This window comes from Lytechinus variegatus, chromosome 3, assembly GCF_018143015.1.
Source record: "Lytechinus variegatus isolate NC3 chromosome 3, Lvar_3.0, whole genome shotgun sequence".
NCBI lineage: Eukaryota > Metazoa > Echinodermata > Echinoidea > Temnopleuroida > Toxopneustidae > Lytechinus > Lytechinus variegatus.
This window is the reverse complement of record NC_054742.1, coordinates 65,728,478-65,784,464: the sequence shown is the minus strand read 5'-3', so window position 1 is coordinate 65,784,464 and position 55,987 is coordinate 65,728,478. Positions and strand designations below refer to the sequence as shown.

Sequence of the window (55,987 nt, the reverse complement as noted above, 5' to 3'; positions counted from 1 at the left end):
CCTCACTAATTGATTTGGTGAGCTCCCTGTATACAAAACGAATAGGTTCTGAATCCACCGAATCCGGACATATTCAGACCGAATCAGACTGAATTCATTTGGGAGAATTCGATTTTGGTGTAGCCCTGGCTTTTGGCAACATTTATGTTGCTTTATTTTGAGCTTAGTGTTTTTTTTTTAATATCAATATATTATTATTTATCTTGTCATATTATATGATGCAATGCTGTGGGGAATTTGTTTCCTCACATAAAAGAAGGGTAAGCTTTCTTCTGCCTTTAAAAGGAATAATTTAATTCATTAGTTGAATAATTCAGTAAATCATATAAAATGAAATTCCTTCTGCTCACTTAATTATATAAAAAAAAATCCTTCTAATCGTGAAATGAGTTGATTATTCCGATTCACATAAAGTCCATATTGATGTTACTTTCCATGCAGAATCTAATTGCATTGAATGTCTGTCTTAATCTTTTGTTTTTCACAATACTTTTCGGCCAATTTCACCTAGAATTGATATAAAGTTAATGTTGATGATAACATGGTGTGAGCGATGCTTGGCATGAATTTGTTTTTGGGCATTGTATATTTTATTTTATTTTAAAGATAATAATTCTATGATGTTCTTGTGATGGTGATTCTGATTAAAAAGCTTCCTCCTCTACAATTCAAGATCTAACAATGTGTGTGTATAGAAGCATAGGTTGTGTATGCTTTTTTAATCTTCCCTAAGCTATTAGGTCTTAACACTATGTGCATTTAATTAATCTTTAAAACAAAAATAGGTATGATTAGGATGAAGTTTTTTTCAAAACAGTTTCAAAAGCTAGCAACACAACTTACATGTTTTTAAATGACTCTTTGGGTTAAATAGGTATGTACTGCCACTGCCTCTTCATTTTATTTATTTATTTTATTTTTATTTTTTTATTTATTTAATTATTTATTTTATTTTATTTTTTTTTGGGGGGGGGGTCATGTTCAAAAGATAAGTTGCTTTTTATACACCTTTAGTTCTCATTACTTGAAATCTCAGTGCACATTTGGATGATAACAGCATCTACATTCATTCAGGTCTTGATATGATTTGGTAATCAAATTCCACTCTATTTTTCTAACAAAGTTGGCCAATCATGGTTTACTTAAAATCTAGACTGACTGGTTGTTGATCATCAGATCATCATTATTTATGAAGAGTGCAGATGAATGTTGCTATAAAAATGTTATTGACATTGTACAAACCATAATTTTCAATATATACATGCAATGTACTTCTTTTTAGTGATTCAATTGCTTGTACTGTACATATATGATGTTATAAATTGTAGGTAAATAAACTAAAGACTAGACTTTGAACTCTTAGTCATACTGGTCTTTTATGTATGTGTATTGATGACTCTGTCAAGAGGTGTGGAATGGATGTGATGGTCTTTTTCAAGGCATTGGTTATCAATGGCTATGATTATTATATCTACACCAAACAAAGTGTGAAGGGGGTACAGTCTATATACAGGAATCGGCCTGCGGTGGATCCCATTTGTCAAAAATTGTGATGCCATGGTAACAATCTACAGGGGAAAATAGGTTAAAAAATCTCGTGGTTCAAACCACTTTCTCATTTTTTACCACTTCTCATGAAATTTGGCACACATTGGTCTTGAGGTGAAGATGTTGCAAGACACATTTCTCCCCATTTGTCGAAAGTTGTGTTGCCATGATGAAAAAAAATCTTGTGTTTTGAACTACGTTTATTTTTAAAAAAACAATTCTCATGAAATTTGGCACACATTGATCTTGAGGTGAAGATGTTTTATCTTTTTGCCGAAAATTATGTTGCCATGATATCACCAGAAAAAATAAGGTAAAAATCTTGTGGTTACAACTACTTCGTTATTTTTACCAATTCTCATGAAATTTGGCACCCATTGGTCTTGAGTTGAAGATTATGCAAGGCACGTTTTCCCATTTTTCGAAAATTTTGTTACCACCGTAAATCTTACTGGAAAAATCTTGGTAGTACGAACCACTTCATCATTTTTGTCTCGCTTGCATAGCAGAGCGATGCTATAGGCGCCGCTTTTCCGACGTCGGCGGCGAAGGTTACGTTTTTGATAACTGAAAAAGTATATGGACCTAGTTCATGAAACTTGGACTTAATCAAGTATTACTGAACATCTTGCCCGAGTTTCAGGTCACATGACCGAGGTCAAAGGTCATTTAGGGTCAATGGACTTAGACCATGTTGGGGGGAATCAACATCAAATCTTAACCTTGGGTTGCGTTTTTGTAATGTCATAACTTAAAAAGTATATGAACCTCGTTCATGAAACTTCTACATAAGGGCAGTGAGGTATTACTGAATATCCTGCCTGAGTTTCAGGTCGCGTGACTTAGGTCAAATGTCATTTAGGGTCAATAAACTTAGGCCAAGTTGGGGGCGGTATTTGTTGAATTACTATCATAACTTTAAAAGTTTATGGATCTACCCTGTAGTTCATGAAACTTGGACAGAAGAGTAATCAAGTGTCACTGAACATCCTGTGTGAGTTTCAGGCCACATGACCAAAAGTCATTTCGGGTCAATGAACTTTGACCATTTTGGGGGTATTTGTAGAATTACCATAACTGAAATTTTATGGATATAGTTTATGAAATATGGACAGAGGGGTAATCGAGTATCACAGGTCTTAGGTCACATGATCAAGGTAAAATATCATTTAGGGTCAATTAACTGGTATTACATCTTTATGTGAATTTTTTTGGTGTAAATACTTATAGTAGTTTTCAAAGTCAGCACTGCTGCTATATTGGATTGCGTAATGCAGGCGGGACTGCCAGAGGCGCTCCACTTGTTTACCAATTCCCACGAAATTTGGCACACATTGGTCCCTATAGGTGAAAAAGCGTTAGAAACCTTTCGGATAGTGTGTTGCGTGGTAGTTGTAGTAATTGATAACAGAAAGCTATATGTGACCTACCACCCCCAAACCACCAATAATTCGTCATATAAGGATCTCTGTAAATAATCAAAATAGTAATTTAGTCTCCAAAAAGCAAAAATTATTTTAAAAAATGTGAAAGAGCAATTCTTCATACTGTAAAAATTTGAAGTCATGAAGTTGAATACTACTACTACTACTACTACTACTACTACTACTACTACTACTACTACTACTACTACTACTACTACTACTACTACTATTCTACTTCTACTACTACTACTACTACTACTACTACTACTACTACTTTTACTACTACTCCTTCTACTATACTTCTACTACTACTCCTTCTACTATACTTCTACTACTTCTACTACTACTACTACTACTACTACTACTACTACTACTACTACTACTACTACTACTACTACTATACTACTTCTGATACTACTGCTACTACTACTACTACTACTACTACTACTACTACTACTACTACTACTACTTCTACTACTACTACTACTTCTACTACTACTACTACTACTACTTCTTCTACTTCTACTACTACTACTACTACTACTACTACTACTACTTCTACTACTACTACTTCTACTACTATACTTCTACTGCTTCTACTGCTACTACTACTACTACTTCTACTACTACTACTACTACTACTTCTTCTACTTCTACTACTACTACTTCTTCTACTACTACTTTCACTGCTACTACTACTACTACTACTACTACTACTACTACTACTACTACTACTACTACTACTACTACTACAACTACTACTATACTTCTTCTATTACTACCACTGCATGACTACCAATACCCTCAGTACAAAAACACTATGAAAAACATCATAAAGATTAAATTTGACGTGCTGATAACTACTGAAATTAAGAAAACGGTAAATATTAATGTTAAAATTACAGGGCCGAGCAATATTATTGTAGGGCCTGCATACAATTGAGATATTAATAGCAAAGTATGAAAAATACACTTCACGCATTAATATAGATAGGCAACTTTTTTTACAAAAAGAAATAAAGAAAAGAAATGATATAGTCCTTTTACTAAATACAAGAAAGATACTGTATGGGATAGGGCGAAGTAGGTGCATGTTCGAGGTTTGACGCGGTCTGATTCTGATCATTTATGCTTTTGTGATCGCATTGTCATGAATTATTGAATGAACACCCACAATGTTAAAAAAAACTTGGCAACTCGATCTATACATCTGTACATTGTACATGCATGTCTACATTGCATATGCTGATATGATTTATATGGCTATGGTATAGACTTTTTTCCGGGTAGCTGAATGCGATTCGTTTCAGGGATCTCGAGTTCTGTTCTTGCAGTAGGAATTTCCTTCACGTACAGCTTTGTACAGCTTGGGGGGAAAGCACCGTCCTCGGACATTTACTCAACGCCGGAAACTTGCTTGGTGGTGAATATATTACCTTTTTTGGGACATTTTTTTCATCTTATGGATGACCTTCGTTTATCATTCTGCCGCAGCATATGCTTGCGAGATATAAAACTACCTTAATTTACCGCTCGATCAACAGATCAAAATGGTATTATTTATAAGAAGCTTCTGCGGACTGTCACATTCTTGATAACGGTTTATCAGCGAATGCTCGATCGGACGGTGAATTTTGCTTCAAGTTTCTTTAACTAACGTTGGTGATTTGAATGCTGCTTCCATTTGTTTTGTTTTTTCTCTCATCACTCATTGTCGAATTAAATAACAGTAATATATCGCATTTATACAGTGTATTACTGTACATAGTCAGAACGACGTCTCTAAGAATTTTTACTGAGTATTGTAAGCTCAGTTATATTAGATTCCAGCTGTCAAGACTGCAAAAGGTGTATGTGCATTCTCCACTTCCTGGGGAGCATTCTAACAAGCAAGCGAAAGAGAAGGAGTGAATTCCTGCGAGCCTTATTTGCTATGATACGGAGGTGATTCTTGAGACAATGAAGAAAAACACGTCGGGAACCATGGTTACGTTGCATGCTGAGAGAAGGATCCCGGTGGATCCCAAGAAACCGGCCCTCCACAAGAAACCACCCAAACACATCATTCAGGCTCCACCGCCTAAACCCTGTAGCAAACCTCGTCGAAACGATTCGGACGATGAGTCCGACGACGAGGACCAGTACGGTTACATTCAACCCGAAGCCCAAGCTGGTGATATAGCTAATCTCATCCGTCAAGCAGGCCGCCTCCCGATCTGCGTCAAAATTCAGAGCAACCCGCCGATCAAAGATTGCGATTGTAGAGGTAAATATGCATATTATTTTACTCATCTACTATTTGAATAAAACTATGACTTAGTTATAATTTTCTTTTAGAGAGAGAGAGAGAGAGAAAGAAAGAAAGATTGAAAGAAAGAAAAAGAAAGAAAGAAAAAAAAAAAAGAAAGAAAAAAAAAAAGAAAGAGAAAAGAAAAAGAAGAAAGATAAGAAAGAAAAAAAAGAAACCGAGAGAGAGAAGAGGGACGGTGGCTCGATCATGGGCATGTGAACGAAATCGACTTCATCTACCTGGATTTTTGTTAGCTATAGATTTTGAAAAGGCCGTTAACTAGCTAACACATCATTTTATTCAAAAGGCTCTGACGGCTTTTGGTTGTGGTTACATCCTTGCAGAGATGGGTCAAAGTCTTGTATACTGACCCTCTAAGTTGCGTTTGAAATGAAGGAAATTCCACCGGTTATTTTGATTTAAAAAAGGGGGTGAGGCAAGGGGATCCTCTTAGTCTTTACCTTTTTATTTTGTGTATTGAAGTAATGGCTCATAAATTACGAAAAGATAATCTGATTGAAGGAATTAAATTTGGAGATAAAGTAATTAAATTAACACTTTATGCAGATGATATGACAGTTTTTGCTCGTAATGTAAAATCAGTTGATAGATTAAAACTTTTATTTGCAGATTTTGAAAAAAAATTCTGGACTAAAAATCAATAATTACAAAACTAAAGTATTAAAATTAGGTTCATGTCAGCATTTGGATTATGACTACTCCTTCGGCGAGATCGTTGATTTTCTTAAGGGACAAGTCTACCCAACAAAAAGTTGATTTGAATAAAAAGAGGAAAATCTATCGACCATAACACTGAAAATGTCATCAAAATCGGATGTAAAATAATAATAAGATATGACAATTTAAAGTTTTGCTTAATTTCATATAATAGTTATATGCACATCCTGGTCGGTATGCAAATGAGGGAACTGATGACATCACTCACTCACTTTTTCTTTTGTATTTTATTACTTGCAATGGAAAATGAAATATTCTATTTTTCTCCTCATTGTCCTGTGAACCAAAGCTTTATTTCTCACTGAACATGCGGAGTTACCATTGCTTAACATTATATGGTTCAGTCAAGTTGTTCCTTATTGTCAAATCTTTAAAAAATTGAAATATTGTGTAATTCAAACAATAAAAACAAGAAATAGCGAGTGAGGGACATTTCATCGATTCTCTCATATGCAAGTGAGTAAAGTGTGCATATAACTATTTTGTGAAAAATAAGCGAAATTTCAAAATGTCATAACTTTCTTATTTTACATCCGATTTTGATGAAACTTTCAGCATTATGCTTGTCTGATTTTTCTCTGTTGATTCAAAACATTTTTTTTCTGAGGTGGACTTGACCTTTAAAGTTTTAGGAGTATTTTCACCCTAGTTGAACATAAGAAAGAAGATCTAAATTACAAAGAAATCTTAAGCAAAATATTTTCATGTGACTATATAGAGCAGGTTTATTGAAAGTAACAGCTTCCAAATTTTATATGGACTTATTATAAGTCATATTAGAAGTACAGAGTTTGGGAAAGCGGTGATTTTTGATAATAAGCTTATTCGATATAAAGGGAGTTGTATGTTTGATAAGATTCTATACGATAAAGAGGTTTATAACGTACATCATATTTTGGATATTAATGGTAAACTAAAATGTGATAGACATTTTCTTAATTTGAATTTAGATGCAAATGATGTTGAAAAGATATTTACGCCTGTTTACCCGTTAGTTGGAAGAACAATATCGAAATTAATGCAAAGCATAATTCTGGAATCGATTTCAATTTGGGTAAGAAAACAACAATTTGATGGTTTTAAAATCAAAAGAAATATACGAACAGCTGTTGACAAAAACGAAATTAAACCTTATATTTTCGACAGAATTAGAACGAATTATGATCTTACCAATAAGAAATAGAAAGTATATTTTTAAGACTAAGATATTGCACACTGAATAGTCGATTAATGGAGTTTCAGTATAAACTCTTGCATAATATTATATACACTAACCACAACCTTTTCCGTTTTGTTATTGTTTCGACCAATTTATGCTCATTTTGTGAAAAGGAAGAAGAAACGTATGAAAATCTATTTTATACTTGTGGATTTTCAAAATCACTTTGGGATCTGTGTGCAAGAAGTTTAAATTTTGAAATAAATAAATTTAGTTGGCAGGATATTCTTTTCGGGAAGCAGGAGAGAAGTAAAGGTAAATATCATGTCTTGATTTTAGTTAAATATCTTATTCACAAAAACCGATAATGAAGAAAAACCCCTCCTTCATTGAATGAAATAAAAAATAGTATTTGGGGGATCAAAGAGAAGAGAAGAAACTAGCAACAAAAAAAGGGGGGGGGGACTCTTACAATCCATTTCTCTAAATGGAAAAACTTAAATATTATCTATTGGAGCCCAGAGCCAGTTCTCCACCGGATAGGTGATGGGGGTGTTTTAGGGAGGGTCGGGGGGGGGGGGGGCGTAGTGTCCAGGGCTGAGTTTGTTGTTGAGATTGAATTTATTTGTGTGAAGAGGCCGAGGCGACGGGTTTAAAAATATGCCGATGGCTTCAATTCGTTTAGGTTTTATTAATGATTTATTTTTGTGTATTTGAAAAATCTCTTTTTTATGTTTATATTTGACACTGGAAAAAAAATGTTGAAACAAATGTATCAATAATAAACCAACATCCATAATTTATGTAAAAATATTTTGCATTTTGTGCGCCATTTGATGCACAGCAGAGGCGTCGATTGGGGGGGCGATCGCCCCACCAACGAAAATATGGGGGGGGGGGCAAGCACAGCGTTTCCCCCAATAATTCTGTAAGTACAAAAAAGAAAATAAAACTATAAAGTTATACAGAAATTGGCATATTAACCAAATACAGTATAAAATGTGTTTTTACATCTATAGTACAATATAATTATGATTTCCTTTGCGCTCTGCGCGGGAAATGATTTCATCCGTCATTGGAACTTTTGTTAAGGTACATTTACGCAGGAATTTCAATATATAGACTTTTTTTGCCAGTGAATAAAAAAGAAAACGGCAAACGTTTTTTTCATGGGCGGATCCAGTGAGTTATATATACCTCTAAGTTGATTTGAAAAAATTACTTAAAATTCCCCTTTTAATGACAGTTTTATCACAAATTGTATATGTTTCCATGCATCCTATTCATGATAAAAAAGTGCTTAAATTTTTTCAGTTTTCGCGCTCTCATCATGCTCATAGGCTAGATATATAAATAAGATAATAACATATCCATGAATTCCGAATAATCACATTGTCCATTTTCAGAATGGAATCTCGACGAGTTCATCTCGAATTTAGGAAAAGAAATAGAAAGGTAGTCAATATTTGTTATATTATGACAAAATGTCCTTAAAATGTCCGGATCCTAGGTAAAAAATACTAATTAAGAAAATTCAGCTCGCGCTTCGCGCTCGCACCGTTTATTAATTGCTAACCGTAACCACTTCACAATTTACATACACAGTACTTGAAATATTGCTTAAATTGACCCTTCTTCAGATCGGAATATCACCTTTTTATGCACAGGCATTCTTTTTTAAATCTCAATCAAATTTAGAGGCCTTAGAAAGCGGCAGAGCAACATATATCATTTATCATGTTTGTGGTTTATCGTAATTTTTTTCCATTGTTCTGAGAAATAAGTGAGATTTATTGTTTTGTTTCCCCTATTCAAATATAAATTAAAGAATTCAGTATCACGGACGTAACTCATAAAAGTTCGGTGTATGAAAATCCTTAATATTGCAATTTCTATCCAAACAAAATGACCTGATTGAAATTTTCTTGACAAAAAAGGTTTCCTAATAAGGCCTAGAAGATGAATTCTCAATCAAACTCTTGACTTATAAAAAAGGGTTATGTTGATGACGATAGTTGTTCATATGTATGTCAGATTTGGCAATTTATTACATTTTGTTCTGTCATGAGAAAATGTCACAAACTTACCAAATGTAACAACAAGTAACGCGTAAGAATATGAAAAGGGTTACTTTCTTAACCTGATATCAGCTCTTAGAAGTAAAATAAAGTCACTTTTTAGAAAGGAAAGGGGCACTAACAAGAGAGGTATTTATCCAATCGAATGTGACATATGGAAATTATGACATTTGGAAGCGTGGATTTATTTCACAAAAACATTTTATGAACATCCTTATTAATTCTATTATTGTCTCCATGGGCGTTATAATAATAATAACCAATTTTTACATAGCGCTTTTCCTAAAACGGCTCAAAGCGCTTTACAGCATAATGTTATTACCCCGGCCAAAAAGGCACAATGTCCACTCCCTGGGGGAGCATTCTTTGCATTCTCCGCAGCCTCCTTATGGCGCTGGCAGATTCAAACATACAATATCTTTCGCATCCTACTGGTTCGAGAGTGGCAAAGTGTGGATTAACGCCTGGTCAAAGGACGCTTGACCGCGGTGGGATTCACGACCCTCTGTTTACAAGGCCAGAGTCAGAACCACTACACCAATGGTGTACAGGTGGGGGGCTGGGGGGGGGGGGCTCTTGCCCCCCAAATATTTCACGACCAAGAAAAAAAAAGAAAGGAAAGGGATAAAGTGAAATATGATATTATTTTCCGAATATTATACGTCAAAATCTATCACATATTTGGATATGTTTTAAAGTAATAAAAATACGATTTTTTTTCCTCGCTGGCAACGTCTTATTAATTCTACTATTAATTCTAATTTTGTTCGGCCTCCCTCGTTGCATCACTTGTTTTCTCCTCATTATAATAAGAAGAATAGTTTGATTTCTTTCTGAATATTTGGAATTGCCATTACTGATGTACGAGCTTTTTGTGATTTCATGAGGAGGCCACTTATCGTCTAATCTGATGGATATCATTGACTCCCTCATTTGAATATCACTGTGTTATCTATATCAGATGTATTTCGTGAAAAATATTCGAAATGTAATAGTACGCTTTGTGCTTATTGGATTTTTTTTATTCATAGTTTTATTCAAATACAAGGATGGACCCTCCCCAATAGCGTACCTACGGGGAGGGCAGACTGCCCCCCCCCTGACGAGCTGATGCAAGGGACGTATCCCTGTCCCCCCCCCTTGACGAGGAACTTGAAGACCTTATTTTTGCTTGTCAATTTTTTTTCTGGTACGAGATCCTTTATTTGTGATTCAAGACCTTCCTTTTTTTTCTTGTCACATTTTTTGGCGGACGGATTTGCCCCCCCACCTGTGGAAAATCCTAGGTACGCCACTGCTTCCCCCTTTAATGCATTGGGGGGTATAATGAATGTTTCTGTAACTTTTTTTTAAACAGTCAATCAGCTTCTAACGTAGTTCTTTTAACCGATTTACAGGGGGTGATATTTTGATGCTGCACTGCACCGATAAGGAACATTTAGTGAAGGCCGTTGAACCAAATGGAAATACACTTTACTTACCAGTTCATTCAAATCAGCTATATGAAATTCTGCCATTAGGTAAGTATTTAGTGAATAATAGTGGGAGGAGAAGTACAGGAGAAGCAACAAATGTGAATGTGTCAGTAGTACTAGTAGTAGCAGTAGTAGTAGAAGTATAGTAGTAGTAGTTGTAGTAGTAGTAGTAGTATAGTAAAAGTAGTAGAAGTAATAGTAGAAGTAGTAGTAGTATAGTAGCAGTAGTAATAGTAGAATGTTGGTACTTGTAGAGGCAGTATAGTGTGAGGAGAGAGAATGAAGGATAAATGGATATAAATGAATTTTCTGATCATTACTTCTTGTCTCACCAATCATCGCAATGTACACTCTATTTGATGAAAGTTATATTATTATTAATCTTTTTAATATATTAATAAAAAATGACTTCAAATCCCTTATACATCGATGGGTCTCCAGGCCCCAGGTCAATTCACTCACCGTATGGAAGGATCAGGAGCGGATCCAGGGGGGGGGGAGGCACGTGCCCCATTTGAGAAGAAAATTAAAAATTTGTAATGTAAAAATGACATTTTTTTCAACCACAAATAAACGAAATATCCTTAATTTGTGTGGTTGAAAACTTTTTAGGGGGGGGGGGGCTTGTCAGAATTTTCCTCTGAAAATTTGCTCCCCCCCCCTTTTTGGAAAATCCTGGATCCGTCCCTGGGAAGGATTTCAAATGATCATTCCGTCCTGTTCTTTTAATTTCCATTTTAGTAAACCTATAACTGCTTTTTTTCCTCAACACATTGCACAGCCGGCTTCGGAAAAGTTTGTGTAAACGCCAATCTAATTCTTATTGATATTAAAAACACGTTTGGTGTCTAGATATCAGGTATAAAAATATGTTTCATGGATTAAATTTAACTTTTATACACAATTCAGCGTTCCATCCGTGTTCGCTCTCAACCAAACATGTCATGAACTCTTTTTAGAATCTATATTTTTTTAAATTTTCGAAGCTCTTACAATTACAATCACCTGACGGATGTCCAATTATGTTTGCTTTAGAGGAATTCGAAAGTCTAACGAATTCCCACATTTTTTCTCTCACCTTTTTTCCGGGGATGAAGATATGATATACTTTCCCCGCAGCCGCGTTTACTCAGTAATCGTATGAGGAAGTATATCGTTTTCGACAGAATCATGTTTAGATTAAGATTTATATGCAAACCAGAAAATGCAAGCGAACCTTACAGAATTTTTCATCATACATAAAAGTTCAATAATAATAAACATAATACTCAGTATTGCAGTGACCAAATTTTAAAGGTAGCAATTTAAGTAGAAACAATCTGACTTATAAGCTAAGAAAAAAATAACAAGGCATTGCTATTAAAAGAGGCTGGCTCCGTGACTAAGTTTCAAATTATACGCATGGAAAATAATCTTTTGTACAATGATAAACGGAGAAACAAACTAGTATAGAAAGAACAAGAAAGAAAAAAAAAAATCATAACTATATAGAGGTGAATAAAGGACTAAACACTTTAAAAGACACTGAACAAAAATTTGAACAAAAATTTACCAAATATTGTGTAAAAAGGGAACATGCATGTTTTGGATAAGGTTTTGTCCAAGGATATGCAAAATGCTCGTTTTATGGGTAAATTTCAACGAAACATTAGATAAATTTTACACAATTGGTTTCACTTTGCCCAACAAGCAAGCATGTTCCTTGACATTCATGTCATTTTATAGGCAAGTCACATCTGTTTATTGTGTATCTATACTAACACGCAGATCAGTGACAGGCCATAATTTCATTGACCTTGATGTAGGGGAGGGTTGAAGTGGGGCGTAAAATTTTGATGAAGTTGACTTTGTATAAAGTATAGAATAAACTCAACTCAACTGTCGAAAAAAAAACTAAAAAATAATCCCTGATAACGAATCGAAAACATCACCACTCTTGCCTTCCTAGTAACAGTACAGATGATGAAACGACTTCCAAAATGTGCTGATTTTCACTACATATTAACGTTATGTACAGCTTTTTAAATAAAAAAATAAGACACTTTTAAAGATAGTTTAGAAACAAGAAATAGAAAGGAAGAAAATAAGCGATAGAAACAAAGAGAGAAATAAAGAACGAAAGAAATAATGAAACAAAAAAGCAGGAAAGAACGGAAGAAATAACGAATGATATATAAAACATATATTACAAAACAGACTAATATTGTGTTTATATTTTTTTCTCAGATCCTAAATTAGATGGTAAAATTTATAGAGGAACGATGGAACTAGTGAAAGCTGACCCTCTCCCTCAGGTAGTCCGTGTTTTAATCGGATACTTTGACGAGGCGGAGGAAGACGACACCAAGGAACAAAATGACATCATCACGATCGAAGGAGTCAGCAAAGAAGCTGATGAGGTAATTTTCCCCATGTTTTTTTTTAACTCTCGTTACTACCCAGTTCCCATTACAAGTAACGATTTGCGTTATCATTGAAACTGAGGTCCAATTCGTCGGGTAATCGGAATTATCGTGTCAGATCTTGTCAGAAATACATACATTGATATATGGATATAAATATTAATTTGTTAATTTTGTTTGTATTTATCTTGAGTTTATTTGAATGAAATCCTTATTAAAAACATGTTGAAGAAAAGTGTATACTAGAGGTATTTCATGTGGGCGTGTTGAGAGGATCGGGTGTGGAGAGGTGTGGAGGGAAAGTAACGTGAGCAGGATATTTGCGTGCAGCTCTCTGTGACTTCATGTGGAATTTTTCCGCATATTATCACGCTCCCGTGATTTTTTTTTGTCATGAGTGCAACTGCATGAAATGAAATAAAATTACATAAAAATTCGATTTTTTGTTTGTTACAGACGTATCTGATAGGTGAGATCATGGGAGAGCCACAGCGTTTTCGAGCAATGAAAGATGAAGCAGTATACACAACTCAGATCTATCCAGAACAACTAGCCATGCATGATATCGTCCTCAGATTCAAAGATAAACTCCCAGTGGTAGGCTTTTTGTAGTTATCTTTTGAATGACACGTATGACTTACAAATGGAGGTCTTGGAGGGCACTTGCCTCCCGCCGAATATGTTTGCACGACAGAGCTAAAAAGGAAAGAACAGGAAAGAGAGAAGAATGAAATGTGTTATTTTCTAAATATCATCGTATGTCGAAATCTATCACAAAAGGACATTTTTAATAATAAATATGTAGACATTTTTGCTCGAACAGTTCGCTCGCCCGCAATATTTTTCAAAGTAAATTTTACTCCTCAAAATCTTTTGCTCATTACGCCACTGCAACTTGCATGACATTAGGACATACGTATCACATAATGGAATAAAGATTCATTTGATGTATAGCAAACATGAAGCGCCGTGGTGTAGCGGTTCTGACTCTCGCCTTGTAATCCGAGGGTCGTGTGTTCGAATCCGACCATGGCCTAGCGCCCTTTGGCGAGGCGTCAATCCACCCTTTTCCACTCTCACCCAAGTGCTAATTGGGTACCGGTAGGAAACAACCGTCATTGTGGTTGGTTTAGCAAGTTTGCGCCTAACAGGCTGCGTGGAATGCTATGAATCCAGTGACCGGGTAATGATAATTGTGAAGCGCTTTGAACAGTCGTAGATTGATACTATATAAATGCCAATTATTATCATTATTATCTGTTGCGTTTCTGTCATTCAACTGAGTGATACTTCAATACATTCGAAGTCAGTAGAAAAATGAGACCGTATGTAGTAGTGTAACCCATCATGAGCACATGCTAGTCACACCTGAAATGAGATTTTCCCTTTATCCATATTTCCCATGCATGCTGTCAAAAACGGATCTGGCTCGACACAATCATAGAACATGCTGTGTTTTCAAGGCGAACCGATCCACATGGAGAATAGATTCATGAGAAGATTTTTTTTCTGTTATATTCATGCTAACCAGTCAACCATGGTTTATGAAAAAATGACTCGCCGAAACAATGAATATCTGCGTAGGTGAGACATCAACAAGTCTGTAAAAGCTTTGAAACTCTTTAGAAAAAGGGCGGTTCATACCCCTATACGTTTGTATTGCTTAGTGAATTATTTTCTTCTAAAACTATAACTGCTGCTGCTAATCCTACAACAACAACAACAACAAAAACAACAACAACAACAACAACTACTACTACTACTACTTCTACTACTACTACTACTACTACTACTACTATTACTACTATTAATACTACTACTACTACTACTACTACTACTACTACTACTACTACTACTACTACTACTACTACTACTACTACTACTACTACCACAATCACCACCACTACTTCTGCTACTATACTATTACTACTACTGCCACCACCACCACCACCACTACTACTACCACCACCACCACCACCACCACCACCACCACCACCACCACTACTACTACTACTACTACTACTACTACTACTACTACTACTACTACTACTACTACTACTACTACTACTAGTGCCACTACTACTACTAGCTACTACTTCTTCTTCTTTTTCTTCTTCTTTTTCTTCTTCTTTTATTCTTCTTCTTCTTCTTCTCCTCCTCCTCCTCTTCCTCCCCCTCCTTCTACTACTACTACTTTCTTCTAAAACTACTACTACTCCTAAATTCGTAAATACAACTACACGAAGCATTCAAATTGGCTGGGAAAGCATTCATCATTATCTTCACTTTCCTATACAGATGAAAGGTTTAATGGTTGTACCAAGTACATTAACAATGCTGAAAGAGTTTTCGATACTACTCTATGTTATTGTGCTACCCTAGATATGTCTTCAAGAGCACATGCAGCTAGTCTTAATTTATACAGCCTGAATAAGTCCTAATGTCACAATCTAACATGTCTACCGTGTTTTTGTAAATTGACCCATTGTATGACATATCTTGATTTAACAACTGAAATGCTCTGGAATGGTGGAAATGCGCGTTGTTGTACTGTCCCAACCGAACAAAAAGTAGGTATGCGAAGGGACATATCTGATCAGAATTTTGAATTGCTCTATTAATAGGCCTATAGAGTTTATCATGCCACTGACCACATTATACTCATACATTATTCTTGTAGAAGACTGACGAATGAAAATCCTGATCAGAAAACCTTTATTGATTCTATATTTGCAATCACTGTAGCAAGAATCTTAGCAATGCAAACCCTCATCTAAACTATTCTGAGCCAAACGTTAAAGCGTAAGTTAGGCATATTTTCATATAGGCATTTAAGACGGGGTCGATGTCCTAGAATCCAGAAATGGTTTCCATTTCTGCACTTTTTTTTTTTGGGGGGGGGGGGTTGTTGCACCCACAAATGTAATAACGCCCACAAATGTAATAACGCCCACAAATGTAATAACACTTTACCCACAAATGTAATAACGCCCACAAATGTAATAACACTTTACCCACAAATGTAATAATTTCACCCACAAATGTAATAATGCACTTTACCCACAAATGTAATAATTTTTGATCGCCCACAAATGTAATAATGACTTTACCCACAAATGTAATAAATTTGAAGGGATTTTTGGCAAATCCGTTCTGAACTAAAATCGTGTAGTAATGCGTTCATATAGCACAAAAGTGCAAAGTCTCTTTTCCTGACCCGGTTAATTAACAAATTATAATATAAATCCAAAGTCTTTATTCCAGACCCGGTTGTTTCAAAAATTATAATATAAATCCAAAGTCTTCATTCCAGACCCGGTTGTTTAAAAAATAATATGAGCCCAAAGTCTTTATTCCAGACCCGGTTGTTTAAAAAATTATAATATAAATCCAAAGTCTTTATTCCAGACCCGGTTGTTTAAAAAATAATCATATGAGCCTAAAGTCTTTATTCCAGACCCGATTGTTTCAAAATGATAATATAAGTCCAAAGTCTTTTCTCCAGACCCGGTTGTTTGAAAAATTATAATATAAATCCAAAGTCTTTTTCCAGACCCTGTTGTTTCAAAAATTATAATATAAATCCAAAGTCTTTATTCCAGACCCGGTTGTTTAAAAAATAATAATATAAGCCCAAAGTCTTTATTCCAGACCCGGTTGTTTCAAAAATTATAATATAAGTACAAAGTCTTTATTCCAGACCCGGTTGTTTAAAAAATAATCATATGAGCCTAAAGTCTTTATTCCAGACCCGATTGTTTCAAAAATGATAATATAAGTCCAAAGTCTTTTCACCAGACCCGGTTGTTTGAAAAATTATAATATAAATCCAAAGTCTTTTCCCAGACCCTGTTGTTTAAAAAATTATAATATAAATCCAAAGACTTTATTCCAGACCCGGTTGTTTAAAAAATAATAATATAAGTCCAAAGTCTTTATTCCAGACCCGATTGTTTCAAATATTATGATATAAGTCCAAACTAAGATATGATAATGATGTTCCGGTTGAATGTTGTTGTTGTTGTTCGCTTGGGTTTTGAGGCGCGTGTCATTCAGATATGAATATTTACGCCTATATCAATTTGTCGTTTTTGTGGTTATAAAATTTTGACGCATAATGGATTAGCGCTGCTTTCAGTAAATTTGAATGAGATCGTGAAAGGCGGCTCATCACAAATCCTTTATTGAATAAAAATGAGAATCGAGTCTTCTCTCCAGACCCAGTTAATTAAAACTGGTGGAATCAAAGTCTTTGTTGTTTTAAATTATACTGAACGTATTGTGAATATACGCGCTATGAGTAAATTGAGAATCAAGCATAGTCTTTTCTCCAGATCCGGTTATTTAAAACTAAAAACTAAAACCCTATAGTAATGCCTTCATATAGCACAAAAGTCCAAAGCGTTTTTCCAGACCCAGTTATTTCAAAAGTTATAATATAAGTCCAAACTAAGATACCATAATGATATTCCTGAGTTGAAAAAAAAAAGAAAATCGAGCTTAGCCTTTTCTCCAAACCCTGTTATTCAAAAATTGTAAATAACAATACAACAACAAAAAACCGTATAAAGACCCCATAATCTTATTAATGCTGGATAACATGGACATATAGCGTAGTCTTTCAGCCAGACCCAGTCATTTGTTTTTCAAAATAAGGCTAAGAGTAAAAATATAAATAACTCCAAATCTAATACCAAGCAATCCTTGAACCTAAGAACATGTTTTTAAAAAGAGGTTTAGAATGTTGTCTTTATTCCAGACCTAATCATTACAAAAATTACGAAAAAAAAACTTCTAACATAAGACCCTATCATATTCTCTTGGAATAACATGAGTTGTAAAACGTACTCTTTCCTCCAGACCAGGTTATCTAAGAAATGAATTAAAAAAGAAAATCAAATCTAAAACCAGTTTTCAAAAGTTACACCCAGTAAAAAATATGTCTGTACCCCACACCCAGATTCTTTTGTATAATACTAAAACCCCTACAAAACATTGTAATTATGCATTTGCAAAGAAAACGTCCATTTTCCAGACTTGGTTATTATTTAAAAATAAAATTGTCTAAAACAAATACCCAATAATCTAACAACTGTGGAATAACATGGAGATCGATTGTAGACTTTCCTCCAGACACAATTATTTCAAGAATAAAAAAACAATAAAACCCAACCCCCAACAACGAATCTAAGAACCAACAATCCTCCAAATTAAGACCAAGTACAAAAGCACATGTTTAGAGCGTTGTCTCTATTCTAGACCCAGTCATCTAGAAATTTATTCAAACAATCTTAAAAACATAATACTTTGTCATATTCTTATTCCTGTTGAATAACATTATTATTATGCTTCGACCTTCATCTAGACCCAGCTATTTATAAGATAAACAAATATTGAAAAAAATCAAAGCTAAGACCAATCTTTAAAATTAAACCCAGTTAAAATGCTTGGGTTTAGAGAGTTGTCTTTACCCCACATCCAGTTCTCTTAAAATACAAATTAAGCAAAAGATTAATCTAAAAACTTAGACACCAGCATCTCCCAAAATATAAAACCCTGTGATAAGGCATACCACAAAAACGTCAAATTAATAAAAGGCGTAAATATTCAGATCTGAATGGTACGAGCCTTAAAAACCCAAAATAACAACAACAACAACAACAACGTTATTCTACATCAATGATATTGTGGCGTCTTTGTTAATATTGTTTGTCTGTTTTTATCGTTTCTAATAATTTCCTATTTTGAAATAACTGCATGGGTCTAGAGCAAAGACTACACCATATTTAAAGACTGGGCGTTGTGGCGTGCGCCTGTAATCCAAGCTATGTGGGGGAAGTTACAAATTGATGCAGAGGTTCGAGGTTCGAGCCCTGGTCACGTCTTTCGGATGGTGACGTTAAAGGTCGGTCCCAGACGTAAATAATCATATCTGATTGAGACACGTCTGACAAAACTCAAACACACACACACACGTTTGCCCCCTGGAAAGATCAAACCTCAAGATGTTGATGGACCTGAATCCACCGACGGGACAGCCTAACTCCGTAACTCTGGTACGGGTGTGGGAGGAGGCTCTTCTTTCTTTGCCTGTCTCTCTTTCAGTCATTTCAAATCAGTTTTTTTTCCTATCTTATCACTTCTTGATCACATAAATCCTCTCTCTCTCTCTCTCTCTTTACTTAACGGGTCAATATAACCCCAGAAAATATATCTTAGGCCACTGAGATTATTGGAATTGTAACTAATAAAAAAAAATGCTGAATATATTACAAATGGTGCTTGGTACACTGAAAATTTAAAGTACCGAAGAACTTGTTAAAACGTTATCCCTCTTGTTAGAATGATTTTCTTTTATATAATATCTTATAGATCGTCGATCAACAACCTTATCGTTTACGGGAAGTAATCCCCATATTGTGTGCTGATATCTTATTCCTCAGTTTTTTGTTTTATATGTATTTAAGGGTTTTGTGTTTTTTTTCATAAAAAAAGGAATGAATATACAAGAAATAATAATAATAAACAAGTGGAATGCCTCTGACCGTCTCACCTGCATCACGCAATTCAACATAGCAGCAGTGCTGACTTTGAAAACTACTATAACTCGCACAAGATGTTAAGTGATACTTGGTTACTCTTATTTCCACGTTTTATGAACTAGACCAATACACTTACATAGATAGGATGGTAATTCAACAAATACCCCAATGTGGCCAAAATTCATTGACCTCACATGACCTTTGACCTTGATCATGTGACCTGAAACTTGCACAGGATATTCAGTGATACTTTATTATTCTTATGTCCACGTTTGAAAAGTCAGATCAATAAACTTGCAAAGTTATGATGGTAATTCAACAGATACCCCCATTATGGCCAAAGTTCATTGACCTTTGACCTTGGTCATGTGACCTAAAATGCACACAGGATGTTCAGTGATACTTGATTACTCTTATGTCCAAGTTTTATGAACTAGACCAACATACTTTCAAAGTTATGATGGTAATTCAACAAAAAAAAAAAACAATTCAGCCAAAGTTCATTGACCCTAAATGACCTTTGACCTTGACCATGTGACCTGAAACTTGCCCAGGATGTTCAGTGATACTTGATTACTATTATGTCCAAGTTTCATGAATCAGATCCAAAACCTTTTTAAGTTTTGATTGTAATTCATCAGATACCCCCAAATCGGCCAAAGTTCATTGACCCTAAATGACCTTTGACCTTGGTCATGTGACGTAAAACTCATGCAGGATGTTTGGTGATACTTGATTAATCTTATGTCCAAGTTTAATGAACCAGGTCTATATATTTTCTAAGTTATGATGATATTTCAAAATCTTAACGTCCGGTTAAGATTTGGATGTTGATTCCCCCAACATGATCTAAGTTCATTGACCCTAAATGACCTTTGACCTTGGTCATGTGACATGAAACTCTAAAAGGATGTTAAGTAATACTTGATTAACCTTATGGCCAAGTTTCATAAACTAGGTCCATATACTTTCTAAGTTATGATGTAATTTCAAAAACTTAACCTTAGGTTAAGATTTGATGTTGACGCCGCCGCCGTCGCCGTCGGAAAAGCGGCGCCTATAGTCTCACTCTGCTATGCAGGTGAGACAAAAAGAAGTAATAAAAATAATACTAAATAAAATTGCTACCCTACTTCTCATACAGTGGGTGGCAAAAATAGTCAATCATGACTTATTGCCAAATAAAAACATGGAATGGAATGGTTATCTATGGAAGCTTAAAAGTGTCACCGAGATGTTGAGATAATTATCTCGGGAAGTCGACATCTTGATAGCAAAAGATAAGATGACGAGATCCTGGATCTCATCATGTCGACATCTTTTAGAAGAGATGATGAGATGACAAGATCCTGGATCTCATCATGTCAACATCTTTTAGAAGAGATGATGAGATGACAAGATCCCGGATCTCATCATGTCAACATCTTTTAGAAGAGATGTTGAGATGACAAGATCCCGGATCTTATCATGTTGACATCTTTTAGAAGAGATGATGAGATGACAAGATCCTGGATCTCATCATGTTGACATCTTTTGGAAGAGATGATGAGATGACAAGATCCCGGATCTCATCATGTTGACATCTTGTAGAAGAGATGATGAGATGACAAGATCCTGGATCTCATCATGTTGACATCTTGTAGAAGAGATGATGAGATGATGAGATGATCTTGTCATCTCAACATCTCTTCTAAAGATGTTGACATGATGAGATCCAGGATCTTGTCATCTCATCATCTCTTCTACAAGATGTCAACATGATGAGATCCGGGATCTTGTCATCTCATCATCTCTTCTAAAAGATGTCAACATGATGAGATCCAGGATCTTGTCATCTCATCATCTCTTCTAAAAGATGTCAACATGATGAGATCCGGGATCTTGTCATCTCAACATCTCTTCTAAAAGATGTTGACATGATGAGATCCGGGATCTTGTCATCTCATCATCTCTTCTAAAAGATGTTGACATGATGAGATCCAGGATCTTGTCATCTCATCATCTCTTCTAAAAGATGTCGACATGATGAGATCCAGGATCTCGTCATCTTATCTTTTGCTATCAAGATGTCGACTTCCCGAGATAATTATCTCAACATCTCGGTGGCACTTTTAAGCTTCCATAGTTATCCCCTCATGTTAGAATGCTTTTCTTTTATATAATATATCATAGATCGTCAATCAACAACTTTATCGTTTTCGTGAAGTAATCCCCCTATTGTTTACTGATATCTTATTTCTCTTTTTTTTCATATGTATTTTAATGTTTTGTTATTTAGGTTTTTTCATAGAAAAAAGGAAGGAATATACAAGAAATTATTTTTTTTTAAAGGACAAGTCCACCCCAACAAAAACTTGATTTGAATAAAAAGAGAAAAATTCAACAAGCATAACACTGAAAATTTCATCAAAATCGGATGTAAAATAAGAAAGTTATGGCAATTTAATGTTTCGCTTCATTTCACAAAACAGTTATATGCACATCTCGGTCGGTATGCAAATGAGGAACTGATGACATCACTCACTCACTATTTCTTTTGTATTTTCTTAAATGAAATATGAAACATTTTTATTTTCTCGTCATTGTCATGTGAAATGAAGTTTCATTCCTCCCTGCAACACGTGGAAATTTATTATTTTAACATTTTGTGCTTTAGGCAAGGAGGTCCTAATCGTCAAATTCGTAAAAATTGAAATAATGTATAATTCAAACAATGAAAACCAAAAGAAATAGTGAGTGACATCATCGACTCTCTCATTTGGATGTAGCTGGCTCGTTCATATAACTATTTTGTTAAAAATAAGCAAAACTTTGAAATGTCATAACTTTCTTATTTTACATCCGATTTTGATGAAATTTTCAGCATTGTGCTTATCTGATTTTTCTCTATTGATTCAAATCAACATTTTTCTGAAGAGGACTTGACCTTTAATGGTTGCAGGGTCTTTGTTTTGTTGTTGTTGTTGTGTTTTAATGACTTTTATAACTGGGTCTGACAGAAAGACTACGCTACATTTCCATGTTATTCAACATAAATAGGATCGTGGGTCTTCGTTTTTTATAATTATTATAATTTTTGAAATAAATGGGTCTGGAATAAAGATTTCGCATTTTTGTGCTATATAAACACATTACTATAAAGTTTCAGCTTTTAGTTACCGGGTCTGGAGCAAAGACTATGCTTGATTTTCAATTTACCATTAGCGTCTGGAGAAAAGACTAAGCTCGATTCTCATTTTTATTCCACTGGAATATCATTAATGTATCTCATTTGGGACTAAAAATGATTTTGGATTCATATCATGATTTTTTAAACAACAGGGTCTGGAAAAAGACTTTGGACTTGCAATATTATTTTTTAAACAACCGGGTCTGGAATAAAGACTTTGGACTTATATTATCATTTTTGAAACAATCGGGTCTGGAATAAAGACTTTTGGCTCATATGATTATTTTTTAAACAACCGGGTCTGGAATAAAGACTTTGGACTTATATTATTATTTTTTAAACAACCGGGTCTGGAATAAAGACTTTTGATTTATATTATAATTTTTGAAACAACAGGGTCTGGAAAAAGACTTTGGATTTATATTATAATTTTTGAAACAAACGGGTCTGGAGAAAAGACTTTGGACTTATATTATCATTTTTTAAACAATCGGGTCTAGAATAAAGACTTTTGGATCATATGATTATTTTTGAAACAACCGGGTCTGGAATAAAGACTTTGGACTTATATTATCATTTTTGAAACAATCGGGTCTGGAATAAAGACTTTTGGCTCATATGATTAGTTTTTAAACAACCGGGACTGGAATAAAGACTTTGGACTTATATTATTATATTTTTAACAACCGGGTCTGGAATAAAGACTTTGGGCTCATGTTATTATTTTCGAAACAACCGGGTCTGGAATAAAGACTTTGGATTTATATTATTATTTTTTAAACAACCGGGTCTGGAATAAAGACTTTGGACTTATATTATCATTTTTTAAACAATCGGGTCTGGAATAAAGACTTTTGGCTCATATGATTATTTTTTAAACAACCGGGTCTGGAATAAAGACTTTGGACTTATATTATTATATTTTAAACAACCGGGTCTGGAATAAAGACTTTGGATTTATATTATAATTTTTGAAACAACCGGGTCTGGAGAAAAGACTTTGGACTTATATTATAATTTTTGAAACAATCGGGTCTGGAATAAAGACTTTTGGATCATATGATTATTTTTTAAACAACCGGGTCTGGAATAAAGACTTTTGATTTATATTATAATTTTTGAATCAACCGGGTCTAGAGAAAAGACTTTGGACTTATATTATTATTTTCTAAACAACCGGGTCTGGAATAAGGACTTTTGATTTATAACATAATTTTTTAAACAACCGGGTCTGGAATAAAGACTATGGGCTCATATTATTTTTTAAACAACCGGGTCTGGAATAAAGACTTTGGGCTCATATTATTATTTTCAAAACAACCGGGTCTTGAATAAAGACTTTGGACTTATATCATAATTTGTTAATTAACCGGTCAGAAAATGAGACTTTGCACTTTCGTGCTAAATAAACGCATTACTATACGATTTTAGCTTAGAACGGATTTGCCAAAAATCCCTTCAAATTTATTACATTTGTGGGTAAAGTCATTATTACATTTGTGGGCGATCAAAAATTATTACATTTGTGGGTAAAGTGGATTATTACATTTGTGGGTGAAATTATTACATTTGTGGGTAAAGTGTTATTACATTTGTGGGCGTTATTACATTTGTGGGTAAAGTGTTATTACATTTGTGGGCGTTATTACATTTGTGGGCGATTATTACATTTGTGGGTGTAACAGGGTAACGCCCCCTTCCATGTCATCCGCTGCGTAAATCCATGTTAAATGCCCATATGAAAATATGACTTTCGGACATCTACCCCCCGGACGTGATCCATCCCCGGACATCCACCCCCTTGGGCAAGAAAACCTAGGACATCTACCCGGGGGTCTATGTTCGGATTCCCCATTTGTGACAATATTGTCGCTTCCTCGCTTGCATATAATTATTCCGAATGTTTTACGTTTTCTCTTCCATAAAAAATAGATTCGGCCTATATATGAATATTCTATATTTCTCTCTGGCAATTCTCTGATGGCAGATGTACCTGAACTATATCGTGTTAATGAATGGCGATTTTCCACCCCAAGATACCGAAGATATAAAGATTACACTCAAATGTGGGATGTTGTTTTATCCGTTTATTTGTCATGAACAGAGAGTCCGAACAGCAAACCCGTTGACTAGTTCAAGAGGGCGTCAAAAAGAGCTGGAATATCGATTGGAAGCCTTCGTGCCGAGAGAGCGAGTTATAGCGACCAGAGCACGGGGTGAAACCGTCATTGCCTTCCCCTACAGCGCACCCCTTAAACTGGATCTCATTACCCCTCCTTGGAGTATCTTACCCTCTCTGATGGCGCCCCTGTACGGCCTTCTCAATACATCCATGTGCAAGAAAGGATTGTCTGAGATTCGCTACCCACGTAAAGCTATGAAGGCAGTTTCCCAACCGAAGAAAGAAGTTCTTGACGAATGGCTACAAAGTCCAGAAGGTAGGATTTGTTTAAGGTTAAATCATGCAATTATTTTATTTATTTACTTTATTCATTCATTTATTAAAAATCCTTATACAGGATAGGCATGTCCAGATTATATAATACACTGTTTTTCAACATGGTTCCGGAGACAGGACCGTTATGCAGTTAGAGCCAAAGCTAAAAGGATTTATTTTGACCGAAACTAAGCGAACTAGGGCAATGGGGATTCATGATACTGTAGTCAGCGTTCCTGCACTGCCAATTGTACGTTGGTATTGGTATTTATTTTCCATATCACAATGTTAAAGACAATACAAGGTAAATATATGTACATAAAAAATCAAAAGCATAGTGAGAAAGCTGGATAAACCCACTCAGCTTTGTTAATAAAACAAAACTGTTCTGGGGTCCAGAGAATATGTAACAACAGTTACTGTACATAAAATGGCATAACAACAGTTACTGTACATGACATAAAATAGAACATTATACATTAGAAATAACTGAGCTAAACAATAATGAAAAGCAACAAAAAGAATGCAAGAAAATACATCTATACCGTAACGCGACCCCCTGTTACGACACATTTTTGTAACTGCATAATTTGGTAAATTACCGATATGCCTATGTGCAGTTGCCAAAATGTTAAACTATGTTTATGATACAGTTGGTAACGGCATATTTTGGTAAATTCATTTACCAACATCTGTAGGACCTTAACGCCATATTTTGTAACTTCTTGGATCATATTGTCTAATCACAAGTCAGGCTGGGCTCTATATACACGGTCTGATACCCAATTGGTATAATTACAATGCATCAAGTGATACTCATTGCCGCTCCGTCTACTTTACGTTTTTTTTCATCTACAGAGTATTTGGTCTGTCTTTGAAATATACATAAAATTATATTTACATTTCTCTAATTTATTGTTATACGTCGTTACCATAACAACACAGTAATCGACACAATCGAAATACTCTTCTAGTTCGTATGTAACCAAATACCATACCACCTTTACTCCATTATAACTGTCGAAGTTAGCGTTAAAATATGTTACCAAAAATAATGAGCACATAGTCCAAACCTCGTTACGGCACCAAACTGTGCAACATACCAAAATGTGCAATAACAAGCCATAAGCCCATTTAATCAAACAAATGTTCAAATCTAAAACTGTTTCCAGTCAAGACATAAATAATCGGGATAAGCCCGTCAGTCATAAGGACCATAAGTCATAATACTAACTGGTCATAAGGACCGCTAGTCATAACGTGTAAAATCCTATACCCAAAAGCTCGCTAGTCATAATAGGCAAAAGGGGTCGCTAGTCATAAGGTCATAAGGACCATGGGTCATAAGGTCCGATTTTCATAATGCAAGATAAGGGTTGCTATTCATAATGGACCATAAGGGTAATTGATCATAAGGATCGCCAGTCATAATCAACAATGAGGGTCGGAATTCATAATACTAGATGAGGGTCGCTAGTCATAAAAAGGAAGAGGCTACATTGATCATAAGGGTCGCCAGTCATAATAGGGGATGAGGGTCGCCAGTCATAATGGTAGAAGGGGTTCGCCAGTCATAATAATGGATGAGGGTCGCCAGTCATAATAATGGATGAGGGTCGCCAGTCATAATAGGAGAAGGGGTTCGCCAGTCATAATGATAGATGAGGGTCGCCAGTCATAATAGTAGAAGGGGTTCGCTAGTCATAATGGTAGATAAGGGTCGCTATTCATAATAGTAGAAAGGGTTCGCCAGTCATAATGATAGATGAGGGTCGCCAGTCATAATAGTGGATGAGGGTCGCTATTCATAATAGTAGAAGGGGTTCGCCAGTCATAATAATGGATGAGGGTCGCTAGTCATAATAATAGATGAGGTTCGCCAGTCATAATAGTGGATGAGGGTCGCTATTCATAATAGTAGCAGGGGTTCGCCATTCATAATGATAGATGAGGGTCGCCAGTCATAATAGTAGAAGGGGTTCGCCAGTCATAATGGTAGATGAGGGTCCCTATTCATAATAGTAGAAAGGGTTCGCCAGTCATAATGATAGATGAGGGTCGCCAGTCATAATAGTAGAAGGGGTTCGCCAGTCATAATAATGGATGAGGGTCGCCAGTCATAATAATGGATGAGGGTCGCCAGTCATAATAGTAGAAGGGGTTCGCCAGTCATAATAATGGGTGAGGGTCGCTATTCATAATAATGGATGAGGGTCGCCAGTCATAATAGTGGAAGAGGGTCGCCAGTCATAATAGTAGAAGGGGTTCGCCAGTCATAATAATGGATGAGGGTCGTCAGTCATAATAATGGATGAGGGTCGCCAGTCATAACAATGGATGAGGGTCGCCAGTCATAATGGTAGAAGGGGTTCGCCAGTCATAATAGTGGATGAAGGTCGCTATTCATAATAGAACAAAGGGTTCGCCAGTCATAATAATGGATGAGGGTCGCCAGTCATAATAGTAGAAGGGGTTCGCCAGTCATAATGGTAGATGAGGGTCCCTATTCATAATAGTAGAAAGGGTTCGCCAGTCATAATGATAGATGAGGGTCGCCAGTCATAATAGTAGAAGGGGTTCGCCAGTCATAATAATGGATGAGGGTCGCCAGTCATAATAGTAGATGGGGTTCGCCAGTCATAATAGTGGATGAGGGTCGCTATTCATAATAGTAGAAGGGGTTCGCCAGTCATAATAATGGATGAGGGTCGCTATTCATAATAATAGATGAGGTTCGCCAGTCATAATAGTGGATGAGGGTCGCTATTCATAATAGTAGAAAGGGTTCGCCAGTCATAATGATAGATGAGGGTCGCCAGTCATAATAGTGGATGAGGGTCGCTATTCATAATAGTAGAAGGGGTTCGCCAGTCATAATAATGGATGAGGGTCGCTAGTCATAATAATAGATGAGGGTCGCCAGTCATAATAGTAGAAGGGGTTCACCAGTCATAATGGTAGATAAGGGTCGCTATTCATAATAGTAGAAAGGGTTCGCCAGTCATAATGATAGATGAGGGTCGCCAGTCATAATAGCAGAAGGGGTTCGCCAGTCATAATGGTAGATGAGGGTCGCTATTCATAATAGTAGAAAAGGTTCGCCAGTCATAATGATAGATGAGGGTCGCCAGTCATAACAGTGGATGAGGGTCGCTATTCATAATAGTAGAAGGGGTTCGCCAGTCATAATGGTAGATAAGGGTCGCTATTCATAATAGTAGAAAGGGTTCGCCAGTCATAATGATAGATGAGGGTCGCCAGTCATAATAGCAGAAGGGGTTCGCCAGTCATAATGGTAGATGAGGGTCGCTATTCATAATAGTAGAAAGGGTTCGCCAGTCATAATGATAGATGAGGGTCGCCAGTCATAATAGTGGATGAGGGTCGCTATTCATAATAGTAGAAGGGGTTCGCCAGTCATAATAATGGATGAGGGTCGCTAGTCATAATAATAGATGAGGGTCGCCAGTCATAATAGTAGAAGGGTTCGCCAGTCATAATGGTAGATAAGGGTCGCTATTCATAATAGTAGAAAGGGTTCGCCAGTCATAATGATAGATGAGGGTCGCCAGTGATAATAGCAGAAGGGGTTCGCCAGTCATAATGGTAGATGAGGGTCGCTATTCATAATAGTAGAAAGGGTTCGCCAGTCATAATGATAGATGATGGTCGCCAGTCATAATAGTGGATGAGGGTCGCTATTCATAATAGTAGAAGGGGTTCGCCAGTCATAATAATGGATGAGGGTCGCTAGTCATAATAATAGATGAGGGTCGCCAGTCATAATAGTAGAAGGGGTTCACCAGTCATAATGGTAGATAAGGGTCGCTATTCATAATAGTAGAAAGGGTTCGCCAGTCATAATGATAGATGAGGGTCACCAGTCATAATAGCAGAAGGGGTTCGCCAGTCATAATGGTAGATGAGGGTCGCTATTCATAATAGTAGAAAGGGTTCGCCTGTCATAATGATAGATGAGGGTCGCCAGTCATAATAGTGGATGAGGGTCGCTATTCATAATAGTAGAAGGGTTCGCCAGTCATAATGGTAGATAAGGGTCGCTATTCATAATAGTAGAAAGGGTTCGCCAGTCATAATGATAGATGAGGGTCGCCAGTCATAATAGCAGAAGGGGTTCGCCAGTCATAATGGTAGATGAGGGTCGCTATTCATAATAGTAGAAAGGGTTCGCCAGTCATAATGATAGATGAGGGTCGCCAGTCATAATAGTGGATGAGGGTCGCTATTCATAATAGTAGAAGGGGTTCGCCAGTCATAATAATGGATGAGGGTCGCTAGTCATAATAATAGATGAGGGTCGCCAGTCATAATAGTAGAAGGGGTTCGCCAGTCATAATGATAGATGAGGGTCGCCAGTCATAATAGTGGATGAGGGTCGCTATTCATAATAGAAGGGGTTCGCCAGTCATAACAATGGATGAGGGTCGCTAGTCATAATAATAGATGAGGTTCGCCAGTCATAATAGTGGATGAGGGTCGCTATTCATAATAGTAGCAGGGGTTCGCCAGTCATAATGATAGATGAGGGTCGCCAGTCATAATAGTAGAAGGGGTTCGCCAGTCATAATGGTAGATGAGGGTCCCTATTCATAATAGTAGAAAGGGTTCGCCAGCCATAATGATAGATGAGGGTCGCCAGTCATAATAGTAGATGGGGTTCGCCAGTCATAATACTGGATGAGGGTCGCCAGTCATAATAGTAGAAGGGGTTCGCCAGTCATAATAATGGGTGAGGGTCGCTATTCATAATAGTTGATGGGGTTCGCCAGTCATAATAGTGGAAGAGGGTCGCCAGTCATAATAGTAGAAGGGGTTCGCCAGTCATAATAATGGATGAGGGTCGTCAGTCATAATAATGGATGAGGGTCGCCAGTCATAACAATGGATGAGGGTCGCCAGTCATAATGGTAGAAGGGGTTCGCCAGTCATAATAGTGGATGAAGGTCGCTATTCATAATAGAACAAAGGGTTCGCCAGTCATAATAATGGATGAGGGTCGCCAGTCATAATAGTAGAAGGGGTTCGCCAGTCATAATGGTAGATAAGGGTCGCTATTCATAATAGTAGAAAGGGTTCGCCAGTCATAATAATAGATGAGGGTTGCAAGTCATAATAATGGATGAGGGTCGCCAGATATGATAGGATTTATTTATTGGAAACATTTCTTAATAACTTTGGCGCAATCTCAAAATGTATCACTGCAAGGAAAAGACTCCCTGCAGATTATTCAAATCCAAACGTTAACATATATATATCTCAATTAATTATGATATCAAATTATTTGGGATAAGATGAGATAGGCCTATCCAGCCATAATGATTATGCATTCTCCTTTGGCGACTTGCTGTTTTGAAATTGACTGCGGTATGGTTTCGAATTGGGAGGGGGGGAATCGGGTTAGGTAAGTTCGAAATGTTTGTGTGTGTTTGTGGGGGGGGGGGGGGTTAACATTGTACTGGTTTATTGAAAAAGACGGCAAGGGGAGGGATTGAGCCTCTCATGGTCCCGGTTTCCTGGGTCAGTCAGAATATCAAGGAAAAGTAATATTACATTTCAAGATATTGAAGGTCAAGTCGCAAGAAAAATGTTGACTTAACGTTAAAAATTTCTTATAGATTTATTTATTTAATCATTTATTAAAACATCTTTATACAGGATAAAATGTTCAAATAAAACACTGTTTTTCAACACGGTCCTGTTACATCAAGAATATGAAATAACAATAAAAATGCATACAAAATTAATTAAGTTAAAATACTGAATATGCTTAATTTAAAATAAAAGTTGCAAAAAATAGAGAGAGCAGGAAGAGAAATAGTGTGGTTTAGTATATGGCAGAAGTAGAGAGAGAGAGAGAGGGGAAAGAAAGGAGTACAACAGCATAATACAGAATTAACTAGAGAGTTAAGTATACAATAAAATATGGATAAAAGGTCAGTCTACTGTTAATTTAAAAATACTTGTTTTTGTACGACCTCTTGAAATGTAGGAGGTTAGAAATATTCTGGAGTTCATTTGACAAGGAGTTCCATGTCTTTATTGCACTAAATTTAAAGGATTGCTTGAAACTTTCAATATTTGGCTTATAGGTAATACAGCATTCAGTGAATCAGCATTACGTGTATCCATGTCTATCAGTAAATAGTTCAATATCATTACAGAGTCTAATAGGGGCAAGTCCATATATACATTGGTAGAAGCTAAAATACATAAAAAAATCCCTCCTTGTATCAAAAGATTGTCACAATTTCAGTTAAATCTGTACAACTAATAGAAAATCATATTCTTTCATTACAATACGTGCCGCTCGCCTTTGCAGTCTATTAAGTTCCCTGTTTTTCAATGAACAATTACCCAAACGGAACGAGCATGATCTATACATGACTGATTATTTTTTTCAATAAAGTATTATGTAAGTCTGGTTTAAGAGTTTTACTTAAATGTCGTAAAGCATTTAACTTATTGATCTACATAGATGTTTGACATGAACATTTCATATGAGATTATTATTAACTTCAACACCTAAATATCTTACAGAATTAAACTGTTTGAGTTGCCATTAAGCTTTATATAAAATTTTCCTTTGTTTTTTTAATAACGAGTTGAAATAAGCATAATACTTATTCTAGTAACATTGATCTTTAAACAATTGTTTATATACCACTTATCAATTTCATGTAAACATACCTGTAAATCGCATTGAATTGTTATGTAGTATTTTATGTAGTATGTATTTAAGTTCCTGTTATCCTTTCAGTCATTCACATTCACTTGTTTACAAACTCCCCCAATGTCATCTAAGAATCCAAAAACCCCAATGCCATTTAAATCCTAAACCTTGACCATTAATGACCAACCTCCAGTGATGTCAGCTAACTTCAAGGAAGAAGTAGGACTCACACTTCCAGCCCGAGTCACTTGCACAGAGCATCACCACACCCCTTATACCAGAGAAAGTTTGATAGACAGTTACCTATAGACCAATCAGAACAAGTTAACATCCCCCACCTTGAATTGTTACACCCCAAAACTAATGATATAAATAAGACTGCTTGATTATTGAAGAATAGAATACAGAAGAATACTAGACCCACGCTCATCCAGATAGAGAATCGGAAATGTACACAATTACATAATCAGCAAAAATATTACAAACATGCAGCAGCACTGGCGTAAATCCCGGGGGATGGGGATATACCCCCCCCCTTCAAGGAGGGGGAGATGGCCCGAACAAACACCCCCCACACACACACACACATACACACACTTTCTACGAAAGAAATGAAAAAAGTATCACAAGAGATAATTGTTCTATTGGTGAAAATTCTTCCTAAAATACCGCTAAACAAATAAAACAATATTATTTAATCATAAAATGCAAATAAAGAGCCAGTTCACCATTTCCAAACGAAATACTTATGTCATTGAAGAGAAACCCCGGTTTCTTCAAATTCATCAATGTTGGGTCTTTGGGAAGGGATTAAGATGGAATGTCAAAAAAATTGAAACATATAATAAATCCATTAAACCATCATCATGATGGGATAAAAAAAGATAATATTGGAGGGGGTTGCCGTATGGACACACAGTGGCGTAACTAAGGGGGGCATGGGGGGCAGGCCCCCCCCCTCCAATCAGCTGAACAAAAAAACAAACGGGGAAAATGAGAAAAGAGGGAGAATGGAAGAGAAACGTAGCAGTGAAGAGGAAAATATTATTCATTATAATGTTATATTATATGATAATTGTTACATTACATAAGAAACATTGTAATCATACCTTTATGAAACATAATTTGCCCAGGGCCTACGTCTTCATTGTTCCTGGTGCTCGCATTGTCTGTTTCACGAGATATATAATCCTGTTGTACTAAAACATCCCGTTTTCAAGTCAATATAAACCAAATATGTTTCCTAGCACTTGAGTTATCACTGTTTTATTTAGTGACATAGCTTCTTTTTCATGACTCAAAAAGTGATTGCCCCATGTTAAGGTCTTCGTATCTATGAAACATTTCCTTCCATTATTACGTTCGCTTTAGTGGATTGGTGAGATATGACAGCTCTTCATGAATTTCTATAATCTGTCTTTAAAATATCCCTTCTCCTAATCTGAATAACAAAAAAATTCAGCTCTCGCTCGCATGATTTGGTTAATGAAATACGTATATGGTCCTAGTTAATTCCTACAAAGAAACCTTAGAATGCCCCACTATAGGTCTATATTATTTAAATTTTCAGCTCGCGCTTCGCGCTCGCAATATTTGTCAGATGCGTTTGATAATCAAAATTGCAATGACTGCAAAAAGTGTTTCATGTGTTCAGATGTAATTCTAATAAATCAGCAAGCGCTTAGCACTTGCATAAGATGACTATGGTGAGATATGCATACTGTAAGTGGATTCCTAAAATATATTTCTTAAAATCTCGCTGTTTGTGGTCTAATTGTGGTCAGTATAACCATGATAACTGGCAATCACTCAGTGATTCAAATATTTTGCTGGCGCCCCCCCCCATGCCGTGACCCACGGTACGCCACTGTGAAAGTTATCAAACCATTGTCCTCATCCACTATTATGACTGGCGACCCTCATCCATTATTATGACTGGCGAACCCTTTCTACTATTATGACTGGCGACCCTCATCCATTATTATGACTGGCGAACCCCTTCTACTATTATGACTGGCGACCCTCTTCCACTATTATGACTGGCGATCCCCATCCATTATTATGAATAGCGACACTCATCCATTATTATGACTGGCGAACCTCATCCATTATTATGAATAGCGACCCTCATCCATTATTATGACTGGCGACCCCCATCCATTATTATGAATAGCGACACTCATCCATTATTATGAATAGCGACCCTCATCCATTATTATGACTGGCGATCCCCATCCATTATTATGAATAGCGACACTCATCCATTACTATGAATAGCGACCCTCATCCATTATTATGACTGGCGAACCCCTTCTACTATTATGACTGGCGACCCTCATCCATTATTATGACTGGCGAACCCCTTCTACTATTATGACTGGCGACCCTCATCCATTATTATGACTGGCGAACCTCATCCATTATTATGAATAGCGACCCTCATCCATTATTATGACTGGCGAACCCTTTCTACTATTATGACTGGCGACCCTCATCCATTATTATGACTGGCGAACCCCTTCTACTATTATGACTGGCGATCCCCATCCATTATTATGAATAGCGACCCTCATCCATTATTATGACTGGCGACCCTCATCCATTATTATGAATAGCGACCCTCATCCATTATTATGACTGGCGACCCTCATCCATTATTATGACTGGCGAACCCCTTCTACTATTATGACTGGCGACCCTCATCCATTATTATGACTGGCGAACCCCTTCTACTATTATGACTGGCGACCCTCATCCATTATTATGACTGGCGAACCCCTTCTACTATTATGACTGGCGACCCTCATCCACTATTATGACTGGCGATCCCATCCATTATTATGAATAGCGACCCTCATCCATTATTATGACTGGCTAACCCCGTCTACTATTATGACTTGCGACCCTCATCCATTATTATGACTGGCGATCCCCATCCATTATTATGAATAGCGACCCTCATCTATTATTAGGACTGGCGAACCCCTTCTACTATTATGACTGGCGACCCTCATCCATTATTATGACTGGCGAACCCCTTCTACTATTATGACTGGCGACCCTCATCCATTATTATGACTGGCGACCCTCATCCACTATTATGACTGGCGATCCCCATCCATTATTATGAATAGCGACACTCATCCATTATTATGACTGGCGAACCTCATCCATTATTATGAATAGCGACCCTCATCCATTATTATGACTGGCGAACCCCTTCTACTATTATGACTGGCGATCCCATCTATTATTATGACTGGCGAACCCCTTCTACTATTATGACTGGCGACCCTCATCCATTATTATGACTGGCGACCCTCATCCATTATTATGACTGGCGAACCCCTTCTACTATTATGACTGGCGATCCCCATCTATTATTATGACTGGCGAACCCCTTCTACTATTATGACTGGCGACCCTCATCCATTATTATGACTGGCGAACCTCATCCATTATTATGAATAGCGACCCTCATCCATTATTATGACTGGCGAACCCCTTCTACTATTATGACTGGCGACCCTCATCCATTATTATGACTGGCGAACCCCTTCTACTATTATGACTGGCGATCCCCATCCATTATTATGAATAGCGACACTCATCCATTATTATGACTGGCGAACCTCATCCATTATTATGAATAGCGACCCTCATCCATTATTATGACTGGCGAACCCTTTCTACTATTATGACTGGCGACCCTCATCCATTATTATGACTGGCGAACCCTTTCTACTATTATGACTGGCGACCCTCATCCATTATTATGACTGGCGAACCCCTTCTACTATTATGACTGGCGACCCTCATCCACTATTATGACTGGCGATCCCCATCTATTATTATGAATAGCAACACTCATCCATTATTATGACTGGCGAACCTCATCCATTATTATGAATAGCGACCCTCATCCATTATTATGACTGGCGAACCCTTTCTACTATTATGACTGGCGACCCTCATCCATTACTATGAATAGCGACCCTCATCCATTATTATGACTGGCGAACCCCTTCTACTATTATGACTGGCGATCCCCATCTATTATTATGACTGGCGAACCCCTTCTACTATTATGACTGGCGACCCTCATCCATTATTATGACTGGCGAACCTCATCCATTATTATGAATAGCGACCCTCATCCATTATTATGACTGGCGAACCCCTTCTACTATTATGACTGGCGACCCTCATCCATTATTATGACTGGCGAACCCCTTCTACTATTATGACTGGCGATCCCCATCCATTATTATGAATAGCGACACTCATCCATTATTATGACTGGCGAACCTCATCCATTATTATGAATAGCGACCCTCATCCATTATTATGACTGGCGAACCCTTTCTACTATTATGACTGGCGACCCTCATCCATTATTATGACTGGCGAACCCCTTCTACTATTATGACTGGCGACCCTCATCCATTATTATGACTGGCGAACCCCTTCTACTATTATGACTGGCGACCCTCATCCATTATTATGACTGGCGAACCCTTCTACTATTATGACTGGCGACCCTCATCCATTATTATGACTGGCGAACCCCTTCTACTATTATGACTGGCGACCCTCATCCACTATTATGACTGGCGATCCCCATCCATTATTATGAATAGCGACCCTCATCCATTATTATGACTGGCGAACCCGTCTACTATTATGACTTGCGACCCTCATCCATTATTATGACTGGCGAACCCCTTCTACTATTATGACTGGCGACCCTCATCCATTACTATGAATAGCGACCCTCATCCACTATTATGACTGGCGATCCCCATCCATTATTATGAATAGCGACACTCATCCATTATTATGACTGGCGAACTCATCCATTATTATGAATAGCGACCCTCATCCATTATTATGACTGGCGAACCCCTTCTACTATTATGACTGGCGACCCTCATCCATTATTATGACTGGCGAACCCCTTCTACTATTATGACTGGCGACCCTCATCCACTATTATGACTGGCGAACCCCTTCTACTATTATGACTGGCGACCCTCATCCATTATTATGACTGGCGAACCTCATCCATTATTATGAATAGCGACCCTCATCCATTATTATGACTGGCGAACCCTTTCTACTATTATGACTGGCGATCCCCATCTATTATTATGACTGGCGAACCCTTCTACTATTATGACTGGCGACCCTCATCCATTATTATGACTGGCGAACCCTTCTACTATTATGACTGGCGACCCTCATCCACTATTATGACTGGCGAACCCCTTCTACTATTATGACTGGCGAACCCTTCTACTATTATGACTGGCGACCCTCATCCACTATTATGACTGGCGACCCTCATCCATTACTATGAATAGCGACCCTCATCCATTATTATGACTGGCGAACCCCTTCTACTATTATGACTGGCGATCCCCATCTATTATTATGACTGGCGAACCCCTTCTACTATTATGACTGGCGACCCTCATCCACTATTATGACTGGCGATCCCCTTCTACTATTATGACTGGCGACCCTCATCCACTATTATGACTGGCGATCCCCTTCTACTATTATGACTGGCGACCCTCATCCATTATTATGACTGGCGATCCCCATCCATTATTATGAATAGCGACCCTCATCCATTATTATGACTGGCGAACCCCTTCTACTATTATGACTGGCGACCCTCATCCATTACTATGAATAGCGACCCTCATCCATTATTATGACTGGCGAACCCCTTCTACTATTATGACTGGCGACCCTCATCCACTATTATGACTGGCGAACCCCTTCTACTATTATGACTGGCGAACCCCTTCTACTATTATGACTGGCGACCCTCATCCACTATTATGACTGGCGATCCCTATCCATTATTATGAATAGCGACCCTCATCCATTATTATGAATAGCAACCCTCATTCATTGTTATGAATAGCGACCCTCATCCATTATTATGACTGGCGAACCCTTTCTACTATTATGACTGGCGACCCTCATCCACTATTATGACTGGCGACCCTCATCCATTATTATGACTGGCGACCTCATCCACTATTATGACTGGCGACCCTCATCCATTATTATGACTGGCGACCCTCATCCATTATTATGACTGGCGAACCCTTCTACTATTATGACTGGCGACCCTCATCCATTATTATGACTGGCGAACCCCTTCTACTATTATGACTGGCGACCCTCATCCACTATTATGAATGGCGACCCTTATGATCAACGAACCTTTTTCCTCCTGATGACTGGCGACCCTCTTCCTTTATTATGACTAGCGACCTCATGTTTGATTATGAATGGCGACCCCCATCGTTGATTATGACTAGCGACCTCTATGAACAAAGCCCCTTATGAATAGCGACCCTTATGACTATTATGACTAGCGGTCCTTATAACTAGCGGGTATTATGACCAGTGGTCCTTATGACTGGCGGGTGGACCCCCAAATAATCGTATCCAATTGCAACTAAGCATTATGCACTGCCGGAGAAAGCATTTTTTGTCCTCGCTATGTTTAAAAGTGTAGGCCTATACAGATTCAATAACGGTATTTTATTTCGCAAATCAATTGCATATATCAGCAAGATGGCTGCGGTTTTTGCATGCTTACATGAATCTTAAAACATATTACATTTCATATTAAAAGACAAGATATAGATAATAACAGAAGCATGATAACATCATACATATACAAACTTTTGAGGAAAATAAATTTCATAATACATTCTAAAAACCTAAACTTATTCATTATCAAAGTTGCATAGAATATTTGTTAAAAAATAAATCGCATTCGTCTTTCTATGCAACAACATAACATATTTAGCCAGTTTATTTTTTTCTTTCCCTTTACCCGTGTAGGTAAAATAAAAATCAATGAAATTGCTGAAGAGGAGAATGCGGATATGCAGAAGAAGGTGATAGCTCTGAAGGCAGACCTTAAACGAACAGAAACCGAGTTGAGCTTCCTGAAGAGCCAACGCCCGCCACCACCACTGCCGCCGTCACCTTCTCATCTGGGTCCGCTTTCGTCGACCCCATCGCTTCTACCGACTCCACCGATTCTACCCCAAAGATCGCCAAATCGCCCATCCACTCTACCCGGTCTGTCACCACACGCACCCAGTAGCATTATGGGTTCAACCAGCAGTCTATCAAGTTTAGAACCACCACTACCGGCCAGACCCAGCAGCAGATCAAGGTCCAACAGTCTCGATGGAAACGAGTATGACGATCTGTAAGTAAAGTTTGAAGAAAAGATCAGTGACCTGATATTGTAACCCTGATGGGTTACAGAAAAATACCTTTACATGCAGAAGAAGCGCTTATGTCTGTATTGCTGCTCAGAAATTCTAAAGGGAAAAGTGAGTGACATTATTGATCATGGGACTTAAAGAACAGTGTTACGCCTGACGAGGAAATCCATCGATAACGCTTGGGCCATGGGAACGATTTTTTTTTTTCACCGGTGGTGCTGGGTGCTGCTATTTGTAATTTCATAAGTTATTTCACGTCCATACACTCCATAGAGCTTCAATCATCAGGAAATGATGAATCCCCAACACGGTGATTCTTTGGTCGATATTCAATTGAAAGTATTGATTAAAGGAAAAGAAACCTTGGGAACAAGATTGCTTGCGTGAAAACAGAAAAATAAAAGAAACAGATTAACGAAAGTTTGAAAAAAAATCGGACGAATAATGAGAGAGTTGTGAGCATTTGAATATCGTCATCACTAATGCTATGAAGATCCTACCATTGGCAATGCGACAAAGATGTTTAATGTCACTTGTGAACAACTCTCCCAGTACTTTTGTATGTATTTCACTTAAACTGCATATTTTATCAGTAGATCATGGATAAAGAGTTTGTATCACGATAAGAAAGAGCAAAAAAAAGACATTTTGGTTGTATTTTATAGTCCACCAAAGGGAAAGTTGTTCACATGTGACATCACACATCTTTGTCGCATTGCCAACAGGAGGATCTTCATAGCATTAGTGATCGCTATAATGAAATGGTCATAACTTTCTTATTATTTGTCCGATTTTCTCAAATTTTATCAAGTAAAATGCTTACACCTGTAGTCAAATCACTTTGAGGTATTTTCCTTACAGCGACCAAGTTTGAGCAAAATTCTTAAGCGCGATCACGTTTCACAAACCATTTGTCAAAGAGTAAAAAGTTTGAGCGATGGATCTTTGGTGATCATATTTTTTTCTATGGGCATTAAGAGTGTTAAAAAGACTGCGTGGACGACATTTTCGCATGATCGAGCGAGGGCCAAGGGAGGAGGCAAAACAATGAAACAGAACATCAAGAGGAAGACAAATTACACGCAAATGGAGAAAATCTTGCTGTTTGAAAAATACATGGCGAAAAACATACATTATATCGGTTACAGTTCAGGAGAGAGAGAGAGAAAATCAATGCCAACGACCCCACTGCTTTCACATCAAAAGCTGATAAAAAATCTGAAAACATCGACATGGTCGACGAAAGTAAATCTCCACGAAGAGAAGAAAAGGCAGCAAAAGCTGGTAAGAAAATATGCATTTATATAAAAAAAAAACATTGTCCATGTTTTTAGGAATATTTTCCGTAAAAACGTCTCTAACTAAATGATAGAAATCATTTTTCTTGCGATTAGCTGATCCAAAATTTGACCAAAAGCTTCAATCTCTGTACATTGGTTGTTCCGCTGAACTACGTAAGGTACACTGACCAATACATGTGTCTAGAGAAGATAGTAAAACATGTAAAATGTCATAAATTGTTAAATAAATCCCCAGAAAAGATGGTTATTTGTGTCTTATACTAAATGACCTCAGTTGTACTTGGGAATAAGAACCCGAACCGGCATTGTAGTTTTTCTGAGCTTTTGGGATCCCAGACAGTTCTCGTCAGATTTAACATGACTTGTTTTGTTTCATTTTCTACAACTCTAGCTGGAAAAAGACGTACAAAAATTTTGAACGAGGTCAGTCGTACGATGCTGGCCATTACAGAGGAGGATTCTCCAATCAAAAGAAGAGCTTTTTGAGTAGATTCCTTACAATATCGTAAAAGGTATCAACCTATTATCATTATTATTATTAACAGTATTCATTATTTATGTACTGCACATTTCCCAGTTTAGCCCAAAGCGCTTACAATACGAAAAATAATTTGTGTCAAGCATCCCATGTTGGCTTCAAAGGCTTCAAACTCGCCCCAATTTACCTTTTCACTGTTCTACTCAATTATAAATACAACATTACTATGACAATAAAAATTGATCATAAAAACAACAATGGGAATACTAGCCAAGGAGCATATTATTTTTTCTAATTGTAAAATATTCACAAAAACTTCCAAATTTAAAAAAAGAACAGCTTCTAATAACTTTTAAAATCTTTGATTGATTTTCCTCAAACCTTCACCAATATATTTTCCCATTAATTTTTCTGCTATTCTTACAATAAACGTTTTATCAGGTGACCTTCCATTTAATGCTTTCTCTTTGAAATGAATTCCTTGTTCCAAGATACCTTTTGTAACAAAACAAGGCATTCCTTTGAAATACAAAGCATATCAAAGTAAACATTAATGCTGCAAGCCATTACCTCAGCTCCAGTGTTTATTTGGGAAGCTATGTTTTTTTTCTCCATATATAAACAGCCACCTTGATTTACAAATAAAGTATGATAATTAATAGATATTAGTGAAAGCTCCGATCGTGAATAATAGTATGACTTTTAGTATTTCTCAGCGTCTTTTTATTTTTTTTCTCTTTTTGATGCCGATTGATATAACAGTCCTAACACAGTCATTTGGAATAATCTACCTTCAATAACTAGACGTGATTCCATGGATCAACCATCTTCGTCTCTTCGTCCCAACTTCCAGGAGGAGAAAAGGCCAACGAAAAGACAGTTGTACGACGATTACCTAGAGATGGAGAGAGGGAAGTCCAAGTTAGAAGCAAAGAAGATTGAGCCATCAAAGTCTCTTCTTTAGAAACAACCTCGGCAATTGAAAATCACTAAAGTACAGCTCGACCTGGTTGAAATTAAAGACAGTAAAGACAGAAGTTGGTGATCACATTAATTTGACAGAAATGTGACTACATAGATTTTTAATCTATAATATTGGGGCTTTTCAATGGATCTACAAACTTTAAACGGGCATGCTGGAGCTCTACGGTCCATATTACTGCTTCTTATTTTGTATTTATTGGGAATCTATTAAGCCGATATTAATATTACAGATGGTATAATGATATTAATGAAGTTACGTATTGATATTTTGCAACATGACTGATTTCGGGTGATTACTGTGCAATTATACTTCCATTTTATCAAAACATTGTATGTGTACTTGTGTACTAAATGTATTTGTACACAGCTATATATTATATATATTGAAAGAAGTTCATATATTATTTATGTTGAAAGTAATTTATATATTATTCATATTGAAGGATATTTACATACTATTTATATTAAAATATATTTATATAAAGCGGTATTCATCAACGAATAAACGAAATAAAGCTCCCATATTTTGTTTGGCATGATGTGACTGACTAAATGTGTGTGGTTGTGATTATTTCATTTATGATATTGATCCTTGACTTTTGCACGTCTTCTCTTCAATTCTCATAGTGTCCATGAAAGAAGTGTTTCAGAAATACAGACAGTGCAATACACATGATACATGTAGTTAGTTTGATAAATAATTCAAAATTATACATAAAGCCCACAAAATAATAATTCACCATCTTTAATTCTCACAGTTAACATTAACTAATGATTGATTTGAATTATTTATATGAAACAAGCATTGTACTGAAAATGTCATCGAAATTTGACTGAAAATTATGACATTTTAGAATTTTTCCTAATATCTTTCCAAAACGACTTTGTGCACACCAATGTGATAAGCCAATGAGAGTTACGGCCATTCATTATTTCCTTTATTCTTTATCATGTCATTATCAGGGAATTATCAAACTTTATTTTTTACACTATGATCATAATAATGTAATGAAATAGAAAAGAAATGGTGAGTGGATGGTGTTATTGGTTGCATGGTTACCGTGCATGATGTGCATATCTGCTTTGTGAAATTAAGTCAAACGTAAAATGTTATAGCCTTTTTATCTCACATGATATTTTTTAATGATTTTTTTTAGTATTAACCAAGTTCTAGGTATTAAGTATTAAGTTTTATTCTAAGTAACTTTTGAGGTGGGATTCCCTGATACTGATGCAAGATTATCATTGAATCTTGATAGCCCTTCCTTACGGACAAAATTAATAAGATAGGTCCATATACTTTCTAAGTTATGAAATTTCAAAAACTTAACCTCAACTGCTCAACGTTAACGACACCGCTGCCTATACTCTCCATCTGCTGTGCAGGCGAAACAAACAAAATATGACTGTCAGTTATCTCGACAAGTCGCCTTTAAAAATGTTATAGGTAAACTTGGAGAGATTTATATCTTGTCACATACGAAAAAAAGTATATATCAATTTGGCACGATATATTATCTCTCCAAGTCGACATACAAAACGTATCTCGCTAAGTTGACCAACACCTAGGTGTCGACTTGTCGTCGAGATAATGTATCTTACCAAGTTGACATACACTTTTTCGTATGTTGGCTTGACATGATCTCTCTAAGTTGATCCATAACTTTTCATATTTCGACTTGGCGAGATAACGTATCTGACCAAGTTGACATACAGATTTTCATTATGTCGAATTTGCGAGAGATAGAAGGGATCTTGCCAAATTGACATACATTTTTTCGTATGTCGACTTGAAAAGGCATATCTCGCCAAGTCGACATATAACTTTTCATAAGTTGACTTGACGAGATAACGTAACTCGCCAAGTAGACATTCGCCTTTTTGTTAGTCGACTTGGCGAGATATTTTATTGTCGATTTGGCGAGATAACGTGTTTAGCCAAGTTAAAATACAACTACCTGTATATCGACTTGGCGAGTTAACGTATCTCGCCATGTTGACATAATAATCTCTACTAGTCGATGACACTTTAAAGCTTCAGTTATTATATATATTATACATGTATTTTCTTTTATTCCAGGGGTGTCTAGGCACCCCAATTAACATTTCCGGCACCCAAGCTCCACAATTCCCGGGGCCATGGTCATGGATAACAGAAAGATCGGTAGCGATAGGAAAATATTCTAAGTTTGTTTGACTTCAGCGGGGCACACGTCTGTTTTCGGTGCATTTTTACATTACAAATGGATAAGTTGTGACTCATCAGGGGGGGGGGGGGGCAGGGGTACATCCCCTGCATGAGTTGTGGCTCGTCAAGGGGTGGGGGCAGTCTGCTCGCCACCCTGCCCCCCCCCCTCCCGCTAGACTTCCATCATCTGTCCATGAAAAGTTTTAGTATGCACTATTGGCTGATATTATACTCATGTTTTATTGCTTTTCAATGAAATATTAAAATATAGGCATAAAGTTTTCATAACCATACCCATAGCTATCATCCTATGTACACACGCCTTTGTATAAAAGTCACAAGTGTTGAAATTTAGTCATTCTATTTAACGCGCAAAATGGTCCTCAAACTTTGATCTTGCTTTTTGGCAAAGAGATGGAGAATAAAGAAATATTAAGTTTATTCAATTTTCTTGAACGATCTTGATATGACGACTGATTATTAGCTCCAGATTGCAATGGAATTGATAATTACAATGAAATGTAGTTACTGTGATAGCTAGAGTATGAAAGTGGACTAATATAGGATCAATCCCGAAACAATATTTTTCAATAGTGAAATTGATGCGTAAATTCATCTTTAAGTGGCGTTCAAGTGTTTAAATTTGCTCAGTTTTGGCATTTTAAGTTCGCTTAGTCTTGCCACTAAATTTGACCATGGCAAATTCATACGTTTGGTTTTATCTTATGATTCAGAGAATACTTGTAAATATGGTTATAACTTGATCAATACATCCTTTGAATACACTGGCGTAAATGGGGGGGGGGGGGCGATCGCCCCACCAATGAAATATGGGGTGGGGGCAAACATATCGTTTTGCCCCCAATAATTCTGCATGTGCAGAAATAAAATAAGATTGTAATGTTACACAGAAATTAGCAAGTGAGATTGAGATACACAACGCGTTCTTTTTTTAAACTCGTGCTCAAAATGTCCGCTTTTCAGATAGAATATAAAAATTTTCAGCTCGCGCTCGCATTATTTCGGTAGCAAAAACCCATACTTTTCATGATTAAATAGGTGAATGGAATGTCTCGTTTTCAGTTCTAAACCTCAAAAGAACTCCCGCTTCGATTTGCAATAATCTGTTGTTAAATATATCTTCTTGTTGATTAAAAATTTCCATTAATCTGTCTTTTTTCAGATCGAAATATCAAAATTTTCTTAGTAATTGTACCAAAAATGCTTAGAATATTAAGCTCTCACGTCAGAAAATAAAGAAATTTCAGCTCGCTCTCGGCACTCACGTTATCTGTGTAGTGAGATATGTACCCTCCTCATGAGTTACTATACAAACAGGACGGTAACTTTTTACTGTTTTCAGGTCATTATACTAAAAAATTGGAGCTTGCGCTTCGCGCTCGCATTAATTTGTTGGTGAGATATGTGTCTTATTCTCATGAGTTATATATATATATAGAGGCCTATTTGGGTGTGTGTGTATGTGTGAGTTTGTTTTGTGTGATTGAGCGCCTTTGGATTATGTTCATCACCATGTGCAATCAATCTCAGGAATTAATGGTTCAATCAATTCGACAACACCCTGTTACACGGCACAGGAACACATATTCACACAAAAAAAGATCCACCAGTAGACTCGATTTCAATTGTAAGACTGTGAAGTACATAAACTATACGCAAAATTATATGAAGATTTCCTTTCTTGTCGAATGTGGTAGTGTACTGAAATTCAATTTTATCCTTAGTTTTCACTTCCTTATCTAGTTTTAAGTACATGAAATAAAAGTAGACAAGCAATTTCACCGTGAAGTTTCGATATCAGATATGGCTATACAACCATTCAGCACACTGGGTCAATTTTGGTGTGTGCGATGATAAAACTCACACCAGTGAATTTCCATATAAATCTTGGGATTTGTTTTTTATTCGAATGGTCTAAGATTTGTTAAAGGTCAAGTCCACCCCAGAAAAATGTTGATTTGAATCAATAGAGAAAATTCAGACAAGCACAATGCTGAAAATTTCATCAAAATCGGATGTAAAATAAGAAAGTTATGACATTTCAAAGTTTCGCTTATTTTCAACAAAATAGTTATATGAACGAGCCAGTTACATCCAAATGAGATAGTCGATGATGTCACTCACTCACTATTTCTTTAGTTTTTTTATTGTTTGAATTATACAATATTTCAATTTTTACGAATTTGACGATTAGGACCTCCTTGCCTGAAGCACAAAATGTTAAAAAAATGGAATTCCATGTGTTCAGGGAGGAAGGAAACTTCATTTCACATGATCATGACGAGAAAATAAAAATATTTCATATAATAAATTACAAAAGAAATAGTGAGTGAGTGATGTCATCAACTCTCTCATTTGGATGTAACTGGCTCGTTCATATAAATATTTTGTTGAAAATAAGCGAAATTTTAAAATGCCATAACTTTCTTATTTTACATCCGATTTTGATGAAATTTTCAGTGTTATGCTTGTTGAATTTTTCTCTTTTTATTCAAATCAAGTTTTTGTTGGGGTGGACTTGTCCTTTAATAAACTATTTTTCAGCAGGTACAACAAAATGGAGAAAATCGATCTAAAGCCTATACATTAAGGAGGTCATTACCCCTATCTATTCTTGTTAATTTGCTACTTATTGGATGGCGGGGGGGGGGGTATTCCCCCTGTTCATGTCGGCATAAGCCAATGATTGTTCTTAATGCTGAGGGTTTTTTTTGTTCTACAGTGAGATTAAGAATTCACCATCCAAAGTAACGATTGGTCTAGCCAGCACTGACTTGGAAAAGGAGCTCAAGAATTTACTAGGAGAGAAAGTGGCGGTAAGTGTACCCCATGGGTAAAGAAAATCTTAAGTTCTGTAGTGACACTCTCCCTTCTCCTGCAAACGTCTACGACAAAATTACGTTTGTTTGTATTCTTTGTATTTATTTCCATATAAAAAGAAAATATATACATGCTCAATTTAACATAACGTACAGATCATAAGGAGGATGGCCCATTTCAGCGGTATTGATAAATTGCCACTGTTCTTCCATCATCATCCATGTCGTTCTTGATTATATTCCTACGTACATTTTGAACCATGTCATTTTATGCCCAAAGTTTTGTGAATCTTTTTTTACAGAGACTCGATAATTCAACCATCTTGCTTCTGCTAATTACACATTTTATAAGAGCCCAGTTTTGTCTCGTAATTTCCCATCAAGAAAATTTTGACTTAGTGAGTTTGAATACACACAAAAAATTAGGCGACAAAACTGTGCTTATGACACCAACGTACTTTCAGTCAGTTCGTGCTATGCAAACAGGGGCAGCACCAGAGGATTCGGGGTTGGGGGGATTGTAGAACAACCTAAAGGTTGAATGGTTCAATTGTTTTTATAAATACAACAATAATTAACATGGTATCATGTAGGTCTACACTCTCAAATATAAAGAATTTTTTTACTGAAAAAGTTCAGAATCCTTTGGTAAATTGTCGACACAGGAATTTTGCTGTAATTTATCATATTAACAAGTCTATTTAAAAATAAAAAGTAAGAAAACTATGATAGATAATTTGTAAGGTATCATACCCCGTAGTCCTGTGTTTAATAAAAATTACAGGTGTTATCGAGACTTGCTGCAGGAACTTTTCTTCCAGTGCATATACATGAATAAGCCAGTTGTTTTCAATTCTCTCCCTCCTGTCTCGACGCCGCCCTGTCATCACCGTTTCATATGCCATGCCGTAAACATTCTCCATTCTCCACTGAATTTGTTCAATCAATACCCCGTCGAGAATAATTTGATGGTCATTTGGTATCATCACTGAATTGAACATAACATAAAATACCATATTTATGCAGACGACATCCAACTCATGATTTCTTTTAATTCGGATCAACTAGCTGCAGAAAGTTCCATCCATCGTCTTGAATGTTGCATGGATGATGACAATTGGCTGACTTCTCACTCTCTTAAGTTGAATCTCATTTTCTGGTCTCACTGTAAATTTGTCAAGTTCTTGTCTTAATCTGGGTATAGTTTTTGATTCTCACATGACAATGTCGAATCACATTTCTTTTATTTGTAGATCAGTTCGCTACCAATTGCGAAATATTGGTTTTATTAGGAATTACTTGTCTCGACCGGCCACAGAAAAATTGGTTCACGCTTTAATTTCGTCCCATCTTGATTTTGGAAATTCCCTTTTGTTTAATCTACCCCAGAATCAGTTAGTGAAAGTTCAGAAACTTCAAAATGCTGCCGCTCACATCGTTTCTCTATCCACCAGGCGCACTCACATTACTCCTATTTTAAGATCCTTACATTGGCTCCCTGTAAAACAGCGTATCATGTTCAAGATTTTGTTGTTAACTTTCCATTGTGTTCATGGCTCATCTCCCCAGTACCTTATTTCACTGATCAAAAGTTATACCCCTTCAAGATCCTTACGTTCCTCCCTTTCCAATTCTCTTGTTACCCCCAAAGTTTCCAAAACCTGGGGTGAAAGATCATTTGTTTACTCATCCTCGAAGCTATGGAACAGCCTCCCTCATAACATCAAACAGTGCTTGACTTCTGAAACTTTCAAAAATTACCTCAAAACATTTCTGTTCAATTCTTCTTAATTTCTTTTATAATTTCCTAAAAAGCGCCTTGAGCACTCTACAGAGTGGATTTGGCGCGATATAAGTCTTAATTATTATTATTATTATTATTATCACTTATCTGAAAAAATACCCTCACATATTTTGCTATTGCTGAGAATACGCCAGAATCGAACCAACGAAAATGGCTATCCAAACTGGCCAGTATCAATAATTGTGGATGCGGGATCTCAAGGGCGACTGCATTATTAGTTCCTGATGATGCAGATGGAATGTTCTATACTGGGATTCTATTGTATGCACTGGCGCAGAGATTGGAGAGGATTTGGGGGTCATGACCCCCACAAAGTTTCGCACTTAAAAAATCAGAAAAAAGAAAAGGAAAGGAAAGAGTGGTGAAAGATGATATCATTTCCGAAAAAAACTATGTCAAAACCTATCACTAACTTCTATTTTGTATCAAAAATACTATTTTTTGCTCGATCTCTTCGCTTGCTTCAGAAATTTTGCTTTACACGCCATGATTGGCCCCTCAAAACTTTTGGCTCATTACACTATACTGTTTGCGTTCGTAAAAATTGCCCCATCTACTTTCTTTATAACTCATCTTTAATGATGTTCATAAATTTATATTTGTCAATCCCTCAGGAAATCCAATCAAAGGATAAGGAATATCGATCTTTAAAGGAGCAACACAAGGTATAGTCAAACATTATCGTTCTTTCATCTTTATTTTTTTTTGTTTTAAATGATCCTTCCGCCACGATAATCATAAAAATGAATAGTGAAAAACATCCTTGATAATTACATGACATTTTATTCGGCTAGCGTAGATACTTTCCAATACCATTGTTTCAATTACTGATAATTGTATTTGCAGATTTGCAGCAATGGGTTTGTATTTCTTTGTAAAGAAAATAGGGGTTCATGGCTTTTCGAACTATCTTAGAATAATAATAATAATATAGGCATATTTACCCTGGGTAACCACTTCAGTTTCGAAAACTGTTCTACCAGCGGGCCCTGCTATTAATACTGAGGGGTTTAGTAAGGGAATTTCATGTATTCATTAACTATGAGATATTCTTCCCTGTGTTTACATATGTTTTATTCGACAATACATTATGTTTATGCAGAAATAGAACTAAAATGATGTTATTCCGTCACCCATCATTGTCTTGTACTTAACAGAGCCTGCTGTCTAAGCTTGACGAGCAAACCCAAAGGATTTTAAAACTGGAGGAGGAATTGGATGAAATGAAAGACGAAGTAGATTGCTACGACTTAATGATACCAAATCCTAACAAACATTCGAATGCTACAAATCAGCATCAGGTGCTACCAAAACAGTCACCAGTAGACAGGCGGCCTGAGAGAGCGCAAACGTTGAAATCAACGAAAACTACTCTTCCAAGCGCTCCTGTAAGTCCAGGAATACCCTCTCCACGGAGAGAATCGAACACTCCCCTTCCGAGTGTTCCTACCAATCAAGCATCTTCTACTCTTCCCAGAGGATCTAGGCCTAAACATCCTAGAGAGGAGTATGAGCCAATTCCACTTTCCATGATATCCGGCAAAGACGATCTATCATCGAGACCTCGTTTGAAATCCCCACAGAAGAAGCCAGCCCCCGCACGATACCCCCTACCAACGGAACCGTTACAACCGCCACAAATTCTTGGGACATCAGACATTACGTCACTACCGCTTTCTCAGCAGACAGACAGCTTCAAACGATCTTTGACAGCCAGACCCTCCAATGTTGAATCTGTACATCGTATGATCAAGGTTCCTGTCCCACCGAACGGGGAATATGATCTACCGGATTCAGACTCTCCCCCTCCTCCTCTTCCTCCTCCACCTCCTCCTCCAACATCGCGTGCTGGTCGACTGCCTTCCTCTAGGACCAAACAGCCTTTGGATGAACCCCTGTCTCCAAATCACCCATTCGATCCCGTCTTGTACGAAACACCCAATACTGAGTTAAACTCCCTCAGCAAGGAAATGGTGTCTATTCTCTTGAGGAGTATAAATCTGGACGATTGTGTGGATCGCTTTCTGCAGGAGAGCGTGGATGGAATCCTCCTGATGAGCATCGATGAAGAGATGATGATGAACGAACTTGGAATGACTAGTTTCCAGGCACGAAAACTCACAATCAAAATTGACGAGTTATCACGTACTAACTCGGGAACGCGGCGGGATTTGTAATTTCTTATACGCATCAGGTTACTTTTATTGAAAATGATGGAACAGCACATGCAGTGACATTATATCATACTGTACAAGTATTATCAAAGGGACATAATAATCTTTATAGCCTTTCTCTTTTGAGGATATTTTGTTGAATGTCATTAACTATATTTATTATGGTAATGGAATTTATGAACCGTTGTATTTAACCTCCTTTTTGGAAGAACATTTCACCAAAGTTGGCTGTAAACATCTTTTAATAATATCTCTCCTTGAACACACTCCTTGATTCTCAAAAGGACAATGTGGCAACGCTGGCACAAAGACCTATGAGTTAAACTGCATATCAGTTGCCCTGACAATAACCAAACGTGTTTCATAAATGTACCCAGATCCCCTCATGTGATGGTTGTATTAGACATCACATGTCAGGTTGAAAGGTCATTCATCATAACCAAGAGCACTTGAAAGACTCTCTGTTATTTCAGAATTTACCTGTAACATTTTGTTGTAAAAAACATGCTCGGATCTTGTAAGTCTTACATTTACTGGGGGCTCAGCTATGTGAGAAATGTTTCGGAGACATATACCAAGGTAAAATGACATTTGAGGTCACTTGAATAAGTTTACAAGTCATGCAAGACTCCTTCGTGACAAATGGCTTCCCATCTGTAACTCTGATGTCAACCAAACTTGGATACACCCTAGGGTTGCGTTCATGTCCTCAGAAGGAATACAATGTCATAAGTTACAGTTCGCCATCAGAACTTCCTTAAGCGAGTCTTTGCAATGGGGACACGCATTTGAAATACATTCATGTTATCGTACATTTGGAGGTCACATTTGTCGAATGTCATTTTAGGTATAATGTTACATTTATATTTGCAGAGGTCATATGGTAAGATGCTAGGGTTAACTGTCATTCGAACTTCACATTTTGCTGCAGTAAACCAAACTTGGAATATACATGCGTTTGAGATACATTAGTGTTGTCTTATTGAACTAAAAATTTCTATCTCCATGGTATGGTCAAAGGTAGTTTTACAGGTCAAATGTTAAGGATTACCTGCACTGTTGAAAATACTAGTAATTTTACAAAGAAAAGTCGTAAATCTACAGGATGTTTACCTTTTAAAAACAAACGACACAATGATTTAACGAACCGAACATATTTATTCATTGATATATAACGTAGAATTCTACAAGTCAATTGTAAAACAAAATAGAATGTAATAATCTTTGTAAAAACACTACCAACGAACTGTCGTTACGTTGATTGCAGTGCATCTATAGTGCATAAATAGTGTTCGCATTTGTAAATTAGCGGCAATTTTCATGTTAAATGAATGATATTTATCATTATTATTATTATTTACAGTTATCCAGTATTTCTGCATTTTCACAGCCTATCGTAATTTAACATACTGTTTGTGATTCCCAGCTGCCAGTAGTATTTTTTTTTATGAATATTGCAGCTCCAACGGATTGTAACCAAACTTGACACACTATGCATTGGAAAGCCTTCATCTGTCGTTGAAGGTCATATTTAAGTTCAAAGGTAACTTGAGGCCATACTTTACTGCTATACCTACAATATACCTTATTTTCCAGCCGAGTAATTGATTACTGAAGGAACCATGAAAGCGGGTCTGTTTTTCATGGTCGAAAGAGGGAGAAATGATTTGTGTTTGCTTGTTATGATCGCTGTATTAATCAGACAACATTAAATCCCCCTACACATTTTTTTTCAAACTTGAACTTTGCCACATTCATTTCGCTTTGGTTTTCATTATTCTAATTCTTCTCCCATATTTACAGTTTGAATACAATTATCATGGGGTGGGCAAAAGAGAATACACAAGATGCCTATTGTTCTTTTTATGGCTGTATGAAAACTTTAAAGCTGTTTTATTCAAAATGCAGTAATAACGACATTCGAAGCGTTATCTTCTTTGTTTACATTCGAGAATCTATCCATTTTTTTAATGGTCGTTATTGTGTTACTTTCATAGTATTGGGGTCAGTGGCGTATCTAGCGGGGGTGGGGGACAAGTGCCCCGGGCGCCACTTTCATGGGGCGCAAAAAAGGAAGAGGGGGCGCAAATAAAAAGGGGAAAAAAGAAAAAAAAGGATAAGGAATAAGGCGCAGAAAAGGTATAGCACTAAAGATGATTAATACACCCGTCCAGTGCTATTACCTTGGTAATGCAGGTTCCAACATATTTAGATAATGATCGTTGCATGTCTTTACGCATAGATGAATATTCGTGCCATATTAATATTAGTGATGTACTTATTCTTTTCAGGATTTCCAACAAACAAACAAACCATAATAAGATTTCTTTTTAAACGTTTATACCGTAATTTTCGTCTCTATAGCTGCGGGTTTGCATTTTGATAGGTTACTCTTCATTAATTCTTACAAACAGTTCTAAAATACATATTTTGTCTGCTTTAATTGTCCAAGCTTTCGTGCTGATTTTGATAAGGGAGATATGAATCCTCTTCATTAATTTTTTTACAATTATTAAAAATGTCTCGTCTCAAATGAGGGTGCATAGATCTAAAAAATCAGTTCGCGCTTGGCGCTTGCATCACTCCGATGAGATACGTATTCTTTCCATTAATTCCTAAAAATAGTCCTTATTTTTTTCATCTTCAGCTAAGTATATATTAAAAATCTCAGTTCAGCCTTCCTGCTTGCATTAACTGTTTAGTTAGATACACATCGATGGATTACTCTTCCCTAAAATGTCCCGACTGTAGGTCTTCAGTCTTGATATTATGTTTTATTTAGACTGATCGTGTGTTCACTAAGTATATATATATATATATATATATATATATATATATATATATATATATATATACAGTGCGTCCCAGAATAAACGAAACCGAGATTTAGCGATCATTTATCATAACTTAATCATAAATAGAATAGACAAATGACCTACCAATTTAAAGCTTAGAATCTCCTCTTTCATCTGATATTACTTAGGTTATTTCTTATTCACCCATGAGTGAGCAAAAACAATTTGAAGAAAGGATACCAAAAACTCATTTGGCGGGGGGTATCTGGGTTTCAAAAAGAAAACCACATTTCTGAAAAGTTCAATATCTGCTCTTTAATTTGGTACCTCAATTACAGAAAATGATCAAGAAATAAAAAAGTTCTGGTCATTTGAAATAAGGCTTGTATTTCCATAATTTCATGAGATAAACGTGTTTTCACCGGTTTCCCACAGAAGCTTTCGCATGGTGAACAAAAGATTTAATGCATGGCTGATCGTCAACATAACGGAGTGTCGAGTGAGTTTGAAAGCCAGCCTGGAGAACCTCTTCATTTTATGAAATTATTGAAATTCAAGCCTTATTTCAAATGACCAGAACTTTGTTATTTCTTTACCATTTTCTGTAATTTAGGTATCAAATTAAAGAGCAGATATTGAACTTTTCAGAAATGTGGTTTTCTTTTTGAAACCCAGATACCCCCCGCCAAATGAGTTTTTGGTATCCTTTCTTCAAATTGTATTTGCTCACTCATGCGTGAATAAGAAATAATCTAAGTAATATCAGATGAAAGAGGAGATTCTAAGCTTTAAATTGGTAGGTCATTTGTCTATTTTATTTATGATTAAGTAATGATAAATGATCGCTAAATCTCGGTTTCGTTTTTTCTGGGACGCACTGTATATATACACCTAGTGTGTGTGTGTGTATAAAATACCCTTTGAAATGGGCACCGTTTGTCCTAGATACGCCACTGATTGGGGATACCATACAGCTGAATGAGGCAAACCTTTACTCTGATGATACCATTGCTTCCGAGAATCGCCATTCCCTACTTACGAAATGATCCTTCTCTAGAATTAATCATTGAGTTTGATACATTTTCTTATCCATGAATCATAGTTTTTCCCAATTCGCTATTCTCGTATATTCTTTAAATTTTGGCATGTCATCTCATTGCCTGTAATATTTTGTGAAAGGTAAAAATAAAGTCAAATTACAGTGTATTTTTTGTTTGTGGATTCACTTTATGTCGATCATTTTATTTCCTTTTCTTGTATATTAAATACAAAATATCATATTCTGAACCCACTGTTTTGATTTAATTTCCCATCTTCCTAACTTTGAATTAGTCTACAAGTTAGCATAATAAAAAGAAGTGTGCGTATGTAGGTGGTGTGTTGATGGCATTAGTCGTTACATAAATCAGAATCAAATGATAGGCTTTCTTCAAGCCCAAGCTACACAATAATTGTGTACAAAACAATTAAATACAAACGTAATATTTGAACATATATCAGAAAAGAATGTAATGACGATGTAAAAATGGTGAAATGCCCAAAATATCAATAAATAAATAATGACTGTCAATCATAACGACACTAAATAATTAAATTTACAAAATAATAGCTAAAAACACGATTCCAACAACTAATGCATTTAAGTTTTATATAAAGGCTTTTTCATGAAAGAATAACCAAAATATTTTTCATAGCGAGACATTGAAACATCAAAACGCTCATTGTAATATCTTGTTAGTATTAAGCAGATACCCATCCGTATATTACTCACTTAGATATTGCAATCGAAACAGATTATTTATGAAACGTGACGGATCAAAAGTGCTATATTGGCAAATAGACTGTTATCAAATAAAATATTATAAAAAGATATAAACGTTGTTCTCAAATAAGAACTGTCAATATTGTAAGAAAATTGGTGGATCCAAGGGGATTTCCATTTTTTGTCTTTTTACTATATTTCATTTCATATCCAGACTAACTGGTTCATACAAAACAAACAAAAACATGAAAGATAAAATTATTCAGTATAGTCAAGTGTTTATAGGTTTATTATGTTATCTTCTCCCAAGTGTAGGCTAAGTGATTAACGAGCGTGGTGGCTCAGCTAGAGAGCCCGCCTCAGAGGTCGTGCTGTCTATCTCGGTCAAGTCCTATCAAAGACTTCTAAAAATTCTTCTTAGATTAATACGTTAAATAAGTTCC

The 55,987-nt window shown here is 36.5% G+C and overlaps 1 protein-coding gene across 1 annotated transcript; it reads left to right on the top strand.

Moving 5' to 3' along the window:
• Positions 1 to 4,330: 4,330 nt before the first annotated feature.
• Positions 4,331 to 51,372, top strand: LOC121411700 (titin-like). The gene is made up of 9 exons (XM_041604529.1): positions 4,331 to 5,238; positions 10,635 to 10,757; positions 12,939 to 13,111; positions 13,571 to 13,711; positions 24,930 to 25,263; positions 38,824 to 39,199; positions 46,913 to 47,006; positions 49,428 to 49,478; positions 49,971 to 51,372. Exons 1-9 carry the CDS (start codon positions 4,932 to 4,934, stop codon positions 50,988 to 50,990), a joined length of 2,619 nt encoding a protein of 872 aa, XP_041460463.1. The 5' UTR covers positions 4,331 to 4,931; the 3' UTR covers positions 50,991 to 51,372.
• Positions 51,373 to 55,987: the final 4,615 nt, after the last annotated feature.

Bases quoted from the DNA above. Each gene is read 5' to 3' on its own strand.
- LOC121411700 (XM_041604529.1), top strand. From the start codon at position 4,932: ATGAAGAAAAACACGTCGGGAACCATGGTTACGTTGCATGCTGAGAGA. The intron at 25,264-38,823 runs GTAGGATTTGTT...TTACCCGTGTAG, and splicing joins ATGGCTACAAAGTCCAGAAG to GTAAAATAAAAATCAATGAA. The intron at 47,007-49,427 runs GTAAGTGTACCC...TCAATCCCTCAG, and splicing joins TACTAGGAGAGAAAGTGGCG to GAAATCCAATCAAAGGATAA.